Raw genomic sequence first — 72,089 nt, 5'->3', positions numbered from 1 at the left:
ATGCTGCAATGAACATATGGACAGCCTTGGACTTCAGCAGCCTTCCGTCTCACTCAGCCAGAAACTCCACTGGTTTTCACAGCCAAAAATTGTGGTGACTATCTTCCCTTCATTGAATTCATGGGTTTGGGAGCCTGGTGTTGGGCTGGAACCCATTGCTCCTCCAGAGGAACCTCTGCAACTGAGATATCCATGAGTGTGGGACAAGACTGTTCTGCATTCCCCCACCTCCTATCAGCCTCAAAATGCCTTCTTCTGTATGTCCTTAGATTTAGCACTTCTCTTCAGCTAGATTTCAGACAATTTTCAATGATGGTTGTTCTGTAGTTGTAACTCTGACGTGGTCATGAGAGGAGGCAAGCACAGCATTTACATACTCTGTTATCCATTGGAAATTTTGGTGAATGATCCTTTTAATGTATTGTTGAATTTGGTCTGCCAGTATTGTGTTGATAACTTTTATGTATATATTTATCAGAGATATTGGCCTGTAACTTTCTTTTCTCGAGGTGTCTTCATCTGGTTTTTGAATCAAGATAATGCTGGCCACATAAAATGAGTTTGGAAGTAGTCCCTCCTCTTTTATTTTTTTGGAAGAGCTTGAAAAGAATTTGTATTAATTATTCTTTAGATGTTTGGTAGAATACACATGTGAAGCTGCCTGGTTCAGGACTTTTGTTTGTGGGAAAGATTTTGATTATGGATTCAATTTCCTTACTATAGTCTATTCAGATATTGTCTTTATTTATGATTCAGTTGTGGTATTGTGTATGCTTTTAGAATTTACCCATTTCTTCTGGGTTTTTCATTGTGTTGGTGTATAATTATTTTTAGTAGTCTAGTATGATCTTTGTTTTTCTGTGGTAGAAGTTGTAACAACACTTTTCTATTTTTATTTATTTTAGTTCTCTCTTTTTCTCTTGGCTGTCTAGCTAATAGGCTGTCTATTTTGTTTATTTTTCTAAAAACTAGCTTTTAGTTTCATTCATCATGTCTACTTTCTTTTTAGTCTGTGTCATCTTTTCACTGTAATTTCACTTCCTATTTCCTTCTTCTACTAAATTTGGACTTAATTTGTTCTTCTCTTTCTAGCTCCTTAAAGTTATGTTGTTTAATTGAGATCATTTTTTGTTTCCTAACATACGCATTTATCACATTGATCTTCCTTCCTAGAGCTGCTGTTGCTGCATACCCTAAATTTTGTATGTCTTATTTCCATTTCAATTTTTCTTTTCTTTTTCTTTCTTTTTTTTAAATTAAAGTTTATTGTGGTGACAATTGTTAGTAAAGTTACACAGATTTCAGGGGTACGATTCTGTAATACGTCACTTATATATCACATTGTGTGTTCACCACCCAATCAGTTCTCTTTCCATCATCATATATTTGATCCCCTTTAGCCTCATCTACCAATCCCCTCTTCCCTTACCCCCTGGTAACCACTAAACTATTGTCTGTGTCTATGAGTTTTGGTTCCTTCATTTGTTTGTCTTGTTCATTTGTTGTTTTCAGTTTTATATACCATATATCAGTGAAATCATATGGTTCTTGACTTTTTCTGTCTGATTTGTTTCGCTAGCATTATACTCTCAAGATCCATCCATGTTGTTGCAAATGGTACTATTTCATCTTTTCTTATGGCAAAATAGTATTCCATTGTGTATATATACCACATCTTCTTTATCCAATCATCTATGAAAGGACACTCTGGTTGTTTTGATGTCTTGGCTACTGTAAATAAAGCTGCAATGAACATTGGAACACATATCTTTATGGATAAATATTTTCAGATTTTTTTTGGATAAATACCCAGGAGAGAGATTGCTGGGTCACAGGGTAATTCTATTCTTAATTTTTTGAGGAATGTCCACACCGCCTTCCCTTGTGGCTGCACCAATCTGTATTCCCACCAAGTGTATGATTGTTTCTTTTTCTCCACAGCCTCTCCAACCCTTTTTATTATTTGTCTTGTTGATGATAGCCATTCTAACCGGTGTGAGGTGATAGCATATTGTGGTTTTTATTTGCATTTCTCTGATGATTATTGATGTTGAGCACCTTTTTTTTTCTTCCATTGTAGCTACTTCATATCAATTTTTTGCTACAGTGCCAGAAATATAAAGGAAATATAAGAATGTGCCATTCTTGGATAAATTTGATGGGATTAAGTTTTTTTAAAAAATTAAAGTTTATTGTGGTGACAATTGTTAGTAAAGTTACATAGATTTCAGGTGAACAATTCTGTAATACATCATCTATAAATCCCATTGTGTGTTCACCATCCCATCAGTTCTCTTTCCATCACCATATATTTGATCTCCTTTAGCCTCATCTACCAATCCCCTCTTCCCTTACCCTCTGGTAACCACTTAAATGTTGTCTGTGTCTATGAGATTTTGTTTCTTTCTTTGATTGTCTTGTTCAATTGTTGTTTTCAGTTTTATGTACCATATATCAGTGAAATTATATGGTTCTCGACTTTTTCTGTCTGACTTATTTCGCTAACATTGTAATCTCAAGATCCATCCATATTGTCACAAATGATATTGTTTCAACTTTTCTAATGGCAGAATAGTATTCCATTGTGTGTATATACCACAACTTCTTTATCCATTCATCTATCAAAGGACACTTTGTAGTTTCAATGTCTTGGCTACTGTAAATAAAGCTGCAATGAACATTGGAGCACATATGTCTTTATGGATAAATGCTTTCACATTTTTTGGGGAGATACTCAGGAGAGGGATTGCTGGGTCATATGGGAACTCAATTCTTAATTTTTTGAGGAGCATCCACACTGCCTTCAATAGGGGCTGCACCAGTCTGCCTTCCCACCAAAAGTGTATGAGTGTTCCTTTTCCTCCACAGCCTCTCCAACACTTGTTACTATTTGTCTTATTGATGATAGTCATTCTGACTGGGGTGAGGTGATATCTCATTGTGGTTTTTATTTGCATTTTTCTAATGTTTAGTGAGGTTGGACATTTTTCCATATGTCTGTTTGCCATCTGTATGTCCTTTTAAGAAAAATGTCTCCTCATGCACTCTGCCCATTTTTTAATTGGGTTGATTGTTTTTTTGGTGTTGAGTTGAAAGAGTTTTTTTAATAAATTTTGGACATTAACCCCTTATCAGATATATCATTGACAAATATCTTCTCCCGTTCAGTAGAATCCCTTTTTGTTTTATTGATGGCTTCCTATGCTGTGAAAATCTTTTTAGTTTAACATAAACCCATATGTTTGTTTTTTCTCTTACTTTCATTGGCCGAGGGGATATATCAGTAAAAATATTACTAGGGGTAAAGTCTTCAAATTTACTTCCTATATTTTTCCTATAAGAGTTTTATGGTTTGGGGTCTTACATTTAAGTCTTTCATCCATTTTGAATTTATTCTTGTATATGGTGTAAGAAGGTCATCCAGCTTCAGTTTTTTGCATGTGTCTGTCCAGGTTTCCCAGCACCATTTATTGAATAGACTGTCTTTACCCCAATGTAAATTCTTGCTTCCATTGTTGTATATAAAATGACCATATAGGCATGAATTTATTTCTGGGCTCTCTATTCTGTTCCATTGATCTGTGTGTCTGTTTTTATGCCAATACCATGCTGTTTTGATTACTATAGCCTTGTAGTATAATTTGTTGGCAGGTATCATGATACCTCCTACTTTATTCTTATTTCTCAGGATTCCTGTGGCTATCTGGGGACTTTTATGTTCACATAGAAATTTTAGGGTTATATTTTCTATTTCTGTGATAGGCGTCCTTGGTATTTTCATAGGAATTGCTTTGAATCTTTATATTGCCTTAGGAAGTATGGACATTTTAAAAATATTAATTCTTCCTATACACAAGCATGGTATGTGTTTCTATTTATTTACATTTTATTTAATCTCTTTATTCAGTGTCTTATAATTTTCTGAGTACAGGTCTTTTATTTCTTTGGTTAAATTTATTCCTAGGTATTTTATAGTCTTTGAAGCAATTGTTGATGGGACTGTTTTCTAAATTTCTCCTTCTGATAGTTTATTATTGGTATATACAAATGCAACTGATCTCTGAATATTAATTTTCTATCCTGCTACTTTACTAAATTTATTTATCAGTTCTAATAATTTTTTGGTGGCGTCTTTAGGGTTCTCTCTATATAGTTTCACATCATCTGCATAGAATGACAACTTTACTTCCTCATTACCAATTTGGATGCCTTTTATTTCTTTTTCTTGTCTGATTGCTGTGGCTAGAACTTCCAGAACTATGTTGAATAAAAGTGGAGAAAGTGAGCAACCTTGTCTTCTTCCTAATCTTAAGGGGAATGGTTTTAACTTTTCCACATTGAGTATGATGTTTGCTGTGGATTTACCATATATGGTCTTTATTATGTTGAGATATGGTCCCTCTATTCCCACTTCCTTAAGAGTTTTTAGCATACATGGCTGTTGGATTTTGTCAAATGCTTTTTCTGTATCTACTGATATGATCATATGATTTTTATTTTTCATTTTGTTAATTCAGTATATCACATTAATTGGTTTGCGAATGTTGAACCAACCTTGCATACCAGGAATGAATACCACTTAATCATGCTGTATGATCTTTTTAATGTATTTCTGAATTCTGTTTGCTAATATTTTGTTGAGGATTTTTGCATCAATTGTTCATTAGGATGTTGGCCTGGAGTTTTTTTGTTGTTGTTGTTTAGTTTGGTTTTGTTTTTGTAATGTCTTTGTCTGATTTTGGGATCAGAGTGATAGTGGCCTTATAAAAAGTGTCTGGGACAGTTCCCACCCTCTGGATTTTTTTGGAATAATTTGAGGAGAATAGGTGATAATTCTTTTTTGAATACTTTGTAAAATTCCCCTGTAAAGCCATCTGGTCCAGGGCTTTTGTTTTTGGGATCTTGTTGTTTACTCATTCAATTTCCCTGGTAGTAATCAGTCTATTCAGGTTTTCTGTTTCTTCTTGAGTTAGTCTTGGAATATTGTATGCTTCTAGAAAATTGTCCATTTCTTCCAGATTGTCTCATTTGTTGTCATATAGTTTCTCATAATAATTTCTTAAACTTTTTTTGTACTTCTGTGGTGTCTGTTGTCACTTCTCCTCTTTCATTTCTGATTTTATTAATTTGGTCCTCTCTCTCTCTCTCTCTCTCTCTCTCTCTCTCTCTCTCTTTCTCTCTGTCTCTCTCTCTGTTTTTGATGAGTCTGACTAAAGGTTTTTCAATTTTGTTTATCTTCTCAAAAAACCAGCTCTTGGATTCATTGATCTTTTGTATTTTTTGTTTTTATTTTTGGTCTCTAGTTCATTTATTTCCTCTCTGACCTTTATTATCGCCTTCCTTGTACTCGCTTTTGCTTATTTTGCTGTTCTTTTTCCACATCCTTTAAGTGTAAGGATAAACTGTTGATTTGTGACTTTTCTTGTTCATTTGTGATTTATCTTGCTATGAATTTTCCTCTTAGGACTGCTTTCGCTGCATCCCATAGATTTTGGGTCTTTTTTCTTTCATTTTTGTTTGTCTTGAGATATCTTTTGATTTCTTCCTTTATCTCATTGTTGACACATTCATTATTTATTAATATGTTATTGACCCTTCATGTATTTGTGAGTCTTCCAGTTTTTTTCCTGTAGTCAATTTCTAATTTCATAGCACTGTGGTCAGAGAAGACAATTGGTATGATTTCAATTTTCTTAAATTTATTGAGACTTGTTTTGTGGCCTAATACGTAGTGTATCTTGGAAAATGTTCCATGTGTGCTTCAGAAGAATGTGGATTCTGCAGCTTTGGGGTGAAATGCTCTGAAAATACTGATTAAATCCAACTGGTCCAATGTGTCATTCAATGCCGCTGTTTCCATATTTCTTTTTCATCCGAAAGACCTTTCCAGTGTTGTCACTGGTGTGTTGAAGTCCCTTAATGTGATAGTGTTACTGTTGATCTCTGTCTTTATGTCAGTCAGTATCTGTTTTTATATATTTAGTTGCTCGTATGTTGGGTGTACAGATGTTTACTAGGGTTAAGTCCTCTTGTTTGATCAATCCCTTTATTATGATGTAGTGCCCATCTTTGTCTTTCAATATATTATTTATTTTAAAGTCTACTTTGTCAGATATAAGTATTGCTACTTCAGTATTTTTCTCGTTCCCATTTGCATGACATATCATATTCCAACCATTCACTTTCAGCCTCTGTGCATGTGAGGTGTGTCTCTTGTATACAGCATATGCAAGGGTCTTGTTTTCTTACCCACTCAGTCACCCTATGCCTTTTGATTGGAGTATTTAATCCATTACATTTAAAGTGATTATTGTTAGGTACATAGTCATTGCCATTTTGTTATTTGTATTTCTGTTCTTTATTAATTAGATTGTTTTAATCTTTCTTCTGTTTGCAGAAGCCCTTTTAACATTTCCTGCATTGCTGGCTTAGGGGTAATAAATACTTTTAGCTAATTATTTTCTAAGAAGTTCTTTATTTCTCTTCCATTTTTAAATGATAGCCTTGCTGGAAAAAGCAATCTAAGTTGTAGGCCTTTGTTTTTCATCATTTTGAATGTCTCCTGAGACTCCATTCTGGCCTGCAAAATTTCTGTAGTAAAGTTAGCTGATAGTCTTATAGAAGTTCCCTTGTATGTAACCTGCTGTCTTTCTCTTGCTGCTTTTAGGATTCTCTCTTTGTCTTTAACATTTGACATTTTAAGTATACTGTGTCTTGTTATGGACCTGATTGGGTTCATCTTGGCTGGAACTCTCTGCACTTCCTGGGATTGTATGTCGGTTTCCTTCACCAGGTTAGGAAATTTTCGGTCATTAGTACTTCAAATATGTTCTTGATCCCTTGTTCCCTCTCTTCACCTTCTGGTATTCCTATGATGCACATGCTGTTGCACTTGATGTTATGCCAGAGGTCTCTTAAACCATTTTCATTGTTTTTTATTCTTTTTTCTTTTTGTTGTTCTGCTTGGGTGATCTCTGCTAACTTGTCTTCTATATCACTGATTCGATCCTCTGCCTCATTTAACCTGAAAATTCCTTCAAGTGTGTTATTTGTTTCAGTTCTTGTATTCTTTAGCTCTAACTGGTTGTTCTTTATGATTTCTCTACCCTTGTTTATGTCATCACTAAGCTCCTTAAACATTCTTATCATCAGTATTCTGAACTCTGTCTCTGATAGGTTGGTTTCCTCTATTTCATTTGGTTCCAATTTTGGATGTTTCTTCTGATCTTTTATTTAGGTCATGGTTCTTTGTTTCCCCATTCTGGCTGACTCTCTGTGTTTGCTTCGATGTATTAGTTTGATCCCCTATGGTTCTCTGTCTCTGCTGGGTGATCTTATGTAGGATGTGTCCTTTATATTTGACTTGCACCACTTCCCTATTCTCCTGTGCATGTGCTCCAAAGGAGACCCTTGTGTTGTGTGTATTCTCCTGTTAGTTGAGCTTTAATTGCTTTGGGTTTGTCAGTAGATGGGATTGACTCCTAGGATGACTAGTTGTGAGAATTGGCTATGCCCATAGTGGATGAGCTGCTGCATGAGGTTTGACTGCTCAGAATAGGCTTGGCCTCAATGGACTCTTATGCCTGTAAAGAATTCCCCTTAGGTGTGTTACTTGTAGGTCAAACCTGGTAATACTCTGGTTTGGTCTGGAGTTGGCCTCTGAGTGTATTGAATCTTTTGCCTCTTGGGCTGGGCCCTGGTGTAGAGCAATTTCAGAACAAAAAAAAACAAGAAGCACAACAACAATGATAACAAAGAAAAAACCAAATACACTCACATGTAAAAACAACTGATAACCCACACTCAACACAGGCAAAAATATCAAAAATACCAAAAAAAAAAAAATCAATACAGAAAAAAGGAAAAAGGGAATAAAAACAGGACAAGGAAGGGAGTAATTTTTAATATATATATATATTAAAAATACCAGTAATACTAAAAAAACAACAACAACAAAAAAAACCCCAAAAAAGCAGCACTAGTCTTGGCTTAAGACCACCAAGCAATCTCCAGGTTGTTCTCTGCTGTACAAAGAGTCTTCTGCATCTTGTGGAGGCAAGCCAGACACCTGGCGCCCAGAGTGATCCTGGCACTGCAGTTCTAGATAAGTGGGGCTATGGGGTGTGGATGACAGTTTTTACAAAGCCAGTGCAGTTTCTGCTCTCACCTGCACATATGTGCTCTGATTGCACCATAGCCAGCCACTGGGAGGTGGGCTTCTTCCCTGTGCCCAGGTCTCCTGACTCTTAGGGTACTTCTTCCGATGGAGGGGTGTTTAGGGCTTGAGATTTCTGAGCTGTTGAAAGCGCAGAGCTGCCTTTGCCACCTGCTGTTGACCGCTGTGTGTGTTTCTGCAGCTGTAATTGCCCAGAAAAGGTGGGGGCTGGGAAGGGAGGTGTCTTCCGTCTCCCAGCCCAGTAGTGTCACACTCTTCCCAGCCTCTTCCCCAAGTCACAGCTGCAAAGTGGCTTTTTCCAGATCCTGAGCACTATAGCTCCTCTGTAACCTGACACTACTCTTCAGTTCAGGGACCAGCTTGAGACTATGGAAGGGCGGGGGTAAGATTGCTGTGGGAAAGTGGGAGGAGGGGCCCAGGTAGGGCATTTGCCTTTTCTCTTTTGTCCAACTTAGGGTCAAGCTGGAGAACTCTGCTGAGGTTACTGCCTCAAATGCTGGTTATGCTGCTCTCTCAGCGGGAGAGATCAGCTGTGGGAAGCAGGGAAAGAGCCCACCTCCTGGCTTCTGTGATCTCTGTTCTGTTCCTGCAGCCATGGATGTGGCTGCATCTCCACACCACTCCCTTCCCTCTTCCCCTGCTTGCCTGGTTTGCCCACTTTCAAGTAATCCTCGTAAGTCTCGTTGCTGTTCTGTGTGTTGAGCAGACAGTCCTTTCATGGGTTATAGATGCTCAATTTGTGGTAAGTTCTGGAGGAGAACTCAAGAAGATCACCTCGATGTCGCTATTCCTATGACGTCACTCTCCTTCAACACTTGTCTCTTTGTCAATTATTTTTGACAGCTTCAATACAATGTGCATTGAAGAAGGCCTGTTGGCGTTGAGGTAATTAGGTGTTCTATTTGCTTTTTGGATTCGAGGATCCAGTTCTTTCCACATGTTTGTGAAGTTCTTGTCGATTGTTTGAATATATTCTCTGTTCCCTTCTCCGTTTTTTTTTCCTTCTGGTATGCCCATTATTTTTATATTGCTCTTTCTGATGCAGTCAGAAAGTTCTTGTAGAGTTTTTTCATTTCTTTTAACTCTCAAGTCTCTCTCTTCTTCCATCTGTGCCATTTCCAGATTGCTATCTTCAATGTCACTGATTCTTTCCTCCATCTGGTCAGCTCTGTTACCTCAGCTAGCTATTTCATTCTTCATTTCTTTTACTGAGTTCTTAATCAGAAATTCTATTTGGTTCTGGTTTAGAATTTCAATCTTTTTGGTAAAATGTTCATTAGGTTGTTTGATTGTGTTTCTGAGTTCATTGAACTGCCTGTCTGTGTTTTCTTGTATCTCATTGAATTTTTTAGGAACTGCAATCTTGAATTCTCTGTCATTTAAGTCACACAATTCCACGTCTTTAAGTTCATTTTCTGGAGACTTTTCATTTGGTTTCTGAGCTACCTTGTTACCTTGGTTATTCATGGCAATTAGTGAATGATTATTTCTCTTCCTACAGGAGTGGGTCCTGGAACAGGCTGGTAGGAAGATGTCTTTCCTTTGCTTTCCAGTAGGTGTTGGTAGAATGCTTTATTTTCTTTCCAACTTTAATTCTCTCTCACTCTGTAGTGTTTTCTTTTCATTGCACTGTTCCGACTTCTCACACAAAGGGGGATTGCCTGAAAGGTGGGCTTCTCCTCTGTGAGCAGGTTGCCTGAGTCTCAGGGCACTGCCTCCAGTGGGTGACGTGGAATGCTTCTGAATTTCTGAAGCTTTTCCAGCACCAGATTCATGACCTATATTTTTCAGTGGCTCTGTTTACCCCTGAAGGGATCTGCCCAGATTGGTGGGGGTGGGGGCAGGGTGGGTTGTGAGAGGTGGCTGTTGACAATGGTGGCAACCACCAGCACAGCCTATCCTGCACCCAGGGCTCCCTGCCCTTAAGTGGAACTAGTTGGGCTTTGAGTCCTTGGCTGTAGGCTGAAGTTCTCAGAACTGCAAATATTCTGTTCTTTTGATCTGACACTGCCACTGTTCCACTTCTAGCACTCGGAGGGTGGGGGTGGAGCGAGCTCTGGGAGGGTGGGGAGGGGGTGGCTAGGCTCTGTTCCTAAGCCTTCCATACTCTGCTTGGCAGTGGGGGCTTAAACCTCTGTTTTCACCCTTCTTCCCTGAGTCTTTGCTCCGAGGTCTCTGCCATGCGTGTTGGTTTCAGGTGTATTATATGCTGATCCCTCGGGTGGGACTGTGGGCCTTAAGGGGAGTGCTAGTAGTTGGAATTCTTCCTTCTCCCATGGCTGCGGTAGCTCTGTAATGCAGAGTGCTCTGAGGTCCAGTCTGCACCCTGTGCCCAGGTGGCCTGGTCTCTGCATTTCCCCCTTTGCTCCTCCCTTGCTTGCCCAGTTTGCCCACCTTTAGATGATTTCAGTTGCGTGTCTCTTAGTCTTGCCTGTCTGCTGTGCAAGGAGTCCTTTGTGGAATTATAGTTTTTCAATTTGTTGTAAATCTCAGGGGAGATTTCAAGAGGCTCACCCCAAGCAGCAAATTCTATGACGTGATAGTCTTGAGAACCTTTTCATATGACTATTGGCCATCTGTATATCCTCTTTGGAGAAATGTCTATTCGGTCCCTCTGCCCATTTTATAATTGGATTGTTTGTTTTTTTGTTGAGTTGTATGAATTCCTTATTTACATATTTTGGCTATTAGCCCCTTATCGGAGGCACTGTTTGTAAAAATCTTCTCCCATTCAGGTTAATATCTCAAATTTATAAAAATCTCACTCAACTCAACTCCAAAAAAACAAACAACCCAATTAAAAAATGGGCACAGGATATTAAGAGACATTTTTCTAAAAAGGACATACAGATGGCAAACAGACGTGGAAAAATGCCCAACCTCACTAATCATTAGAGAAATGCAAATAAAGACCACAATGAAATACCACCTCACCCCAGTCAAAATGGCTATCATCAATAAATTAATAAACAAGTGCTGGCAAGGATGTGGTGAAAAGGGAACCCTCATGCACTGTTGGTGGGATTGCAGATTGGTGCAGCCACTGTGGAAAACAGTATGGAGGTATCTCAAAAGTCTGAAAATGGAAATACCTTATGATCCAGCAATTTCACTCCTAAGTATCTATCTGGAGAAATCCAAAACTTTAGTTCAAAAAAATTTATGCACCCCTATGTTTATTGCAGCACTATACATAATAGCCAAGACATGGAAACAACTGAAATGCCCATTGGTAGCTGACTGGATTAAGAAATTGAGGTACATTTATACAATGGAGTATTATGCAGCCACAAAGAAGGATGAAATCTTACCACTTGCAACAATATCGATGGACCTAGAGAACATTATGTTAAGTGAAATAAGTCAGACAGAGAAAGACAAATACCATGTGATCACACTTATATGTGGAATCTAAAGAAAAGAATAAATTAATGAACTAATCAGAAACAGTCTCAGAGATATGGAGGCAGAAAAAATGAGGGTTGCTAGATGGGGGTGGGGTGGGGTTAAGGGGTAAGGTGAGGGGATTAGAAAGCACAGTCAGTAACCAGAAGATTGCCACAGGGATATGAAAGTCAATTTGGGGAATGTAATCAATAATGCAAAGATTTTGTAGGGTATCTGATGGACACTTGTCCCATTAGGGAGACCACCTCAGGGATGATGTAGATGCCTGGTCACTGCACTTTACACCTGAAGCTGAAGCTGAACAACAATGAATGTCAACTACAATTATATATATATATATATATATATATATATATATATATATATATATATATATATATATATATATATGTATTACAAGAAGCAGAGTACAGCATTACGAATAGAGACAGTGGAAATGTAATGGCTGTGTGTGATGTCAGAGGGGTATTGGATAGGGGGAGTGGGGTTGTTACTTTGTGAGGGATATAAATGATAAATGTCTAACTATTACATTGTTTTGTGCACCTGAGACTAATAAAAAAATGTTAAAAAAATATTCTCCCATTCAGTTGGTTGCCTCTATTTTATCTTTAGGTCTTTGATCCATTTTGAGTTAATTTTGGCACACCGTGACAGATAGCAGTCTAGTTTCATTCTTTTGCACATGGCTTTCCAATTCTCCCAGCACCATTTATTGAAGAGGCTGTCTTTTCTCCATAGTATGTTTTCGGCTCCTGTGTTGAAGATTATCTGTCCATATTTATGTGGGTTTATTTCTGGGTTTTCAATTCTATTCCATTGGTCTGTGTGTCTGCTTTTCTGCCAATACCATACTGTTTTGATTATTGTTGCCTTGTAGTACAAGCTGAAGTCAGGGAATATGAGACCTTCAGCATTATTCTGTTTTCTTAGGGTTTTTTTTTTGTTTGTTTTTGGGTATTTTGCTATTAGGGGTCTTTTGATTTCTACTTTGACCCTTGATTGTTCAGTAGCATGTTTTATTAGTCTCGTATTTGTGAATTGTCCACTTTTCTTTTTGTAATTGATTTGTATTTCATACCGTTGTGGTTCAAAAAGATGCTTGATATGATTTCAATCTTTTTAAATTCATTAAGGCTTGTTTTGTTTCCTAACATGTAAAGATGTCTTGGATAATGTTCCATGTTTACTTGAGAAGAATGTGTATTCTGTTGCTTTTGGATAGAATGTTCTGTATATGTCTGTTAAGGTCATATGATCTAATGTGTAATTTAATATCAAAGTTTTCTTATTAATTTTCTCCCTGGATGCTCTTTTCATTGGTGAAAATAAGCTATTGAATTTCCCTAGTATTATTTTATTGTTGTCTATTTCTCCCTTTAGGTCTGTTAATATTTGATTTGTGTATTTAGGTGTTCCTATGTTCGGTGCATAAACATTTACAAATGTTATATTCTCTTCTGGATTATAATGGATAATAATACTAATTACTATTATACATTCTCTTCTGGAATAATAAAGGATTATTCCTTTTTCACTATATAGTGACCTTCTTTGTCTTTTATTACAATCTTGTCTTATAGTCTATTTTGTCTGATACAAGTATAGCTACCTCAGCTTTCTTTTGGGTTCAATTTGTATGGAATATATTTTCCTATCACTTGACATTCAGTTCCTGTGTGTTCTAATATATCTGAAGTGAGTCTCTTGACAGTAACATATAGATGGGTCTTGTTCATTTATTCATTTATTCACTCTGTGTCTTTTCATTGTAGAACTAAGTGCATGTATATTTAAAAAAATATTGATAGGTATGTACTCATTGCCACTTTTTAAATTGTGCACCTGAAACATATGTAACTTTGCTAACAATTGTCACCCCATAAACTTTAATTAACTTAAGAAATTGTGGGCTGGCATCTTTGTAATTATTTTGTTCCTTTCTTCTGTTAGTCTCTTCCTCTGTGGTTTGATGCTTTTCAATTGATTCATCACAATATACAAAGACATTATACATGTTTTCTGATGAATTGGGAAATTCTATTATTTTGATATTTGATCAATATTGACAAAGAACAGCAATAGTTTTCAGTAGCCTTTTCAGAGTTAACTGATTTTCAGCCAAAGTGATGAAAACTTTCTCATTAGCGAGTTGTATTAGTATATAGTGGATGAAACCATTTTATTTGGGGCTAGGTAAAAATTGACATTGAAAGATCAGGCAAAATTAAGTTATGATAATAGCAATTAGAATAGTGGTTACCTCTATGGGATACAGATTGAGAGAAGCCATGAAGAAGCATTTTAGTACCTATGGAATGTTCTACATTATTTATCTAAGTAATGGTTTTACATATGAGTGTATTCATATGCAAAAATTCATTGTGCTGTACTCTTAAAATTGAGCACTTTATTATATGTAAGTTATATCTCAATAAAAATTCTTTTTTCTAAAAAAAAGTACATTAAAATTCATATAGTAAGTGAGGTGGGTCCAAGATGGTGAATGCTGAGCTCACCCCCTCCCAAGAAAATATAGAATGTACACCTATATTTAGATCAATTCCTCCTGTGAGACAACTGAGAATCAATTCAACAGCTTCTGCATGATAAACAAGAGAGAAAGATCACATAGGGAATGTTTGGGAACTGCAAGAGCTCTTTGGGAGCAGAAGGAACTCTCCAGGACCAGAAGAACCAGTGAGCACTGTTGCTTATGCTTCCTCTGCAATTGGATAGTGGGCTGGAGCTCTTTCTAGGTTCTCTGGCTGACCTGCAGGGCCACTGTAGTGTGTCCCCAACCACACTTCCTGGTGCTAGATCCAGCAGGAAGAGGAGGGCAGTATAGCAACTGTATAAGGGGACTCTCCATCTGTAGGTTGATCCAGCAGGAATGGCAGGGCACTGTTGCATGCACCCACTGGGCTGTGCATGCATGCAGGGCTCCCCCACCTAGAAAGAGTGCAGAGATAGCAAAATGTTGTGGTAACTGTATGAAAGACTTCTCTGTCCAAAGAAAATGTGGAGATAGTGGAGCACTTCTGTATGCACACATGGAGCAGCCTGCCTGGAGAGAGTATGGAACTAGCAAAACGTGGCAGTACCAGCACACAGGACTGCCCTGTCCAGAGAAAGTGTAGCGATATTGGAGCATTGCTGCATGGCCACGTGGGGCTGCCTTGCCTGGAGAGGGTGCAAAACTAGCAAAGTGCAGCAGTGCACACACATAGGGCTGCCCCATCCAGTGGGGAGCTAGTAGGGTGTTGCAAAGCAGACACTCAGAGCAGCCCCACCCACACACAGCTAAGGCAACAGTTAAAACAACAGGGCAGGATGCATGTACACTAGGAATCCCTGCTTACACCAGGCAGTCCTGCCCAGATCAGAAGGGCAAGGAAGCACACAAGAATACACACAAGTCTGCCCTGCCTTGAACCCACTCTTTCTGACCAGTCAGCACACCACGCACTGCACCCATCCACCACAACTCCAACCGGACAGCTAAAACCATCTAGCACACAGTCTACCTGGAGACCACTTTTTTAAAAATTGAGAGAGATAGCTTTTTTGGTAATTCATAGGAACAAACACAGAAAATAAAACAAAATGGTAAGACAGAAGAATATGCTCCAAATGAATGAACAGTAGAAAAGAAAAGCAGAAGAACTCTAATGAAATGGAGATAAGTAATTTTCCTTATAAAGAATGCAAAGAAATGGTAATAAGGATGCTCAACAAACTTGAGAGTAGAAAAGAGAAACTCAGAGAACACTTCAACAAAGAAATAGAAAATGTATTAAAGAACCAATCAAAAATGAAGAATAGAAGAAATCAACAACAGATTAGTTAATACAGAAGAACTGATTAGCAACCTGGAAGACAGAATAGGGGAAATCAACCTATCAGAACAGCAAAACAAAAAACAAATTCTGAAAAATGAAAATAGTATAAAGGTCCTCAGGATAACATCAAGTGCTCTAACATTGACATTATAGGGAATCAATAAGGAGAAGGGAGAGAGTAAGAGGTAGAAAGTATATTTGAAGAAATAATGGCTGAAAACTTTCCTAATCTAGGGAAGGAAACAGACATCCAGGTCCAGGAAGCACAGAATTCCCAAACAAGGTGAACCCAAAGAGGCCCACACCAAGACATATTGTAATCCAAATGGCAAAAATTAAGGATAAAGAGACAATCTTGAAGGCAGTGAGAAAGATATACTGTGTTTCCCTGAAAGTAAGACCTAGCCAGACAATCAGCTCTAATGCATCTTTTGGAGCAAAAATTAATATAAAACCTGGTCTTATTTTACTATAATATAAGACCAGGTCTTTAATATAATATAATATGATATGATATGATATGATATGATATGATATGATATGATATGATACGATACGATGTGATGTGATGTGATGTGATATAATATAATATAATACCAGGTCTTATATTAATTTTTGCTCCAAAAGGCGCATTAGAGCTGATTGTATGGCTAGGTCTTATTTTTGGGAAACATGGTAACAAGTCACATACAAGGAAAACCACATAAGGCTATCAGATGACTTTTTGGCAGTAACTTTATAGGCCAGAGAGAGTGGCAGGAAATATTTAAACTGCTGAAAAACAAAAAAAGGAAACTACAATCTAGAATATTATACCTGGCATGGTTGTCATTCAGAATTGAAGGAGTGATAAAGAGTTTCCCAGAAAAGGAAAAACTAAAGGAGTTTATCACCACTAAACCAGCTTTACAAAAAAAATGTAATGGGTCTTCTTTATGCAGAAAACAAAAGGCCATATCAGAAAAAAGAAAATATAGGAAAGAAAGTAATCTCACTGGGAAAGGCAAATATATGATAAATACAGTAAATCAATCACTTAAAAAGCTAATTTGAATGTTAAAAGACAAAAGTACCAAAATTAACTAAAACTACAGTAAATAATCAGAGGATGCATAAAACTAAAAAATATCATCAAACATGATGTCACAAACAGAGCATGGAGGGGGGAGTCAAAATTTAGTGCTGTACAATGCATTTGAACTTAAATGCCTATCAGCTTAAAATAAACTGGTATAAATGTAAATGGATATATATGAAATTCATGGTTACCACAAACCAAAATCCAACAAAAGATACACACGCACACACACGCACACACAAAGAGAAAGGAACCCTAAGGGAAAAAAATAAAGAAAACCAGCTTTCAAAAAGAAAAAAGATCAGATGTGCAATAGAAATGGCGGCAGTGAGGTGGGCTTCTTGAGTTCTTCCCTGGAAGTTACCACAAATTGAACATCTATAACTTCATCAAAGGATTCTCTGCTCATCACACAGAACAGCTAAGAAACTTGCACGAGGATTACCTAATGGTTGGCAAACCGGGAGAGCCGGAGAAGAGGGTAGGGAGAAATGTGGTGACTGGCCTGCATCTGCAGCTGCGGAGATGTGGGGACCGAGGATGCAGACCAGAGATTGCAACAGCCAGGCAGTGGGCTCCCTCCTTGCACCCCACTGTCTTGCTGAGAGATCAGCATAGAACAGTGCGGTGTGCAGCGTTCAAGGCAGAAATTTCAGCTGAGAACTATACTGGGATCTATTGGTCAGACAGAAAGCAAACTCCATACCTGTGCCCCTTCCCCCACTCTCCCACAGCAATCGTACCCCCGCCCTTCCAGAGTCTTAAGCTGGTCCTTGAACAGAGGAGCAGAGGAGCTGAACAGAGATTACAGAGGAGCTGTAGCTCTCAAGAACTGGAAAAAGCTGGTTTGCAGCTGTGACCTAGGGAAGAGGCTGGGCAGGGAGATGAAGATACCTGCCTAACCAGCCCCCACCTTTTCTAGGCAGCTGAGACAGACGCAGGAGTCAGCAGCGGGAGGAAGAGGCAGCTCTGGGCTTTCAGCAGCTCAGGAATCTTACTCCCCCTACACCCCTTGTCAGAAGAAGTGCCCTAAGACCCAGGAGACCTGTGCCCAGGGAAGAAGCCCACCTCCTAGTGGCTGGCTGTGGTGCAATCAGAGCTGGAATGTGCAGGTGACAGCAGAAATTGCACTGGTTTGTAAAACTACCAACCATACCCCATAGCTTCACTCATCTAGAATTGCATTGCCAGGGTCACTCTGGGTGCCAGGTGTCCAGCTCTTCCTCCACAAGATGCAGAGCAGTTTTTGTATAGCAGAGGATAACCAGGAGATAGCTTGATTATCTGGGCGTAAGCCAAGACTGGCACTGTGTTTTTTTGTTTTATTTTTTTATTTTTCTATTTTAGTATTATCATTTTTACACACACACACACACACACACACACACACACACACACACACACACACATATATATTTCCCCCTTTCTCTCCCTTTTGTTTTTTCTTTTCCTTGCTCTATTTTTTCTCCTTCTTTCCATTTTTCTGTATTGATTTTTTTGGAGGAGGTGTTGCTTTTTTGTTTTGCTTGTTTTGTTTCGCTTTTTTGTATTTTTGATATTTTTGTGTTGAGTGTTGGTTGTCAGTTGTTTTTATATGGGAGTGTATTTGATTTTTCTTGTTGTTGTTGTGCTTGTTGATTTGTCTTGTTCTGAAATCACCCTGCAGCAGGGCCCAGCCGAATAGGCACAGATTCAACACACCCAAAGGTCAACCCCAGATCAAACCAGAGCATTACAGGGTTTGACCTACAAGTGACACACCCAAAGGGAATTCTGTACAGGCACAAGAGCCCATAGGAGCCAAGCCTCATCTGAGGGGTCAACCCTCACACAACAGCTCATACACTGCTGGCATAACCAATTCTCACAGCTAGTCAGCCTGGGATACAATCCCACCCACTGACAAGCCAAAAGTAATTAAAGCTCAACTTTAACAGGAGAATACACACAACATAAGGGACACCTCTGGAACACATGCACAGGGGAATAGGGAGACTGTGCATTTCAAATATAAAGGACACATACTACATAAATCCACCCTGCAAAGACTGAGAGACTTAGGGGATCTACCTAATACATCAAAGCAAACACAGAGAGACAGTAAGAATGAGGAAACAAAGAAAAATGTCCCAAATAAAAGAACAAAAGAAACCTCCAGAATTGGAACTAAATGAAATAAAGGTAACCAAGCTATCAGAGACAGAATTGAGAACACTGATGATAAGAATGTTTACGGAACTTAGTGACAACATAAAGAAAGATAGGGAAATCATAAAAAACAACCAGTCAGAACTAAAGAATACAATAACTGAAATAAAGAGCACATTCAAAGGAATTATCAGCAGGTTAGATGAAACAGAGGATAAAATCAGTGATTTAGAAGACAAGATAGCAGAGAAAGCACAAGCAGAACAACAAAAAGCAAAATGAATGAAAAACAATAAAAATATTTTAAGAGACCTATGGGTTAACATCAAGTGCAACAACATGCGCATCATAGGAATACAAGAAGGAGAAGAGAGAAAGCAAGGGATTGAGAACATATTTGAAGTAATAATGACTGAAAACTTCCCTAACCTGGTGAAGGAAATTGACATACAAGCCCAGGAAGTGTAAAGAGTTCCAACCACGATGAATCCAAACAGGTTCACACCAAGACACATTATAGTTAAAATGACAAAGGTTAAAGACAAAGAGAGAATCCTAAAAGCAGCAAGAGACAGACAGCAAGTTACTTACAAGGGTAATCCCATAAGACTATCAGCTGACTTTTCTACAGAAATTATGCAGGCCAGAAGGGAATGGCAGGAGGTATTCAAAGTGATGAAAAACAAAGTCCTACAACCTAGATTGCTTTATCCAACAAGGCTATCATTTAAAATTGCAGGAGAGATAAAGAGCTTCCCAGAAAAGAATATGCTAAAGGAAGTCATTACCACCAAGCCAGCAATGCAGAAAATGTTAAAAGTGCTTCTGCAAACAGAAGAAAGATGAAAACAATCTAACTAATGACTACCAGAAATACAAATAACAAAATGGCAATAACTATGTACCTATCAATAATCACTTTAAATGTAAATGGATTAAATACTCCAATCAAGAGTGATAGGGATGCTGAGTGTGTAAGAAAACAAGACCATTGCAATATGCTGTATACACGAGACTCACCTCAGATCAAAAGACACACACACAGGCTGAAAGTGAAGGGATGGAGTAAGATCTTTCATGCAGATAAAAATGAGAAAAATGCTGGAGAAGCAATACTTATATCTGACAAAATAGACTTTAAAATGAAGAATGTTATAAAAGACAAAGATGGGCACTACATAATAATAAAGGGAATGATCCAACAAGAGGACATAACCCTAGTAAACATCTATGCACTCAACATAGGAACATGAAAATATATAAAACAGATATTGACACACATAAAGACAGAGATCAACAGTAACACTATCATAGTAGTGGACTTCAACACACCAGTGACAGCAATGGACTGGTCCTCCAGATGGAAAAGAAATATAGAAACAGTGGCCTTGAATAACACATTGGACCAGTTGAATTTAATCTATCTTTTAGAGCACTTCACCCCAAAACTGCAGAATATACATTCTTCTCAAGTACACAAAATATTTTCTAAGGTAGACCACATGATATGCCACAAAAAAAGTCTCAATAAATTTAAGAAAATTGAAATCATATCAAGCATCTTCTCTGACCACAGTTCTGTGAAATTAGAAATAATTACAAGAAAAAAAGTGGAAGACACACCAATTCATGAATGCTGAATAACATGTTAATAAATAATGAATGGGTCAACAATGAGATCAAGGAAGAAATCAAAAGATACCTTGAGACCAATGAAAATGAAAACACAATGACCCAAAATCTATGGGATACTGTGAAAGCAGTCCTAAGAGGGAAATTCGTAGCAGTGCAGGCCTACCTAAAGAAACAAGAAAAATCTCAAATCAACAGTTTATCCTTATACCTAAGGGAACTGGAAAAAGAACAGCAAAATAATCCTAAAAGGATTACAAAGAAGGAGATAATAATCAGAGCAGAAAAAAATGAAATAGAGACAAAAAAATACAAAAGATCAATGAAACCAAGAGCTGGTTTTTCGAGAAGATAAACAAAATCAAAAAACCTTTAGCCAGATTCATTAAAAAAAAAGAAAGAAAGAAAGAGAGGGGAGCCAAATTAATAAAATCAGAAATGAAAGAGGAGAAGTGACAACAGACATCACAGAAGTACAAAAAAATTTAAGAAAATGCTATGAGCAACTAGACACTAACAAATTAGACAATCTAGAAGTAATGGATAATTTTCTAGAAGCATACACCCTTCCAAGGTTAGCTCAAGAAGAAACAGAAAATCTGAATAGACTGATTACTACCAGTGAAATTGAATCAGTAATCAACAGGCTCCCAACAAACAAAAGCCCTGGATCAGATGGCTTTACAGGTGAATTTTACAAAACGTTCAAAAAAGAATTATCACCTATTCTCCTACAACTTTTTAAAAAATCCAGATGAAGGGAAGGCTCCCAAACACTTTTTAGGAGGCCACTATCACCCTGATCCCGAAATCAGACAAAGACATTACAAAAAAGAAAACTATAGGCCTATACCCCTAATGGACATAGATGCAAAAATCCTCAATAAAATATTAGCAAACAGAATTCAGCAATACATTACAAATGTCATACGCCACGATCAAGTGGGATTCATTTCTGGTATGCAAGGTTGGTTTAACATCCTCAAATAAATTAACATGATACACAACACTAACAAAATAAAAAATAAAAACCTTATGGTCATATCAATAGATGCAGAAACAGCATTTGACAAAATCCAGCAGCCTTTTATGATAAAAACTCTTAAAGTAGGAATAGAGGGACCATATCTCAACATAATAAAGGCCATATATTATATCATACTCAATGTGGAAAAGCTAAAACCATTCCCCTGAAGATCAGGAAGAAGACAGGGTTGCTCACTTTCTCCACTTTTATTCAACATAGTTGGGGAAGTTCGAGCTATAGCAATCAGACAAGAAAAAGAAATAAAAGGCATCCAAATAGGTACGGAGGAAGTAAAATTGTCATTATATGCAGATGACATAATACTGTATGTAGAGAACTCCAAAGAATCCACCAAAAAACTATCAGAACTGATAAATGAATTTAGTAAAGTGTCAGGATAGAAAATTAATATTCAGAAATCAGTTGCATTTTTATACACTAATAATAAACTATCAGAAGAAGAGGTTAAGAAAACAGTCTCATTTACAATTGTTTCAAAAACTAGAAAATAGTTAAGAATAAATTTAACCAAAGAAGTAAAAGACCTGTACTCAGAAAATTATAAGACACTGAAGAGAGAAATTAAAGAAGATGCAAATAATTGGAAACACATACCAAGCTCATGGATGGGAAAAATTAATACAGTTAAAACGTCCATGCTGTCTAAGGCAATATACAGATTCAATGCAATTCCTGTCAAACTACCAAGGACAAGTTTTTCACAGAAATAGAATGTATAATCCTAAAATGTATATGGAACCATAATAGACCCCAAAAAGCCACAGCAATCTTGAGAAATAAGAACAAAGTGAGAGGTATCACGATACCTGACATCAAATGATACTACAAGGCTACAGTAATTAAAACAACATGGCACTGGCATAAAAACAGACACATAGATCAATGGAACAGAATAGAGAGTCCAGAAATAAATCCATGCCTATATGGTCGTTTTATCTACAATAATGGAAGCGGGAATTTACACTGTGGTAAAGATTGTCTATTCAATAAATGGTGCTGGGAAACATCGAGAGACACATGCAAAAAATGAAGCTGGACCACTTCCTTACACCGTATACAAGAATAAATTGAAAATGGATTAAAGACTTAAATATATGATCTGAAACCATAAAACTCCTAGAAGAAAATAAGAAGAAAATTTGCAGACATTACCCTTAGGAATATTTTTACTGATATATCCCCTAGGGCAAGGGATGTAAAAGAAAAAATAAACATATGGGATTACATCAAACTAAAAAGTTTCTTCACAGCAAAGGAAACCATCAATAAAGCAAAAAGGGATCCTACTGAATGGGAGAAGATATTTGTCAATGATATATCTGATAATGGGTTAATATCCAAAAATTAACAAAAAATTCATTCAACTCAATACCAAAAAAAAAAAAAATGGGCAGAGGACATGAAGAGACATTTTTCTAAAGAGGACATACAGATGCCAAATACACATATTGAAAAATGCTCAACCTCACTAATCATTAGAGAAATGCAAACAAAAACCACAGTGAGATACCACCTCACCCCAGTCACAATGGCTATCAATAAATCAACAAACAAGTGCTGCCAAGAACGTGGAGGCAAGGGATCCCTCATGCATTGTTGGTGGGATTGCAAATTGGTGCAGGCACTGTGGAAATCAGTATGGAGGTATCTCAAAACACTGAAAATGGAACCAGCAATTCCACTCTTAGGTATCTATTCAGAAAAATCCAAAACACTAATTTGAAAATATTTATGCACCCCTATGTTTATTGCAGCACTATTCACAATAACTTAGACATGGAAACAACCGAAATGCCCATCAATAGATGACTGCGTTAAGGAACTGTGGTACATTTATGCAATGGACTATTACTCTACTATAAAGAAGAATGAAATATTACCATTTGCAATGACATGGATGGACCTAGAGAACATTATGCTAAGAGAAATAAGTCAGACGGAGAAAGACAAATACCATATGACCTCACTTATATGTGGAATCTGAAGAATAGATTAAATGAACAGGGTAATCAGAAACAGTCTCAGAGATATAGAGAAAAAAACTGAGGGTTGCTAGATGGGAAAGGGGTGGGGATGGGGTAGAGGGTGAGGGGATTAGAAGGCACAATCAGTAACCACAAAATTGTTGCGGGTATAGGAAGGTCAGTTTGGAGAGTATAATAAGTAATGTTGTAAAGATTTTTTAGGGTATCTGATGGACAAGTGTCTTATTGGAGAGACCACTTCAATAGAAGGTGGAGGAGCCTGACTGCTGTGCTGTACACCTGAAGCTGAAGCTGAATAGTGATGGTGTCAACTGTCGTTTAGTGTGTATATGTGTGTATATATGTATGTATGTGTGTGTGTATATATATATATATATATATATATATATATATATATATATATGTCACGGGATGTGGAGTGCAGTGCCAGGAATGGGCTCAGTGGAACTGTGGCGGCTATGTGTGATGTCGGAGGGGTAGTAGATTTGGGGAGAGGGCTGTCACTTTGTGAAGGGGTGTAAATGTCCAACTATTACATTGTTTTGTACACCTGAAACTAATAATAATAATAAAAAGAAAGAGATCAAAATAAGAAAGGAACACAAAAGAACAAAAATAACCAAAAAAATGTAATAAAATGGCAATAAGTACATATCAATAATTACTTTAAATGTAAATGGACTAAATGCTCCAATCAAAAGACATTGGGTGGGGTCCAGTCAATATGATACACTAGGTAAACACTGTGTTTACCTTCTCTTATGACCACATCAAAATTATAATTAAATTACAAAACCACCATTATTGAGAATCACCTAAAATCTTGCTGAACTGAAGTCCTACATCCAAGAACATGCAGAAGAAGCCACCTTGAGACTGATAGGAGGGCCAGGAATGCAGAACAGGCTGGGCCTACATTGTGTGTGACCATTAAAAATCAGGAAGGATATCTGGGCTGTGGAAGCCCCCCCCCCCCAGAAATGCTAGAGGTCCCAGCCCCACCTCAGCCCAGGGTTCCAGTGCCAGGGAGAGAAGTCCCCATAATTTCTCGTTGTGAAAACCAGAGGAGATTGTGACTGAGTGAGATGGAGGGTGCTGGAGTCCCAGGTGCTTCTCTTAAAGGGACTGTGCAAGGACTTACTCTGAGCTAGAGCTTGGGCAGCAGCTAGAAAGTTGGCAGGGATATATGGAAGGGAACTGAGTTATTTGGCTTGGGACAGGGCTTGGAGGGGCAGCTTTCCCCTGGACAGAGGAACTGGTGGAGGCCATTGTTTCTTTGTTGAGCCCTCTCTCCTCCCAGTGTGCAGACAAAGGCAGCTACCATATCTGAGTCTCTGCCATTCGTTTGCCATGCCCTGATGATTTGAGTACCCACCCTGCCCAACTTTTGGACACACTCAAGCCACTTTCAGTGCCTTTTTTGTACAAACTGCCTGCCTTGTCTCATTCTGAAGACTTTCCTAGGGTCTCTCAAAGGTTCGCAGAACCCAGACAAACAGCATCTGGCTTGAGCATGTCCTGTACCTTTGGCTGAGCAGCCCTAAGCTCAACACTAGCAGCAGCCAGCATTAGTTCATGGCTTGGCCTCTCAAGGTACTTCCAAGCACAGCATGGGAAGCAGGCATCTGCAGAGTTCTTTGTGGATCCTGCCAGGTGGCCCCAGGTAAGACACAGGCTGTGGCTGAACTTGACCTACAGCAGATCTCCTCCAAGGTGGTCCTGGGGCTGGTGCCCCCAGTAGCCTGCTTTGAAATGAGCTAGAGCATCACCCATCTGCCTCCAAGAATGACAGACCCAAGGGCGGATTGGGCAGGCTCTAGAGTCCTGCTGATACAGATCCTGCTCTGTAGGATCAGCCCCTGCCCAACAAGTCTTCCATTGTAGTCAAGGCAAGTCCTCACAAACAGTGAGCCTTAGGGTCAATCCCTCCTATTGATGTGAAAATATCAACCAAGTTTCAACTACAAGAGGAAGGCATACACAACCCACACAAGGAACACACCTGGAACACCCAGCTCAGATGAAAAAGAAAACTGCACCACTGAGCCCCGCGGCACACCTACTACATGAGGCCATTCTACTAAGCCTGGAAGACATAGAAGCCCTACCTAATATATAGAAACAAACACAGAGAGATAGCCAAAATGGGGAGAACAAAAAAACATATCCCAAGTAAAAGGACAGATCAAAGCTCCAGAAAAAGAACTAAACAAAATGGAGACAAGCAACCTACCAGACATTGAGTTGTATAACACTGGTTATAAGGATGCTCAATAATCTCAGGGAGAACTGCAACAAAGAGGTTGATACATAAAAATGGAGACAGAAAATATGAAAAAGAACCAGTCAGAAATAAAGAACTCAATAATGGAAATGAAGAATACATTACAAGGAATCAATAGAGGATTAGATGAAGCAGAGGATCAAACTAGCAATGTGGAAGATAAGGTCGCAGAAAACACCTAATCAGAACAGCTAAAAGAAAAAAAGAATAAAAAAATTGAAGAGCGTTTAAGGGTCCTCTGGGTCAACATCAAGTGTACCAATATTTGCATTATAGGGGTACTGGAAGAAGAAGAGAGAGAGCAAGGAATTGAAAACCTATTTGAAGAAATAATGACGGAAAACTTCCCTATCCTGGTGAAAGAAATAGATATATAAGGCCAGGAAGTGCAGAGAGTCCCAAACAAGATGAACTCAAAGAGGCCAATACCAAGACACATAGTAATTAAAATGCCAAAGGTTAAAGACAAGGAGAGAATCTTAAAAGCATCAAGAGAAAAGCAGTTAGTTACCTACAAGGGGGCCCCCATCAGACTGTCAGCTGATATTTCAGCAGAAACTTTGCAGGCCAGAAGGGACTGGCAGGAAATATTCAAAGTGATGCAAAGCAAGGGCCAAGATTACTCTGCCTAGCAAAGCTATCATTTAGAATTGAAGGACAGATAAAGAGCTTCCCAAACAAGAAAAAGCTAAAGGAGTTCATCACCACCAAAGCAGTATTACCAGGAAACTTAGAGGGACTGCTTTAAGACAAAAAAAAAAAAAAAAAAAAAAAAAAAAAAAAGGCAATAACTATCTAACTATCAACAATTACTTTTAATGGAAATGGATTAAATTCTCCAATCAAAATATAGGGAGGCTGAATGAATAAGAAAACAAGACCCTTACATATGCTGCCAATAAGAGATTCACTTCAGATTGAAAGGCGCACACAGAGTGAAAGTAAAGGGATGGAAAAAGATATTTCATGAAAATGGAAACAAACAAACAAAAAGCTGGGGTAGTGATGCTTATATCAGACAAAATAGACTTTAACACAAAGACTATAGCAAGAGACAAAGAAGGACCTAGTAGTCCCATTTTTCTGAACAAACCCAAAATGTTACTTTGAGGGGACATGCTCATCTATATGTTCATTGAAGCATTATTTACATAAGCCAAGATATGAAGGCAAACTGAGTGTCCCTGAATGGATGAATGGATAAAGAAGAGGTGGTACATATATACAATGGAATATTACTCGGTCACAAAAGAGAAGGAAATCTTGCCATCTGTAACAACATGGATGCACCTAGGGGGTACTGTGCTAAGTGTAATAAGTCAGACAGTGAAAGACAAATGTCATATGATTTCAGTTATAAGTGGAATTTAAAGAACAAAATAAACAAACGAAAGAGAAACAAACTCGTAGATACAGAGAACATTTTGATGATTGTCAGATGGGAGGGGGTTTGGGAGTTGGTGAAAAGGGGAAGGGATTAAGAAGTACGAATTGCTTGTTACACAGCAGTCATGGGGATGTAGGGTACAGCACAAGGAATATAGTCAATAATATTGTAATAACTATGTATGGTGTCAGATGGGTACTAGATCTATCAGGGTGATAGATCAGAGGTGGTTTGGGAAAGGGTGAAAAAGTTGAAGGGATTAAGAAATACAAACTGGTAGTTACAAAATAGTCATGAGCATGTAAAGTATAGCATAAGGAATATATTAATAATATTGTAATAACCATGTATGGTGATACAAGGTCTCGGGGAGTCACTAGAGTGGAAAGAGTTGTGGTCACCAGGTTAATGTAGACTCTGGTTTGGTGCCAGTGCTAAGCCTGGAGCTACTCAGCAAAAGTCTCAGAGCACACTGTGACAGGGCACCACCCTCCTGGGGCCCATGGACTCCAATACCTAGTTTTTCAAGATAGAGTGCAATGCGGGAGGGGTTGGCTGCTCTCGAAAAAAGTGCCTCAAGCAGTGAGAAAGTTGGGTGGGGCATGGTCCTTGCGGAGTCAGCAGAGTGGAGCAGCGGAGCTCACCAGGCCAGTCAGAATCAGATTTGGCCTGTGGGGGTGGGCTGAACATAGGAAAGATGGCACCCACCTGCTAGCTGCATGGGAGAAGGACCTCTCACCGGAAAAATGCCAACTGTCCTCCAGTCCTTTCCCTGAAGCCACACACCTCAGTCTGCCTGTGTCTGTCTTTGAGGGCCCCAAGTCACGGTCCCTCCACTGGAGCCTAAAGTGAATGCCTGTGAGTGCATGGGCCATTTAAGAGGACGTCTGGGTTTCCCACAACCTTCTGTCCCACCCAAATGGTCGGAATCCCTACTGTTTTTCACAACCACATGTTGTGGGGGATCCTCTTCTTGGCACCAGTACGCCGGGCTGGCAAGCCTGGTGCATGGGGCTGGGGTCCCTTGCTCCTTCAGGGAGAACCTCCGAGGCTGAGATATCCCTCATAATTCTCAACTGCAACAGGGAAATTTGGGGTCTGTTCTATGTCTCCGTCCCTCCTACCAGTCTTGATGTGGCTTTTTATATTTTTAATTGTAGGACTTCTGTTCAGCTAGTCTTCACATGGTTCTCCAGGTTCTATAATTTAGTTGTAATTTTAATGTGTTCATGGAACGACGATTGTACAGTGTTTATCTACTCTGCCATCTTGGATCTTGCAAAATAACTTTTTGATGCATGTGACATAGTGGGGGTACTTGTAGTTGGGCAATATTTATAAGATAAATATACCTTTGCCCAGGAGGAGGCTCTTATATAGCAGGTATTACCACAATGAGCTCCAAGAAAAGACAAGTCAGAAGCTAGGAAATTGGGAGCTCAGGCAAGGTTACTGTAAGGAGGTTCAGTCTTGGACCTTTATGGCAGCTTTCTCTGATACTGTATGAAACAGAACAGAATTGGAAGTCCTGGGAATAGGTTAGTGTGGAAGTTGTAAACTATGGGATCTGAGATTGGGAATTTGTTAACCTCTGTTTATGCTTTTTGAATACAATGCATGTATTTCCCAATTGTTCTCCTTTAACACATCAAATAAAAGCTGAGTTTTCCAAAAGACTTTACTGAGTTTTAAAGAGTCAGAGCATACAAAGGACATAGAGCACTTCTGGGGGCCAGGGCGATTGTTGTAGTGATAATTCAAACAAAAGATGCTTAAAGGAATGGTAAATTCAGGGTGTTTGCTTTAAGCCACTTGGTTAGCTACTCACCGCTGTTTGGAAATTATCCTACTTTGTTTAAACCTTGGAAGTTTTAGATTTGGTTTTATTGAATGAGGCATCTTCCCTCCTTTGGGCATTCTAGACTTGACCCCACCCATTCTGGGAGTCTGTTTCTCTTCCTATTACTGTCCTACCATAGTTTTCTGTTTACCAAACCAGAAGGTAGAGACTTGACTCCCTAGTGTTCTCATGGGCAAACTATTTGTCTCCTTTGCTAACCATGAAAAGTTTCCAAGGCAGAGATCAAAGGATTTGCTTTTATGTTATACATCCACCCCCATCCACTCCCACTTCAATATTATATGTTGAGCACATAGAAAAGTTTTCAGTTAATGCTGACTTAACTTATGACAACTACTGTGGATCACAAGTACCCACTGATGAAATACCCACCCTGCCCCAACCAGATCCACTCATATAAGAAGAGCTTGGAAGTGCTTTAAATATTTTTATTTAGTGTGTATGAATACATATATATTGTAATCTACTCCCACTTCCTATACTCCCACCCACTATATTATCCCCTACCCTATGGCCCCTCCCATCCCCAACCCAGAATCAAATATTACATGAGGGTACAGAGGAATAGGGACATTAGTAGAGCATATTTAATGTAACAATAACAAGAAAATAAGTAGTGCAGGTATCCTTGCTGGGAACCCAAAATGATATCCATTCTCCTGTTGTAACAGGGTAAGATTTCCCTCATTCCCGTTTGTCGGGATATTCCATTGTAACTTGTTAGTATCTCTGAAGGGAGCTTTATTTCCTGTGCCATTTAAACACTGCTGCTGCAGCTTGCATACAGAGAATGTGCAAACTCACAGTTTTCTTCCTTGGGAGTCTTCAGTCCCACACAGCCCACACCACCACTTGGTTCACACCATGTAACTAGTGTGGGATCGAGCATGTACAAACACCTAGGATATTTCCATCATTCCACTGAGCTTGTGAACAAGGACAAATTAGTGGAAAAGGTTGAAAAGCTGAAAGTCATTAAGGTATGATCAAGTTCAGTTTAATCTCATGGAGGGCCAAGAGGCACTGCTCAGGCACATGTTGGAATAGAAAATAAACTTCACTACCTACCTTATAAAGTCTAAGGGATCATTTATTTTCTTTCTTTATGGGTTATTTTTATTTTATTTGCATTAAAATTTTATTTTATTGAGTGATTTTTTTTTATACTAAACTTTCACATTTGAGTTCCAAGTTACAGGTACAAAGGCTTTGACAAAATAGTCTCTTGTCTAAAGCAATAAAAAGGGTATTCAGTTTCCCAACTCTTAATGAAGGCTTTCTATCACCTTGAATCAGTGTTTTGAGTGGGAAACCCTCTAGAGCTGTTCTTGTGGGCCAGCTAGATCTGTATTTCTCTCCTGAATGTCTTCTAAGATAATTCTATAAAAATAATCAAACCAAGGCAACTTTATTTCTAGTAAGCTGTAATCACACACACACACACACACACACACACACACACACACAGAGCGAGATTCACTCCTGATGAAATAGCTAGTAAACTCTGTAAATTGTAAATTTTGCTACTATATTTCAACTAGTCTGGTTAACATAAATCTATTTACATAAATCTAAATGTGGGCACTTCCTTTAGAATCTGCATTTGTTATGTTAAGAAACTTACTTCAAGCTAAAATCTATGCTTTTTCCTTCGTACCCACCTTGGGCATCCAGATAAGGCTATTTCTACTTCAGCATCAAGCTTTCCCTAGGATACAAAAAGGCTCTTTTCTGAGCTGCAGAGCAACAATAGTTGACCCAATGCTTTGCTGTTTTCAGATCATGTCCCCATTCACCTGCATATTTACAAATGAAATTGGCAGGCTTAACCAGATCCCCTGATAGTCTTTAGTTTTTCAATGTCGGGGGAAACATTGACAAGAAACACATTGAAAAACACCAAAAGGTCTTACTTTGAGAATCACAAAGTCATCATCACATATAGGATAGTTCTATTATTATTACAAGAGAAGGGAGCTTGAACTAGACACAGAAAACTCTGAACAAGAGTTATCAGAATAAACAACTTCATCCCCACTCTCAAACTGTCCAAACTGGGTCCATCTCCTTTCCTTTCTTACTTGGCTCCGAGGACAATAGTGTCCATCAATGAGGCTTTGCCTCATAGTTTAGAGATGTTGACAGCCTTCAGCAATGGCAAAATAGCAAGCAGATGGTCCACATTTGTAATTATGGTTCCAGGTAGTCACTTGCTGATATTAAGGCATGTACCTTTTCTGGAGCAAAGCTACCCATTAAACTAGGTCACGGAGAAGCAAACACCCAAGCTTAAAAAAATTCCTCAAAATGTAGGGAAAGGAATTTTAGCCTTCTGTTCTCCTTCTTACATTATTTGTGCTAACAAGGGACCAAGCCCACAGGTCTCAATGTCTTTATGAATTCCTAGGTATAATATAAAATTACGATTTTATATGTAATTTTAAAATAAAATGGCATTTATTTTAAAATGCCCGTTTCTGGCATGAATCAACAAGATTCTTTTATGTCAAGAGTTTCTTGAAGCTGTGTGTGTATCATTCTGTGTTTGTGTATATGTTTAGGTTCTTCTGTGTGTATGTAATTATCTGTGCATAAATTGTTTATGCTCATGTGCATTCAAGTTGCTACTCCTTTGAAGGTTTGTTTTTTGAGATTAAGCGTATTTTCTTTACAATAATAAATATTCAATTGGTATTGTTACACACATTTTCTGGTAAGACACTGGCCATGTTACAATGCCAGAAATGTGAGTGGTATACATATTTTAATAAATTATGGTTAGCATCTGCAACAATGTACAAAATATTTGAAAATAGATGACTACAAAATAGTCATCTAATCACCCAGAGAAATGATGAATGTTTTGAAAAGATCACAGTTTATTCATTCAAACAGATAATTGACTGAAAGAATGACTAAAAATAAAATTTAGATTTGAAATATGCATTATGAAAAGACCTGGTTATATTTGTTTTAAAACACAGTAAATCTGTGTGTGCATGTTTCTGTATGTGTGTGCATGTGTGTGTTTGTATATGTGAGCGTGTTTATGTGTGTTCACACATGTGTGAATGTGTGTAGGTGTGTGTGTGTGTTTGTATATTTGTGTGAATATGTATGCATGTGGGTGTGTGTGCGAGAGAGACACAGAGACACAGAGAGAGAGAGAGAGAGAGAGAGCATACAAAGATACCTTAACTACAGGAGGGGAGGGAATTCTCAATGAAAGAGGGTTTCAGCTCAGAACACCTAGAAGTGAATCTACATTACACATGTACAAGTGACTGACATATAAGATTGATTACCAGCATCCCAGATATATGTGTCAGGGGATAAATACCCCTAATCCAACCTGTCCGGATGAGGTGTGACATTGGGCCAGCTATACATAGATTTTACTCTCATCAAATCATTTTTTTAAATGTCCTGGGTTGGACCAAGATACAGTTTCCTGACATTGGACAAAGGCTGGTATATTCATTTGCATGTGTGAAAGGGGAAAATTTAGCAACTTCTCCTATCTACCACTTTTGTAACTCTCTTTGTTAAATATACATTTCAAAAATGGTGTCCTTCTGACAAAAAGGTTACTGGTAACACACTATCAGTATGTAACACACTTTAAACTATTTCTCCAAAAGTGAAAATGAATTTTGCAGGGCTATTCAAAGAACAGTTTTGTTAGGTCTTCCAGATGGCTGATAACCCATGTTCAGAAAAAGGCTGGCCAGGGTGAGTGGTGTAGTCTGTGTAAACAGACACACATGGGGTTTTGAAACCGCGTGCCTGTAGTTCTTTAGCACCACACTCAAACTCACAGAGCTAAATGGCTGCACATGGGTTAGAGCCTAAGACCTAGAACTCATTAGCACCATGTTCCAACCAAATTAGTGCCCTTAGCCAGAAAATACTTACAATGATAGCACCCTCAGACTTAGTTGGGTGCTGAGTTCCAAATAGTTGCTGCTAAAAAAAAAAATCTAAGCAATACCCACAAAAAATTCAAACTACCAAGAGGTCCAATTCTTCAACATCTTGTACATCACCAAAGCTGATGGGTAGACAAAGGTCTGTGAGTACGAAGTGGAGGCAGCAGCAAACATTGAAGCTAGATCATCTGTCAAGCATGCAACATTCCAGTTCTCCAGCCCTACTGGGGGGATGCGGTCTGATTCTTTGGAGGATAAAGGTAGGAGTAGGGAGGGGGTTTTCTTGGGAATGAGAGAACATTAGGTGAACATACTATAGCATAATAGTCATTTAAATTACAATGATAGCCCTTTTATCTGAATTTCTTTTAAGTCTAAGCAGGTAAAAGAGCATATCAGAGCAAGATGTAATTCTTCCAAGAAATACTGGGTACCTAAGGGCAATTCCATTCCGCCCTCTGCTTATGGGGAGGCAGAGTCCTAGACAGTCTGACTGTCCTGGGATATATCCATCTGCCAAAAGGAGAATGAGAAGGACAGCTGTCTGTCAGTTAGTTAGAAAAAGGAGGAGGATTTACATAAAGAGGGAGAAAAAGATATCAGCAGAGCTCACCACTCACAAAGACTACAATCTCAAAAACAGCTGAAGCTGAAAGGTGATGATAGGTGGTTGTGCAATTTACAATGGTGGCACCAGTAGATGTTGTCATCTACTTAGTCCAGGACTTCTCTAAATATTTAGTCTTATATTTGTATGAATATAGTTTATGTTTTATTTTTGGTGGTGAGTGTAGGAAGGGAGAGGAGAAAAAGGGTTCATTATGAAAGTGAAAATAGAAAGAAACAGAGTTCAAACTATAGCTCTTACCCCTCAAATTCTTCTTGATCTAAAAAAGGGATGCAATACTATAGCAAACATGGAAAATTTCCATAGATATCTGGACTTCAAAAAAATCCAATTTTTGCTGTCACCAAGTGGGATGAGACAAGCCAGAAGTTAAACTCCAATTAATCTGCTTCATGACCCTGGCTTGTCCTTTTCCTGAGGAAACTCAAGAATGCAAAGGACTTTGAATACATCCTTGTTGAAAAGAGAATGATTAAGATAGGTGAAGAAAGAGAAGATCATTGAGGAGAAATACATAGAAGCAAAAGCACACATACACTCTAACAATATTATGGTAACCTGTTCTCAAAACTGCTTAAAGCCAATGGGGTGTGGGAGACACTATGAAGTTCACAGCAAATGCAGCAACAAAAGTATGAAGCCAGTTAGCTGGACCTGGGACTTCCTGGATAACTTCTCCAGGGTTATCCTGTGGTGATAAAAGTCTGTTGTTGTTGTCGTTGTTGTTGTTTTGAAGTTATGTTGCTTCTTTGGGGGTATCACTATGGGAAAGGGAGAGGGAGGGGGAAATGAGCAATAGCTAAAATGTTATAGAATAGAAAGAATTAAAAAAAAAAAAGCATGAGTGGCTAGATAAGAAACATTCCTGAACTGGGTACAAATCCTCCAAAGTAAACTGGGTCATGATCTTGAGGGTCACTGCATGGTACTCACTTCCCAACAGACACAGGGGTATGGTCTAAGTCTGGACAATTTCCTCCATAATCCTGGGGTGAGCCATCCTATGCCCTGGGAGGGCATAATGGGCAGTCACCTTTTGATAGTTAGAATTGTATAAGAAAGAGAAATATAGAAGAGAAAAATGTAATAGTGGCCAGCACTCAGTCTGATCATCACACATTCCACACAGAGGCCTATGGAACAGTGCAGAGACTGCAAAGTTTAAATCCAGAGGCAGCAGATCAGGAACTTCCAAGATCCCCAGGCTTCCACTAAAGGTGTGAGAAGTCTGAATTTTGAGGAGAAGAGAGGAATATGGGAGGGAATTGACGAACAATAGCTAAAATACAATGGGAAAGCAGTAGTTTACACTATACATCAGAGTTCAAAGAAGTAAAGGATGAACAGATAGATAATGGAGGAGGAATGAAGAAAGAAGGAAGAAATAGAGACAGAGTGGTGCTAAAGAAGGAAGAGACTCGGGAGGAATAAGGAAGCTGGAAAAGGAAGAGGAGGGGCAATGAGTGGAGCAAGGAGAGTTGAAGAGGAGAAAAGGGAAGAGAATTGCGGTAAGGTGAAAGGAGTGAAGGGGAGGGAAGAAAAGGAAGATAAGCAGAAGTAGGGAGGAGGGGAAAGGAAAGAGGGAGGGGGAAAAGGAGACATGCAAAGAGGATGAGAGGTAGGGAGGAATTTGTAGGAGGAGGAAGAGGAAGAGAATGGTAGCACAGAGAAAGCAGAGGAGGAGAAGGTGTAGAAGGAGAGAGAGGGGAGGAGCGGGAAAGGAGGGGGGCAAAGAGGCGAAGAAAAGGGGTAAGGAGAGGGTGTGAGGAAGGGGAGGAAGATGAGGAGGAAGAGAAAAAATCCCACCCTCATCTTGGCATCATCTTGACACACACAAGCTATACCCTTCAATGTGCCTTAATAATATTGTCTCCACATGAAAGGCAGTGGCAGGAGAAGGATGAGGTCATTCCTCCTCCTCATCTCTCCTGCTGAGTTGAAATTCTCATAGACTAGAGAACTGGAAACAATTAAACCAACAATGAATACATTACACTTTCTCTTTTTTTTTTCCAGAAAAAGAAAGGTGAAACTAGACAGTACAAATTTACATAAGACAAGGTATGACGTTAAATGTAGGGTCAAGAAACAGGGAGAATTTTTGGATTTTGCAGTGTTAACTTGGGCACTTGAATTGTCACCACATTTAAAGGGAAGCTGTCATCAAAGTATTGTATTTGCAATCAGGAGAAATATCCCAGGTGACGTGGGGTGAGCCATTTAACTGCCTTGTCTTTTCCTGTAAGATTGCTCATTCTCATTCTGCCATAAGGAGATAAGATACGACTACTTGCATTTATAGGGAGCTCTAAGTTTCCAGAGAACCAGATTAAATTTCAGGAACTATACATTTCTTTTCTGGCATTTTCCTGGGAATGTTTTAGACATGATATGGACAATGACCTCTTGTCCATCTAAATAAAATACAAATAAGAATCTCTGGTGGCTCTTGCAGCTGCTGAGACAATGAGTATGATGTCAGAAGACAAGTGTCATGGCCAGGTGGACACACAAAGAATGGAGAGGGAATGGTCTCCAGAATCAGAAATTAGACCCCAAGCCAGAGTGCAACTTTCCTTTGAGTGATGTAGAAACATCTCTGATAAGCCTGGAGATCTAATATCTTCAGTTTACTCACTGTTGGGAGAAGGAAAAAAAATAGGAATAGGGAACAGGAGAAAAGACAGACAGAAGGAAATGAAAGAGAAAGTGAGACACATATGGTGGCTCATATAGCCCCCATCCTTCAAGTTCCAACCCCTCCCTCCACTTCCCCCACCATGAAAAATGAATGAAACCTAATTATTTTGGTCCCACTCTATATCAGAGATTTTGAGGATGGATACTCTATCGCGGTCTGGGCAGCTTAAACTCTAGGCACTGGTGGGTAGAGAAAGGAGGTTTCCACCTCTGGGGATGGAGGGGAACTGGGTAGCTCATCAAAATCTTTGAATCTTGGGAATTTGGGCACTCCAGGGTTGGGATCCACCCAAGCAGGGCGGTGAGTGGGTGAGACAGAGCTCAGCTGGCGGTGCTCCCTTCTCAGGCGGCTGATTCCATCTAGCAGGATCTTCTGGATTTCCATGATGACTTTCTGAACTTCAATCTGGAAGCTATCACTGAGCCAGCAATAGATGTAAGGGTTGTAGCATGAGCTGCTAATTGCTAGCCAGTGGAGGAAGAAATAGAGACCGTTGTGGCTTGAGATGGATTCACTGGATAGCAGCACCAGGTAGAGGTTGAGGGGAAGCCAGCAGATAGTATAGACAAGCACCACTGTCATCAGCATCTTCAGGGTTTGCTTCTTCTTCCCACGTTGACAGATGTAGGTGTGAATGTTGATGTCATCAACAGCATTATGGATCCACAGCTTCTTGGCAACATGACCGTAGACAACCATCAGCACCATCAATGGCAAGATGAAGAAGAGCAAAAAGGTGCTCAGGTCAAGGTATTTCCATGTGGATTTTGAAGTATATGAGAAACTGGGGACACAGACAGTTTCATCAGTTCTGTTTCTAGGTTAGAAGGGAGACAGAAAAGAGAAACATCAACTTAATTTTTCTTTTCCCTAAGACTCATACCCAGGTGTCATGTAGCAGTTAGGCCTTAAGGAAGAGACGTATTTACCATTTGTGCCTGTGTTAGGCCTGAAGACTAGAGTTATAAAGCAGGGAGCTTTAGGGCTCACCTATTCCAGACCTTTGATGTGACATATAGAGAAAAAATGGGCTTCAAACAGAAAGTAGTATGCCTGACAACCCACTGCCATGAGAGTTCTTGGGTACTCTTAATAAGTTTCAGTTTAGAGAAGTTTATTTTTGTACCCATGTTTTCAAATGTGCTATTCCAGCCCCTATCCCATTCCTATTATTCCATGAGGCTTCCAAGGTCATGGGTTGCTGGAATCCAAACACTGGCCATCCTGTGTTCCTCTTACCCAATCTCCACTTGGTAAAGCTTTTGGTAAATGGCATGTGGTAGAGCAGCACAGGTGCTCACAATCCAGATGAGAATGATGCAAACATTGCCTTGCATTGGAGTAATTCGGGACTTCAGGGGATACAGCATCACCTGGAAGAAAAGGACCCCAGCCCAATTCAATAATTCAAATTAGGGTTACTTATTAGTCATTCATTGATTGACATTATTTTGCAAAGATGTAAAGACTTGGTAGGTGGGTGAGTAATGTGCTTTGGGTACTAGTTCAGTTGACAGATGAGTGGCATTTTGTTTTAGGAAAGAGCAAAGTTGGTTAGTGTAAAGAGAAATATTTCAATGGGAAGATAGGAATCCAAGTGGATTGATTTCAAAGTTTCTGTCTTCAAATAGGGAGTTCAGTGGAAAAAGAGGATGGATGTCCAAAAGTGTGACTTATTTTTTCTTTATCATATATGGATGGATAAGCACTCCACATCCTTCCATCTTTTCTCCCACTTGGTTCCCGTCATGCCCTTTTCCCTTCTCCTTCCTCCCTCCATCTTCTTCCATCTTGATCCCTCCATGGTCACTATTCTCTCCCTCCCTCCCTTCTCCTTCTTTCCCTTCCCCCATCTCATCTCCCATCTTCCTCCATCTCTTATTACTTAGATTTCTCCAAGGCCCGTTCCATCTGGTTCCAGCCACAACCCCTTCAATCTCCATCTATATCCCTCCCACCTCACTTGCTTTCTGGCTCCCTCCCAACTGATTAACAATGTAATAATCCCTCCCAGCTTCTCACCCTCTGCCCCTCACCTCCCTCCATTTAAGTCACTTCCATCCCTCCTCCTAACTCCTTCTTCCTCAAGTCTCTCCATGCCTTCCCACTTCATTTGCTCAGCTGTCACTCACAAACTTCAAGCCCACCTCCCAGACTCAACCCACCATGAACCCTGAAGCCACACCTTCCTCTGACTCATCTTTCCCTCTTTATTCCCTTAGCTGATCCTGCAACGCAGCTAATAAAAAATGTTTTACAAAGGAGAAGGAAGACACTTTTTTATCATTTGCTTATTGACACATCTCTGTTTCCATAGCACCATATCAAAGATGATAGTATTTTTATTACATAAGATTTGATATGGTGAAGGTCTGTATTTCACCATTTTGCAATTAGGCATACATGTTCACATAGATTGTCTCAAGGAACTCAAAGAATATCTTAGATTGTGTTCTTGGCTGCTTCCATCCATCTAGAAGAGGAACCTACCCCTTTGCAAGACCTGAAGAGCCCTGGGAAACACATACCCGATGTAGGTCCAGAGATATAGCAGCCATGGTCATCACAGTTACATAGGCACAAGAGTACTGAGCAAAATGACTGAGGTGGCATGTCATCTTCCCAAACACCAAGGAATTACACAGATAGCGCACCTGTGGAAGAAAGGGCATGGTGAGGCACAAGGACTCAGCCCTGGGTTTTCCCCTTACAAGCTCAAAAACACAAATAGAAGCCTTGCTTCACCAAACTGCTAACATTATTGTCTAAAGAAGCCAAGAAACATTTTCACACTGCAGTTGTCATGCCCTTCCTATCATTTCCCACACAAACAGCCCAGCTTGAAGACACAGACCCCAAATCACAAAAATGTTAGCCACTTTCCATTCTAAACATTGTATTTAAAAGATGGGGGAACTGAGGCTAGGTCTTTGTGACAAAGCTCACATGTCAGTCTAAAGCTCACATGTCAGTCTAAAGCTCACCTGCAACAGGTCCCTGCTGCTTCCCTGGGCAACCTAAGTATCTTAGCTTCTGCCAAGGCAGGAGATGAATTCAGCAACACAAACACAATCATGCCGGTACCCCCACCCCCAAGTTCCAAAACCGTTTACACCATCTTTCAGCCATTCCTGTCTCTACGCACTTCTCAAATCAACCCAACCCGCTTCACCGCTCCTTCCCACCACCAGCTCTCTCTGTTGCAAGTGCACAGTTGTGTTACTGATCTCATGGCCTGAGCCCCGAGTCCCCCTCCTCAGCACCCAGCTTACCATGGTGAAGGGAGAGCTGAGAAAAGCCAGCATCATGTTGGTCACGGAGATGTTGACGACAAAGAGGCCGGTGGCAGTGTGCACCCTCTTGTACTTCATAATCACATGGTTTAAGACCCAATTGCCTAGTATGGCAGCAAATACCACTATGGTGTACCCTATTACTAGCCAGAACTGTATCTGCTCATCCTGGGACACTACCTCCGAAGCCATGGGATCTGACGTGTCAGCCAGGTTGCCCATGTTCGAGATATGCTCAGGCAGCTTATGGATAATGGAGAGCACGCTATCGCGGCCTGAGCTACCAACCGCAGACGCGGCATTAGAAATAGCCTGCAGTACCTGGGAGGCGGTGGAGGTGATCAGGTCATCAAACCCGCTCGGCACGCTCAGAGCTTCAGGGGTTAGCTCGTCCCCATAGCCCATGGTGTTGGGGTTCGGGAAAGCCCCTTGGGGCGATTCTGTTGTCACAGCGTCCAGCTTGACGCCTGTGGAGAACCTCAAGGTCCCTAAGCTACTGGGCCAGGAAGCGCCAGGGGAAGAGAGAGGGAGGGGTGGAGGTCTCCACTGAGCCCTAGGCGAGCGCTGCTCAGCGTCCTGCAGCTGTGAGCAGAGAATGCACTCTCTCAGGTGTGGGGGCGGGGGTGGGTAGGAGGGTAGCGCGGGGGGGGGGGGGGGGTGGGGCAGGAAGGAAAGCAAAAAGACGGGACCGCTGGACCCGCTCGGAGTGGGCAAGTGCGAGGAGCTGAGCAAGGCGGTCGAGCACCGGGCTGGTGAATGCGGCTGGCTCCAAAAGCTCCGCAGCTTGTGGTGCGCAGGCAATGCCGGTTCTGAATTCAGGACAGCAGCCACAAGCGCCCCCCACCCCCCAGCACCGCTCCTCCTTCGCGCAGTCTGGGGTCGTTCCGACTAAATTTCTGTCGCCTTCAATCAGTCAGTGAATCCGTCTGTCTAAGGCCTGCAGGCGCTGCGCTCTGAGCCAGTGAGGGCAGCGCCTTCTGCAGCTACCCTTTATAGAAAGTCTAGGGGCCCGCGAGAGAGCCAATGGGGAGCCGCAGCTGAACCCCCGCCCTGTCCATCCGGGCTGGGGAGCCAAAGGGGTTGGCAAAGTCTTCTCCGCTCCAGTCTCAGGCCCCCTCCTTTCGTAGCTCTTCCTTGGCTCCCCCGCCTCCCTTTTGCTGCAGCTGGAAGCCCAGACTTACGGGATCTTCTCTTGGCAACCCCCATGAGCCGCCTTCTTCACCTCCCTTTTGCCTTGCTCTCCTTTTTTCTTCTGCACCAGTGCCCAAAATACCAGCTAAGAGCTGTGGCGCAGGGAACTCAGAGGGGCGACTACAAGTGGCGACCGGGCAAACAGACCCATGATCTGACTGAAAAGCTGGATGTCTCATTCCGTACCAGCGACCTGGGTGGCCGTCGAAGGAGAGTGGTCGCCAGGAAGGGGCAGCACAAATTTTGGGGTTGTGAAAGGAGACTAAGGCAGGGGTCAGTCAGAGGATCGGGAAGGACACTGTAGAGTCTCTGAGAGCCCAAGTGAGGGTTGCCTGGAAAGGGGTGAACCCAGCCAGCATAATGCTGATGCTTTGCTTTCTCCAACGCGCAGCCACCGGCTTCAAAACCTCATGCAATGAACCTTGGGTTCTGCGTCCAGCCTCCTCGGAAGATACTATAGTTTCTTCCAACACCCAGGAAGTACCACTTTGGGAACTGAATGTAGCAGGTTAGTAGGGAGGCTGAGTACCAGTGCCTAAGGAGGGTTTAGGATTTGGGAAGCTTTTGTAAGTTGATTCTCCCAGAGTCTGATGCTGCAGGAAGAGGGAAATGGAGTTCAATTTTTGGAGTTGCAGTGGAAGAGAGGCGGGGGATGGTGGTTCCCAGACTGCCTTTTGTTTTGGGAGTTTTAAATTGCCTCCTGGAGAAGGGATCTGGAGACAATTGAATCACCACTAGAGCAACTGAGCTGCCTCCCTCCAGGTGCTTGCCGGGGGAACAAAACAGTGCCCTGAGCCTTTCAGAGTTCAAGAGTATTTTTTTCTTATCATCTCCCACCCCTCCCCCCCCATTAATTTACTGGTAGAGAAATGGAGGCTTGGGAGGGAAAAAGCTTAAGGAAGGTCACACAAATAATTAGTTGATGCACCAGGACTAGAAATGAGAAGGGTGGAGGCTGGCAGTCCAGGATGTTGTTTCCAGCAGCAAGCTGTCACTGAGAAATCCTGGTGTTTGTTTCAACCACGGTGTCATTACTTCCTATCCACCCCCTATCGCCAAGGGGCTGTGGAGAGAGCCAGCAGAGGAGTCAGTAGGTGAACCACCCAATGTCAATAACTACTTGTTAAGGCGTAAACAGACATTTGTTATCACTATCATCATTATTATCAAATCATCCAGGCATCAAAGATCAGCAAGCAGCCACAAAAGAGGCAAGTTAACTTCTGCCACACACGTATGTGTGTGTGCACATGCGCCTTGGCCACATTTTGCTGCTTATGGGTTAAAGAATGGTTAAAGAAGAGATTGGAAGGTCTTGCAACCTTTCTGGAGTATCTTGGCCTGTGGGGAGATGGTTGCTGACAGGTTAACACCAAATGGCTAATCAGAAAGTCTAACTAAAGCTAGGTTTTTTGAATGGGAGTTAAACTTTCAGTATATAGACCTAGGCTTAGAAAAATTATATGGTTAGCCAGGCAACTTCTTTAAAAATAAAGAAACAAAAAGACCAAAAGAAAAATAGGAAAGAAACAGGAAAGCTGTGTCTTATTTGGGTGGCCCACAGAACAGAGACACACAAATAAACACATTGAAAGGAGGTAATAAATGTTGACTCTACCACATAGGTCCACCCTAGAGCTGGGAATCATTGATCTCTAGTTTTATCCCACTGCAGCAGTTTCTAAAGGAAAATCACCAAGAAACATTACCTGAGCATTCAGGAAGCACTTTCTCTGTACCTGGCCCTGAGCTGGTTACCAATGGCCCCAAAGGGCTCCAGATTTGGTGGGGTAATGAAGGGCATATGGCTATGTAGTCGAATATAACACTTCTAAAATCTAACTGGAGAAGTACAGAGGTTCTGTGGCAGGGGTCAGTGTGGGGGGATTAAATAGGCAGAGGCAGAAGCCAAGTGCTGAGATCTTGGCCTTCACCAGCCTCTTAACTATGGTCCTCACCTTCTTTGGCTTATCTGAGCCAGAGTTCCTGCATCTATCAAAAAGGGGTTGGTAATACCTAGCTCCCAAAGAAGTGAAGGTTCCATGCAATGGCATTGCTAGATTGGATTCAACAAAGAGAAAAGTGATGCAGATTATATTGTGCATCTTCAAACTTCTGACCCCATTGCTGTGTCTCTCTCTGCATATCAGGCCCTGATACACATGTGAACTTCTTGACTCACAGGTTCTCAAAGCCCATGAACTACCCGAAAGCTTGCATGGCATCCTTAGTTAATTGTGAGACAAAGGGAAGTGTTAGGGCAGTGAGCCTATCCATGCACCCAGTCCATCAGTGGGAGAGGAGGGCTGCCTGGCTGTCTTTGGGCCAGGCACTGTGGGGGATTGGAAGAAGATACAAGTAACTCAGCACAGTCTCTCTTCTTGAGCAGCTTACAATTGCTCAAAAGAGAAGAATCCATATCCAGGAAATAGTTAATTCTAAGCCAGAGCAAAATATGGAGATAGTCAATGTTAGGAGAGCAAGTGTAAGTGTGGGGTAGGGATTGAGGAGGCTTTTCAGAATAGTTAGCAATTAAGCTGAGGTTGAACTACCAGATGGATAGAAATGAGCAAAGAGACATTAGAGAGCGTGGTGAAACTTGAGCCTCCAGAAAGCAGGAACAAAGCCACAAAGAAGACAAATGCTCCTGGCTTATTCCCGGGGGCGGGGGGGACAAGAGGTTTTGAGAGGAAAGTTTAGTAGTTGCAGTTCCTATGCATCTATCTCGCATTTCAGAAAATCATTTTCTAAGTATTTTTGGTGGAAATGAAGTGGCTGAGAGTTGAGGAAACTAGCTTTGCTGTGACCAGTAGGAGAAGGCAGGCTCCCAGGCATAGCAACAGCCAGAACAGGCATATTAGTTCATGTGATCTTATTAAGTTATATATCCACCTAACTCCTGGCTTTGCTCAGACAGAAAAACAAACAAACAAAAAAACCAAAAAACCTCCTAGTTCTTACAACTCTGCTCCTCTGGAGGTATTTAGTCTTAGCCACTGTAAATCATTCATTTTCTACAGCTACATCTCATATTGAGTTCCCTCTTTCCTCTAAGATCACTACTATTTCCCTTCTCTATCTTCTAAGTTATAAAAATACAAAAACATGTATCCAACCACACAGAAACCAAATACACATAAGGCATACAGTACCTATGTCTTTCACCAGACTGCCAGTAACAACTCCAATCTTGGTTTCCTGACTCTCAGTACAGTCCTCAGTTTTCCCCAGTAGATTCCTGAATGCCCAATTCTTGCTCAAATCCTGACAAAGATACAAAAATGTGACACCTGCTCCAGTCATCCTCAACATTCAGTGGGGCTTGAGTGAAGTTTTCATTCCAAATCTAGGATCCAGGGAGCCAGGAAGGACTACAGCGGTCCTCCTTTGTCCCAAAATCTACTTATCTTTACTCAGACATGACATCCTGTGACACAAGGGCACACCCTGGTGCAAATATAATCTCTAATACTCACTTTGCCCCTTACCATGTTTTTCCTGTCTTAGTATAACCTTGATTTCAACTCTTTGTCTTCTATTGGCTACCCTGTTATTGCCTCAATCCCCATTCAGGCCTGGTGCCTCCTTGGAGCCCTTATCTAATGTCTGAGTTCCTGTCACCTATAGATAGGCTTGCTTGTGATGATCAGCCTCTACTTACTTCCACCAAGAATTCCTAATAGCGGATTGCCCATCAGATTGGCCCCTCTGGTGCAGAGAGATTGTGATGGACTCATGACCAATAAAGCATCCATACCCTTTGGGTACTGTGCCAGGCTCACCAGGCTGTGATACCACAGCTAGCAACTTCTACTGGGGTTAGTACTCTCAGCTGCTTGACCCACACCCATGCAAGGATCCCAAGCCAGATACTAATTTCATCCCCATATTCCATCTCCCCTGCTATAGCCACAAACGATCCATGATATTTCACATCTAATTTTACAGATTTCAAAGTTCAAAGGCTGTCTTTGCAACACAGTTCCCTAATTAAAAACAGTAGCTAAATATGCTCCTCTCCAGGGGTTCACAGATGACTATGCCAAATTGTAGTCAATGTTGCTATGGTCACAGGCAGCTCTAGAAGGTTACCTCTGCTGGGGTCCATAAACTAATGTACCAGGACTGACTGGGAAACCTCTTTAGACAGGAACCCCCAGCTCCACAGGAGGAACAGCAGCCCCACTACAAGGAAGAAGCAAACAGTAGAAGGAAAAACCTATGGTGACATCTTTTCAAATGAAGACAAATATTACCCTGTTGTTGCCAACTGTTTGGGGTTGAGGGTAGCAGGACCCAGTAAGACAACCAAAGTTGAATTCCTGAACTGAACAGTTCCTTGACTTTCGATTATGCTATCTCCTGACTCAGTAAAGGTGTTCTAGTTTCAAAAGGTTTCCCAGACTCCTCCAGAGAGAGGAGTTGGCAAAAGGTTTCCCAGCCTCCTCCAGGGAGAGGAGTTGGCATACCAACGCTGCCTGTTCTACTGCAAACTCAAGATGGTTTGGCTCTTCACTGAGCCAAAACTTGCTTTCCAGTGACTTCCTGCCTGCGGCCTTACTTCAGCTCTCCAGGGCCACCCACAGTCAGTATAATCATACTTCCTTATGCCAACTTTTCAGATATTATTGAAGACACTGTTTATGTTTCCCCGATTCTCTTTTTGTTGAGATTGTAAAGTATATGGAACCTTGTAACTTAGAGGGAAAAAGTAAAAATAAAAAAGCAGTCTCTGAGAACTGCGAGAAGAAACAGTAATGTAGGTAGAAAGAAAGGCAAGCAGCACCATGGTGCTTGTTTAGAAAAATGTCTTTCAGAAGCCTCCTGAGCTGCCTTATCCTCAGGGCATATTTCAATAAAATGAAGGCAGTAAAAAAGACAGGAGGGAGATGAGGAAAGAGAGCTGAGATAAGAGTAAGGGTGATGTGGTGACAGGGAAGCTGTCTTTTGCCTCCTCACTCATAAATAGCTCCAGCTATAAATACAAAGATAGAGAAGGCTGGGGAGAGGCCACTGCTCATTTCTTTTGGTCCAGAGCACTAAGGGTCCCAAACTGCGTATTTTCATACCTGGGATTTGGAGCAGTGACTTTTTTTTTTAAAAGAAGCAACAATTAGGTTTATTTGCATGTGCCAGGAATTCATCTCACGTGCATTGCTATAAAAACCATGCTATCTCTTTAGTGTGGAATTCTTCAGAAGCACTGGTTAAGTCAGCTTTGGAAACTGCATGCGTTGAACAGATGGATGCCACAAGTGGCAAAATTCTAGAAAGCATCAAGATCTGCTCTTGCGCTCTTCACTAGTTTCCAACCTTTGATTTCCAGGTTTTGATTCTTTCAAACCCATTTTTTGCATTTCTGAAATCAAGAAGGGCCAGAGAAATCTTCTTCATTGGTGTTCATCACAAATGGACCATGTTAGACAACTAGTTCTCTTAATGGCTCCCCAGTAATCAGGACAAAATGGCTTCTCTCAGGGTCTTTGTTCTCCACCTGGACGCTGTCACCTTCCCCCAGCACTGCTGTGTGATGAGGTTCTACTTTTTGTTGTGCATCATCAGGCCCAATATACACATTTCCAGATATGGTATAAATGAAGCTTGTCCACCTTTTAGGAACAGTCTGGGAATGCTTTGCTCTTTGGTCCAAATTTGAAATCTAAATATAAGGTTGGTGTGCCAGTGTAAATCTTAGACTTTATACCCAGGGCTTCTCCAGAAATGACAGCAAATGTCACACCATCCTTATTGGGTTTAGGGATGTCTTCACTTTTCAGTTCCTGGTACCAAGGCTCCACCATCTTCTCTGAACTCCTCAAATTAATACATAGTTGCAGGCTATGGGTTGGCTCCTCTGAGCACAGCTTCTCAGCGTGCAGAATGCCCCTGCCCACGGTCATCCACTGCAGGTCTCCTGGGTTCAACTGACCAAAGGGTCCACAGAAGTCTTCATGGGCCATGCTGCCCCCTCCCAGGAGGTAAGATACTGTTTCAAACCCTTGATGTGGGTGATCAGGAAATCTGCCGGGTCTACCACCTTTAAATTCATCGAACAGTAAAAATGGATCCAGGTTTTTTTTTTATATATATTTTTTTAATTTATTGCGGTGACAATTGTTAGTAAAATTACATAGATTTCAGGTGTACAATTCTGTATTACATCATCTATAAATCCCATTGTATGTTCACCACCTGCAGTCAGTTCTCCTTCCATCACCATATATTTGATCCCCCTTACCATTATCTCCGACCCCTCACCCTCTGGTCACCCTCTGGTAACCACTAAACTATTGTTTGTGTGTATGAGTTCTTGTTTCTCATTTGTTTGTCTTGTTCTTTTGTTGTTTTTGGTTTATATACCTCATACCAGTGAAATCATATGGTTCTCTGCTTTTTCTTTCTGATTTATTTCGCTTAGCATTATACTCTCAAGATCCATCCATGTGGTCAAAAATGTTCCTGTATAATCTTTTCTTACCGCCAAATAATATTCCATTGTGTATATATTACCACAACTTCTTTATCCATTCATCTATCGAAAGACATTTTGGTTGTTTCCATGTCTTGGCCACTGTAAACAAAGCTGCAATGAATATTGGAGCACACGTTTCTTTATGTGTAGATATTTTCAGATTCTCTGCGTAGATACCCAGGAGAGGGATTGCTGGGTCATATGTAATTCTATTCATAATTTTTTGAGGAACCTCCACACTGCCTTCCATAACGGCTGCACCAGTCTGCATTCCCACCAACAGTGGATGAGGGTTCCTTTTTCTCCAAAGCCTCTCCAACACTTGTTACTATTTGTCTTGTTGATGATAGCCATTCTGACTGGGGTGAGGTGATATCTCCTTGTGGTTTTTATTTGCATTTCTCTGATGATTAGTGATGTTGAGCATATTTTCATATGTCTATTTGCCATTTGTAAGTCCTCTTTGGAGAAATGTCTCTTCAGGTCCTCTACCCATTTTTCAATTGGGTTGTTTGTTTTTTTGGTGTTGAGTTTCATGAGTTCCTTGTATATTTTGGATATTAGCCCCTTATCAGAGGCACTGTTTGCAAAAATCTTCTCCCATTCAGTTGGTTGCCTCTTTATTTTGTCGATGGTTTCTTTTGCTGTGTAGAAGCTTTTAAGTTTCATATAGTCCCATTAGTTTATTTTAGCTTTTACTTCCCTTGCCTTTGGAGTCAAATTCATAAAATGCTCTTTGAACCCAAGGTCCATAAGTTTGTTACCTATGTTTTCTTCTATGTGGTTTATTGTTTCAGGTCTTATGCTTAAGTCTTTGATCCATTTTGAATTACTTGTGGTACATGGTGACAGATAGCAGTCCAGTTTCATTCTTTTCCACGTGGCTTTCCAATTCTCCCAGCACCATTTATTGAAGAGGCTGTCTTTCCTCCATTGTATGTTTTTCGCTTCTTTGTCAAAAATTATCTGTCCATATTTATGTGGTTTTATTTCTGGGTTCTCAATTCTATTCCATTGGTCTATGTGTCTGTTTTTCTGCCAATACCATGCTGTTTTGATTATTGTAGTCCTGTAGTACAAGCTGAAGTCAGGGAGTGTGATACCTCCAGTATTGTACTTTTTTCTTAACATTGCTTTGGCTATTCGGGGTCTTTTGTGGTTCCAAACAAATCTGATGATTTTTTGTTCTATTTCTTTAAAAACGCCATTGGGATTTTGATGGGGATTGCATTAAATCTGTATATTGCTTTGGGTAATATGGCCATTTTAACTAAGTTGATTCTTCCAATCTATGAGCATGGAATGTCTTTCCATTTCTTTGTGTCTTCTTCAATTTCTTTCAAAAATATCTTATAGTTTTCAGCATATAGGTCCTTCACATCCTTGGTTAAGTTTATTCCTAGATATTTTATTATTTTTGCTAAAATTGCAAAAGGAATTGTTTTTTGTATTTCTTTTTCTGAGATTTCATTGTTAGTATATAGGAATGCAGTGGACTTTTGTACGTTGATGTTGTAGCTGGCAAATTTACTGTCTTAGTTTATTGTTTCTAATAGCTTTTTGGTGGAGTCTTTAGGGTTTTCTATATATAGCATCATGTCATCTGCAAAGAGTGATAATTTAACTTCTTCATTCCCAATGTGGATGCCTTTTATTTCTTTCTCTTGCCTGATTGCTCTGGCAAAGACTTCCAACACTATGTTGAAAAGCAGAGGTGATAGGCGACAGCACTGTCGTGTTCCTGAACGTAGAGCAAAGGGCTTCAGATTTTCACCATTAATTATGAGATTAGCAGAGGGCTTGTCATATATGGTCTTTATTATGCTAAGGTATTTTTCTTCTATACCTATTTTACTAAGTGCTTTAATCATAAATGGATGTTGTATCTTGTAAAATGCTTTTTCTGCATCAATTGATATAATCATATGATTTTTGTCCTTTATTTTGTTTATGTGATGTATCATATTGATGGATTTGCGGATGTTGAACGATCCTTGTGCTCCGGGGATGAACCCCACTTGGTCGTGATGAATGATCTTTTTAATGCATTGTTGTATTCGATTTGCTAGAATTTTGTTTAGGATTTTTGCATCTGTATTCATCAGAGATATTGGTCTGTAGTTTTCGTTTTTTGTGTTGTCCTTACCAGGTTTTGGTATCAGGGTAATGTTGGCCTCATAAAATGAGTTAGGGAATATGGTCCCTTCTTCCATTGTTTGGAAAAGTTTGAGCAGGATTGGTATTAGATCCTCTTTGAAGGTTTGGTAGAATTCACTAGTGAAGCCATCTGGTACTGGACTTTTGCTTTTGGGAAGGTTTGGATGACTGATTCAATTTCGTTACTTGTGATTGGTCTGTTTAGGTTTTCTAGTTCTTCATGGTTCAGCCTTGGAAGGCTATATGTTTCTAAGAAATTGTCCATTTCTTCTAGGTTATTGACTTTGATGGCATATAGTCCTTCTTAGTATTCTTGGATGATCCTTTGTATTTCTGTGGCATCCGTGATATCTTCCCCTTTTTCATTTCTGATTTTGTTAATTAGTGTCTTCTCTCTTTTTATCTTAGTGAGTCTAGCCAAGGGTTTGTCAATTTTGTTAATCTTTTCAAAGAACCAGCTCTTTGTCACATTAATTTTTTCTATTGTCTTTTTGTTCTCTATTTCATTTAGTTCTGCTCTGATTTTTGTTATTTCCTTTCTTCTGCTGACCTTGGGTTTCACTTGTTCTTCTTTTACTAGTTCTTTAAGGTGTAACATGAGGTTATTTATGTGGGATTTTTCTTGTTTCTTGAGATAGGCCTGTAATGATATAAATTTCCCTCTTAAAGCTGCTTTCGCTGCATCCAAAAAATTTTGGTAGGATGTATTTTCATTGTCATTTGTTTCTATATATCTATTGATCTCTCCTCTAATTTCTTCTTTGACCCAGTCGTTCTTTAAAAGTATGTTGTTTAACCTCCATGTAGTTGTGTTTTTCCTGCTTTCTTTTTGCCGTTGATATCCAATTTCAAAGACTTGTGATCAGAGAATATGGTTGGTATGATTTCAATCTTCTTAAATTTGCTGAGGCTGATTTTATGTCCCAATATATGGTCTATCCTTGAGAATGTTCCATGTACACTAGAGAAGAATGTATAGTCTGACGTTTTAGGATGAAGTGCTCTATATGTGTCAATTATGTCCATTTCATCTAATGTGTCATTTAGGGCTGTTATTTCATTATTTATTTTCTGTTTGGATGATCTATCCATAGCTGTCAATGACGGATTTATGTACCTTAGTATAATTGTGTTTTGGTCAATTTCTCCCTTTAGTTCTGTTAGAAGTTGCTTGGTATATTTGTGTGCTCCCTGACTGGGGGGATAAATATTGATGACTGTTATGTCTTCTTGTTGTATAGTCCCCTTTTCCATTATGAAATGTCCATCTTTGTCTCTTGTTATTTTTTTCACCCTGAAGTCTGTTTCATCTGATATCATTATGGCTACACCTGATTTCCTCTGGGTACCATTTGCTTGGAGTGTCAATTTCCACCCTTTCTCTTTGAGTCTATGCTTGTCCTTGTAGCTGAGATGTGTCTCTTGGAGACAGCATATGGTTGTGTTTAGTTTTTTGATCCAATCTGCTACTCTGTGCCTGTTTTTGGTGATTTCAGTCCATTTACATTTAAGGTGATGATTGATATGTGAGGATTTCCTGTCATTCTGTCTTTAGTTTTCTGGTAAGGCTGTGTCTCCATTGTTTCTTTGCCTTTTTGTTGTTGTCTATTAGTTCTGTATGGTGGTATTCTATGATGTTTCCCTCTGTTTCTTCTTTTATTACAGTATGTATTTCAGTTCTGGATTTTTCTTGAGTGGTTACTCTTAACTTTAAGTAAAAGAAAGTTTGATATTTAGAGTATTCCATTTTCTTTAGCACACTTACTTTTTCCATTCCCATATTCTGGTTCAGGCCTTTACTCTCCCCCTTTTTATGTTTTGGTTGCCACAAATTGCCCCTGTTGATGGTGGTCGAATAGCCTCCTTTAGTATTTCTTATAGTGTAGGTCGTGTATTAGAAAATTCTGTCACCTTCTGTATGTCGGGAAAGGTCTTTATTCCTCCTTCATATCTAAAGGATATCTTTGCTGGATACATTATTCTTGGGTCATAATTTCTCTCTTTCAATAGTTTGAATATTTGGTTCCACTCCCTCGTGGCTTGTAGAGTTTCTGCTGAAAAATCTGATGATAAATTAATGGGCATCCTTTGTAGGTTACCGTCTTCTTTTCCCTGGCTGCCTTGAGGATTCTTTCTTTGTCGTTGATTTTATTTATTTATTTATTTATTTATTTATTTATTTATTTATTTAATTGTATTTTTTAAAAATTACTATTATTTTTTTAATTTATTGGGGTGACAATTGTTAGTAAAATTACATAGATTTCAGGTGTACAATTCTGTATCACATCATCTATAAATTACATTGTGTGTTCACCACCCAGAGTCAGTTCTCCTTCCATCACCATATATTTGATCCCCCTTACGCTCATCTCCCACCCCCCAACCCCCGTACACTCTGGTAACCACTAAATTACGTTCCCCAGATTAATTTTCAAAACCCCGTGGCCATCTTGTGGTTACTGATTGTTTTCAATCCCCTCACCTTCCCCCTTACCCCCACACCCCCACCCATCTAGCAACCCTCATTTTTTCCTCTTTGTCTCCAAAACTGTTTCTGATTAGTTCATTCACTTATTCTTTTCTTTAGATTCTGCATATATGTGAGATCATATGGTACTTATCTTTCTCTGTCTGACTTATTTCACTTAACATAATGTTCTCTAGGTCCATCCATGTTGTTGCAAATGGTAAGATTTCTTTCTTCTTTATGGCTGCGTAGTACTCCATTGTATAAATGTACCACCTTTTCTTAATCCAGTCATCTGCTGATGGGCATTTCGGTTGTTTCCATGTCTTAGCTATTGTGTATAGTGCTGCAATAAACATAGGACTGCATAAAGATTTTGAATTGGAGTTTTGGATTTCTCTGGATAGATACCTAGGAGTGGAATTACTGGATCATAGGGTAGTTCCATTTTCAGATTTTTGAGATACCTACTTACTGTTTTGCATAGTGGCTGCACCAATTTGCAATCCCACCAAGAGTGCACAAGCGTTCCCTTTTCTCCACATCCGTGCCAGCACTTGTTGTTTGTTGATTTATTGATGATAGCCATTTTGACTGGGGTGAGGTAGTATCTCATTGTGGTTTTTATTTGCATTTCTCTGATGGTTAGTGAGGTTGAGCATTTCTTCATATGTCTGTTTGCCATCTGTATGTCCTTTTCAGAAAAATGTCTCTTCAAGTCTTCTGCCCATTTTTTAATTGGATCGTTTGTTTTTTTGGAGTTGGGTTGAGTAAGTTTTCCATAGATTTGTGATATTAATCCCTTATCAGATATATCATTGGCAAATATCTTTTCCCATTCAGTAGGATCCCTTCTTGTTTTATTGATGGTTTCCTTTGCTGTGAAAAAACTTTTTAGTTTGATATAATCCCACATGTTTATTTTTTCTCTTAGTTCCCTCACGCGAGGGTGTATATCAGTAAAAATCTTACTCCGGGTAATGTCTGAGAAGTTTCTTCCTATATTTTCTTCTAGGTATTTTATGGTTTCAGACCTTACATTTAAGTCTTTAAGCCATTTTGAATTTATTTTTGTATATGGTGTAAGGAGGTGGTCCAACTTCATTTTTTTGCATGTGTCTGTCCAGGTTTCCCAGCACCATTTATTGAATAGACTGTCATTACTCCATCGTACATTCTTGCTTCCATTGTCGTAGATTAAATGGCCATATAGGCGTGGATTTATTTCTGGACTCTCTATTCTGTTCCATTGATTTATGTATCTGTTTTTATGCCAGTACCATGCTGTTTTGATTACTGTAGCCTTGTAGTATAATTTGAAGTCAGGTATTGTTATACCTCCCACTTTGTTCTTATTTCTCAAGATTGCCTTTGCTATTCGGGGTCTTTTATGGTCCCATATAAATTTTAGGATTATATGTTCTATTTCTGTGAAAAACGACGTTGGCAGTTTGATAGGAATTGCATTGAATATGTATATTGCCTTAGGCAGTATGGACATTTTAACTATATTAATTCTTCCTATCCATGAACATGATATGTGTTTCCATCTATTTATATCTTCCTTCATTCCTTTCTTCAGTGTCTTATAATTTTCTGAGTATAGATCTTTTTCTTCTTTGGTTAAATTTATTCCCAGGTATTTTATAGTCCTTGGAGCGATGGTAAATGGGATTGTTTTTTTAATTTCTCCTTCTGATGTTTTATTATTGGTATATACAAATGCAACTGATTTCTGAATATTAATTTTGTATCCTGCCACTTTACTAAATTCATCTATCAGCTCTAATAGCTTCTTGTTGGAGTCTTTAGGGTTCTCTATATATAGTATCATATCATCTGCATACAATGATAACTTTACTTCCTCCTTACCAATCTGGATGCCTTTTATTTCTTTTTCTTGTCTGATTGCTATGGCAAGAACTTCCAGAACTATGTTGAATAGAAGCGGAGATAGTGGGCATCCTTGCCTTGTTCCTGATCTTAGGGGGAATGGTTTTAGCTTTTCCCCATTGAGTATGATGTTAGCTGTGGGTTTGTCATATATGGCCTTTATTATGTTGAGATAAGATCCCTCTATTCCCACTTTCTTAAGGGGTTTTATCATAAATGGCTGTTGGATTTTATCAAATGCTTTTTCTGCATCTATTTATATGATCATGTGATTTTTATTTTTCATTTTGTTAATGTGGTGTATCACATTAATAGATTTGCGGATGTTGAACCACCCCTGCATACCAGGGATGAATCCCACTTGATCGTGGTGAATGATCTTTTTAATGTATTGCTGAATTCTGTTTGCTAATATTTTGTTGAGGATTTTTGCATCTATGTTCATTAAAGATATCGGCCTGTAGTTTTCTTTTTTTGTGGGGTCTTTGTCTGATTTTGGGATCAGGGTGATAGTGGCTTCATAAAAAGTGTTTGGGAGTCTTCCCTCCTTCTGGATTTTTTGGAAGAGCTTGAGGAGAATTGGTGATAATTCTTTTTTGAACGCTTTGTATAATTCACCTGTAAAGCCATCTGGTCCAGGGCTTCTGTTTGTTGGGAGACTGTTGATTACTGATTCAATTTCCGTGGTGGTAATCAGTCTATTCAGGTTTTCTGTTTCTTCTTGAGTTAGCCTTGGAAGGTTGTACGCCTCTAGAAAATTGTCCATTCCTTCCAAATTGTCAAATTTGTTGGCATATAGTTGCTCATAGTAACTTCTTAAAACTCTTTGTATTTCTGCAGTGTCCGTTGTCACTTCTCCTCTTTCATTTCTGATTTTAGTAATTTGGGTCCTCTCTCTCTTTTTTTTAATGAGTCTGGCTAAAGGTTTGTCGATTTTGTTTATCTTCTCTGAGAACCAACTCTTGGATTCATTGATCTTTTGTATTGTTTTTCTGGTTTCTATTTGATTTATTTCTGCTCTGATCTTTATTATCTCCTTCCTTGTGTTCCCTTTGGGCTTATTTTGCTGTTCTTTTTCCAGATCCCTTAAATGTGAAGATAAACTGTTGATTAGTGATGTTTCTTGTTTCTTTAGGTAGGCCTGCAAAGCTATGAATTTCCCTCTTAGGACTGCTTTCGCGGCAGCCCATAGATTTTGGGTCGTCGTGTTTTCATTTTCGTTTATCTCGAGATATCGTTTGATTTCTTCCTTGATCTCTTGCTTGACCCATTCATTATTTAGTAATAAGTTATTCAGCCTCCATGAATTGGTGTGTCTTCCAGTTTTTTTCCTGTAGTTCATTTCTAATTTCATAGCATTGTGATCAGAGAAGACAATTGGTATGATTTCAATTTTCTTAAATTTATCAAGACTTGTTTTGTGGCCTAACATATGGTCTATCTTGGAAAATGTTTCATGTGTGCTTGAGAAAAACGTGTATTTTGCAGCATTGGGGTGAAATGTTCTAAAAATATCGATTAAATCCAAGTGGTCCAATGTATCATTTAAGGCTGTTGTTTCCATATTGATTTTCTGTCTGGAAGACCTGTCCCTTGTGGTCAGAGGTGTGTTGAAGTCCCCGACTATAATAGTGTTACTGTTGATCTCTGCCTTTATGTCAGTCAGTACCTGTTTTATATATTTAGGTGCTCCTTTGTTGGGTGCATATATGTTTACTAGGGTTATGTCCTCTTGTCGGATCGATCCCTTTATTATTATATAGTGCCCATCTTTATCTTTTAGTATGTTCTTCATTTTAAAGTCTATTTTGTCAGAAATAAGTATTGCAACTCCAGCTTTTTTCTCGATTCCATTTGCATGAAATATCTTACTCCAACCCTTCACTTTCAGGCTGTGTATGTCTTTTGTTCTGAGGTGAGTCTCTTGTATACAGCATATACAAGGGTCTTGCTTTCTTATCCACTCAGCCACCCTATGTCTCTTGATTGGAGCATTTAATCCATTTACATTTAAAGTGATTATTGATAGGTACATAGATATTGCCATTTTTAAATTTGTAGTTAGGTTGTTTTGATCATTCTTCTATTTACAGAAGTCCTTTTAGTATTTCTTGCAATGCTGGCTTGGTGGTGACAAATTCCTATAGCTTATTTTATTCTGGAAAGCTCTTTATCTCTCCATCAACTTTAAATGATAGCCTTGCTGGATAAAGCAATCTAGGTTGTAGGCCTTTGTTTTCCATCACTTTGAGTATCTCCTGCCACTCCCTCCTGGCCTTCAATGTTTCTGTAGAAAAATCATTTGATAGTCTTATGGGAGTTCCCTTGTATGTAACCCTCCGTCTTTCTCTTGCTGCTTTTAGGATTCTCTCTTTGTCTTTAAGCTTTGCCATTTTAACTATAATGTGTCTTGGTGTGGACCTGTTTGGGTTAATCCTGGTTGGAACTCTCTGCACTTCCTGGACTTGTATGTTGGTTTCCTTCATCAGGTTGGGGAAGTTTTCAGACATTATTACTTCAAATATGTTCTCAATCCCTTGCTTGCTCTCTTCACCTTCTGGTATTCCTATGATGCGCATGTTGTTGCGCTTGATGTTATCCCAGAGGTCTCTTAGGCCATCCTCATTGTTTTTTATTCTTTTTTCTTTCTGTTGTTCCGTTTGGGTGATCTCTGCTACCTTGTCTTCTAAGTCGCTGATTCGATCCTCTGCTTCATCTAGCCTGCTGGTAATTCCTTCAAGTGAGTTCTTAATTTCGGTAATTGTGTTCTTTAGTTCCAACTGGTTTTTCGTTATGATTTCTACATCCTTCTTTATGTTTTCTCTAAGCTCGTTTGTTATGATTTCTACATCCTTCTTTATGTCTTCTCTAAGCTCCTTAAACATTCTTATCACCAGTGTTCTGAACTCTGTCTCTGAGAGGTTGGTTACGTCTGCTTCATTTGGTTCCAGTTGTGGAGGCTTCTTCTGTTCTTTTATTTGGGACGTGTATCTTTGTTTCCCCATTCTGGCTGACTGTGTTTATTTTGATATATTAGGTAGATCCCCTAGAGTTCTTAGTTCTTGCTAGGTTATCTTATGTAGTATGTGTCCTTTATATTTGACTCGCACCACGTAGTCCTCCTCTGCGTGTGCTCCAAATGTGAGTCTTGTGTTGTGTACACTGTCCCATTCAAGAAGATCTTTAATTGCTTCCCGCTAGTGAGCAGGTGGGGTCAACTCCTGGGCTGACCCGCCGTGAGACTTGGCTCTGCCCCCCGCAGGGCACTCTGCTGCGTGAGGGTTGACCACCCCTATGTGATTTGGCCTCTATGGGCTCCAGAGCCTGCAGAGAACCCCCTCTAGGTGTGTGACCTGCAGGTCAAACCCGGCTGCACTTCGATTTGGTCTGGAGTTGGCCCCCGGATATGCCGAGTCCCGTGCCACCCAAGCTGGGCTCCGGCAGGGAAGTCCCAGAACAAGGTAAATCACCAAGCACAGCAGCAACGACAACAGCAAAGAAAAAAAAAAAAACAGCCGATAACCCCCGCTCGACACAGGCAAAGATATCAAAGATACAAGACAAAGCAAAACAAAACTAAGCAAAGCAAAACAAAGCAAAACAAAAAGCAGCGACCGTCTCGGCCTGAGCCCACCAAGCAATGACCAGGTTGTCCTCTGCTGTACCAAAGAGCCCCCTGCTTATTGCGCAGGCAGAGCCGGTCACCTGGTGCTGAGAGAGACTTTGGGACTGCAGACTTAAAAGCGTGGGCCTGAAGGGTCTGGATGATAGTCTCCACAAAGTCAGTGCAGCTTCTGCCCTTGTCCGCACGTATGCACACCGAGAGTAGCACCACCAGCCCTTTGTCCAGAGCTCCAGAGTCCTAGGGCACTCCTTCAGTGTGTGTGTATGGGTGCTGGCGGGAGATTTCTGATCTGCTGACCGTGCCTCACAAGCTGGGCCCCGGCAGGGCAGTTTCAGAACAAAGCAAATCACCAAGCACAACAGCAACAACAACAACAAAGAAAAATATCAAATACGTTCACATGCAAAACCACCTGATAACCCCCACTCGACAGAGGCAAAGATATCAAAGATATAAAGACAAAGCAAAACAAGACAAAACAAAGCAATACAAAAAGCAGCGACAGTCTCGGCCTAAGCCCACCAAGCAATGTCCAGGTTGTTCTCTGCTGTACCAAGGAGCCCCCTGCTTATTGCGCAGGCAGAGCCGGTCACCTGGTGCCCAGAGAGACTTTGGGACTGCAGACTTAAATGCGTGGGCCTGAGGGGTCTGGATGATAGTTTTTACAATGTCAGTGCAGTTTCTGCCCTTGCCTGCACAAATGCACACTGAGAGTGGCACCACCAGATACGTGACCAAAACTCTTGAGTCTTAAGGCACCTCTTCAGTGTGTGTGTGTGAGTGCGGGCGGGAGATTTCTGATCTGCTGAAAGCCCAGAGCTGCGCCTGCCTCACTGCTGATCTCCGGGTGTGTCTCGGCAGCTGCCCCCACCCCACCCTAGGCAAGCCAGGAAGGGTGGGGGCTGGGGATGGAGGGGTCTTCACTCTCCCAGCCCAGCTGTGCGTCGCCCTCTTCCCGCAGGCCAGAAAAGGTGGTAGCTGGGGGTGGAGGCGTCTCTTCTCTCCTAGCGCAGCCAAAATCACGCACACTACCCAGTCTGCCTGGGTCAGGGCTGCCCGTCAGGCTTCCCACAGCCTGAGCCTTAGATATCACTCCTCGGTTCAGGGGCCGGTTTAAGTCTCTGGAAGGGCGGACTAAGATTGGAAGAGCGGGGCGGGGGAGGGGCCCAGGTATGGAGGCTATGTTGTTTGTCTGCGCTGGGGTCTTCCCAGTGGGAGAAATCAGCCGTGGGACGCAGGGGAAGAGGCCGCCTTCCGGTCTCTGCGCTCTTCGCTCCGCCTCGGGCTCCCGTGCGTGCCTGGCACAGCGGGGCTCCACCGCGGTTTCCAGCCCCAGTCTCTGGAAGGGCGGGGTAGGATTGGAAGAGCAGGGCGGGGGGGGGGGCCCAGGTACGGAGACTGCGCCCCCCGTGTGCCGCGGGCGCGCCGCCTTCCCGGCGGGAGAAATCAGCCGTGGGACGCAGGGAAAGAGCCCACCTCCTGGTCCCCGCGCTCTCCACTCCGTCCTGGGATCCCGTGCGTGCCCGGCACAGCGGTTTTCGGTTTTCGCCCCCGCCAGCTGAGGCTCCGCTGGGGGCTGGGCTCTCCCGCCGCTGCCGGCCGGGCGCTCCCACGCCGCTCCTCTTTTTCCTCTCCTTGCTCGCCCAATTAGCGTACCTTCAAGTATTTCTTAGCTTCAAGTAATCCACGAATCTCCCCACTATTCTGTGTGGTGAGCGAAAATTTCTTTGATGGGTTATAGGTCCCGTTTGCAACAAGATCCGGAGGAGAACTCAGAAAGTGCGCCCTGCTGCCGCCATTCCTATGACGTCACCCTCCTTGAATTCATTTTTGTATATGGTGTAAGGAGGTGGTCCAGCTTCATTTTTTTGCATGTGTCTGTCCAGGTTTCCCAGCACCATTTGTTGAATAGACTGTCTTTACTCCATCGTACATTCTTGCTTCCATTGTCGTAGATTAAATGGCCATATAGGCGTGGATTTATTTCTGGACTCTCTATTCTGTTCCATTGATCTATGTGTCTGTTTTTATGCCAGTACCATGCTGTTTGGATTACTGTAGCCTTGTAGTATAATTTGAAGTCAGGTATTGTTATACCTCCCACTTTGTTCTTATTTCTCAAGATTCCTGAGGCTTGTTGAGGATTTTTGCATCTATGTTCATTAGCGATATCGGCCTGTAGTTTTCTTTCTTTGTGGTGTCTTTGTCTCATTTTGGGATCAAGGTGATTAGCGGCTTCGTAAAAAGTGTTTGGGAGTCTTCCCTCCTTTTGGATTTTTTGGAAGAGCCTGAAGAGAATAGGTAATAATTCTTTTTTGAACATTTTGTAAAATTTACCTGTAAAGCCATCTGGTCCAGGGCTTTTGTTTGTTGGGAGATTGTTGATTACTGATTCAATTTCCCTGGTGGTAATCAGTATATTCAGGTTTTCTGTTTCTTCTTGAATTAGCCTTGGAAGGTTGTACTCCTCTAGAAAATTGTCCATTTCTTCCAGATTGTTAAATTTGTTGGCATATCGTTGCTCATAGTAATTTCTTAAAATTTTTTGTATTTCTGTGGTGTCTGTTGTCACTTCGCCGCTTTCATTTCTGATTTTATTAATTTGAGTCCTCTCTTTTTTTTTAATGAGTCTGGCTAAAGGTTTGTCAATTTTGTTTATCTTCTCTAAGAACCAACTCTTGGATTCATTGATCTTTTGTATTGTTTTTCTGATTTCTATTTCATTTATTTCTGCTCTGATCTTTATTATCTCCTTCTTTGTGCTCCTTTATTTTGCTGTTCTTTTTCCAGATCCCTTAAGTGTGAAGATAAACTGCTGATTATTGATGTTTCTTCTTTCTTTAGGTAGGCCTGCAATGCTATGAATTTCCCCTTAGGACTGCTTTCACGGCATCCCATAGATTTTGGGTCGTCTTGTTTTCATTTTCGTTTGTCTCGAGATGTCTTTTGATTTCTTCCTTGATCTCCTGCTTGACCCATTCATTATTTAGTAACATGTTATTCAGCCTCCATGAATTGGTGTGTCTTCCGTTTTTTTTCCTGTAGTTCATTTCTAATTTCATAGCACTGGGGTCAGAGAAGACAATTGGTATGATTTCAATTTTCTTAAATTTATCAAGACTTGTTTTGTGGCCTAACATGTGGTCTATCTTGGAGAATGTTCCATGTGCGCTTGACAAGAACGTGTATTTTGCAGCATTGGGGTGAAATGTTCTGAAAATATCGATTAGATCCAAGTGGTCCAATGTATCATTTAAGGCTGTTGTTTCCATATTGATTTTCTGCCTGGAAGACCTGTCCCTTTTTGACAGAGGTGTGTTGAAGTCCCCTACTGTGATAGTGTTACTGTTGATCTCTGTCTTTATGTCATTCAATATCTGTTTTATATATTTAGATGCTCCTATGTTGGATGCATAGATGTTTACTAGGTTTATGTCCTCCTGTTGGATTGATCCCTTTATTGTTATATAGTGCCCATCTTTGTCTTTTAATATGTTGTTCATTTTAAAGTCTATTTTGTCAGATATAAGTATTGCAACTCCATCTTTTTTCTCATTTCTATTTGCATGAAACATCTTACTCCAACCCTTCACTTTCAGCCTGTGTGTGTCTTTTGATCTGAGATGAGTCTCTTGTATACAGCATATACAAGGGTCTTGCTTTCTTATCCAGTCAGCCACCCTATGTCTCTTGATTGGAGCATTTAATCCATGTACATTTAAAGTGATTATTGATAGGTACATAGTTATTGCCATTTTTAAATTTGTAGTTAGATAGTTTTCATCTTTCTTTTAATTACAGAAGTCCTTTTAGTATTTCTTGCAATGCTGGCTTGGTGGTAATAAATTCCTTTAGCTTATTGTTTTCTGGAAAGCTCTTTATCTCTCCATCAACTTTAAATGATAGCCTTGCTGGATAAAGCAATCTAGGTTGTAGGCCTTTGTTTTCCATCACTTTGAGTATCTCCTGCCATTCCCTCCTGGCCTTCAATGTTTCTATAGAAAAGTCATTTGATAGTCTTATGGGGGTTCCCTGGTATGTAATCTTCTGTCTTTCTCTTGCTGCTTTTAGGATTCTCTCTTTGTCTTTTATCGTTGCCATTTTAACTATAATGTGTCTTGGTGTGGACCTTTTTGGATTTATCCTGGTTGGAACTCTCTGCACTTCCTGCTCTTGTATGTTGGTTTCCTTCATCAGGTTAGGGAAGTTTTCGTACATTATTACTTCAAATATGTTCTCAATCCCTTGCTTCCTCTCTTCACCTTCTGGTATTCCTATGATGCGCATGTTGTTGCGCTTGATGTTATTCCAGAGGTCTCTTAAGCCATCCTCATTGTTTTTTATTCTTTTTTCTTTCTGTTGTTCGGTTTGGGTGATCTCTGCTAACTGGTCTTCTAAGTCCCTGATTGGATCCTCTGCTTCATCTAACCTGCTGTTAATTCCTTCAAGTGAGTTCTTTACTTCAGTAATTGTGTTCTTTAGTTCTAACTGGCTGTTCGTTATGATTTCTACATCCCTCTCTATGTCGTCTCTAAGTTCCTTAAACATTTTTATCATCAGTGTTCTGAAATCTGTCTCTGATAAGTTGGTTACCTCTGTTTCATTTGGTTCCACTTCTGGAGGTTTCTTCTGTTCTTTTATTTGGGACGTGTTTCTTTGTTTCCCCATTCTGCCTGACTCTCTGTGTTTGCTTCGATGTATTAGGTAGATCCCCTAGAGTCCTTAGTTCTTGCTGGGTTATCTTCTGTGGTATGTGTCCTTTATATTTGACTTGAACTTCCTCGTTCTTCTCCTCTGCGTGTGCTCTAAAGGTGACTCTTGTGTTGTGTATATTGTCCTGTTAAAGAAGATCTTTAATTGCTTTTTGCTTGTGAGTAGGTGGGGTTAACTCCTATGCTGACTAGTTGTGAGACTTGGCTCTGCCCACCGCAGGGTGTTCTGCTGCGTGAGGGTTGACCGCTTAAATGTGGTTTGGCCTCTATGGGCTCTTGTGCCTGTAGAGAATTCCCTCTGGGAGTGTGACTTGTAGGTCACACCGGTAGTACTCTGGTTTGGTCTGGAGTTGGCCTGTGAATATGTTGAATCTTGTGCCTCTTAAGGTGGGCCCTGGTAGGGCAATTTCAGAACAAAGCAAATCACCAAGTACAACAACAACGACCTTAACAAAGAAAAAATCAAATACCTTCACATGTGAAACCAACCGACAACCCCCACTCAACACAGGCAAAGATATCAAAGATATAAAGACAAAACAAAACAAAAAGCAGCACCAGTCTTGCCTTAAGCCCAGTAAGTAATCTCCAGCTTGTCCTCTGCTGTACCCAAGAGTCCCCTGCGTATTGTGCATGCAGAGCCAGTCACCTGGTTCCCAGAGTGAAGTTGGGACTGCAGATTTAGATGCGTGGGGCTGAGGGGTCTGGATGGTAGTTTTTACAAAGTCAGTGCAGTTTCTGCCCTTGCCTGCACATATTGCACACTGTGAGTAGCATCACCAGCCCTGTGTCCAGTTCTCCTGAGTCTTAGGGCACTTCTTCCATGTATGTGTGTGTGTGTGTGTGTGTGTGTGTGTGTGTATGTGTGTGTGGCGGGCGGGAGATTTCTGAGCTGCTGAAAGCTGGGAGCTGTGTCTGCTGCTTACTGCTGATCCCTGGGAGTGCCTCCACAGTTGTATTTGCCCTGCCCTAGGCAGGCCAGAAAGGGTGGGGGCTGGGGATGGAGGGGTCTTCTCTCTCCCAGCCCAGCCATCTCACACTCTTCTCGCAGGCCAGGAAAGGTGGTGGCTGGGAGTAGAGGAGTCTCTTCTCTCCTAGCCCAGCAAAAATCACACTCTTCCCAGCCTCTTCCCTGGGTCAGAGCGGCCGGCCAGTCTTCCTAGGGCCTGAGCACTATGGCTCCTCTGTAATCTGACACTACTCCTCAGTTCAGGGGCCAGTTTAAGTCTCTGGAAGGGCAGGGGTAGGATTGGAAGAGCGGGGAGGAGAGGCCCTGGTATGGAGTTTGCGTCCTTTTTCCGGCCTAGGGTCCAACTGGAGGTCCCAGCTGAGTTTATTGCCTCAAATGCTGGATATGCTGCCCCCTCAGCGGGAGAGATCAGCTGTGGGACGCAGGGAAAGAGCCCACCTCCTTGCTTCTGTGCTCTCTGTTTCGTCCTGGGATTCTCTGCATCTCGACAGCTGCGGATGCCGGCCATGTTTCCACCACCGCGGTAGATGCGGGCAGCTTCTTCACAACCGAAGGTGCGGACCACATCCCCGCAGCAGCAGGTGTGGGCAATGTCTCCCCGCATCTCCCCTCTGCTCCCTTCCCTCTTCCCCTGCTCGCCCAATTTGCCCGCCTGCCAGTAATCCTTTTACGAGTCACTTAGCTGTTCTGCGTGATGAGCCCAGAGTCCTTTGATGGGTTATATGTCCCGTTTGTGATAAGATCTGGAGGAGAACTCAAAAAGTGTGCCCTGCTGCCACCATTCCCATGACGTCTAACCTATTTTTTTAGATTCAGTACTTCAACGTTTGATAACAGCTTCCTTCCCAGGTATATAAAGTTATCCCCATTTTACTGACTAGACAACTGAGACTTGAAAATATGAAAGTGACATGCTTTTGTTCACACAGTCAGGATTTACCAAAATACTGAATTGTTTTGTTTTGTTTTGCTTTGCTTTCTTTTCCCATATTCTTTTTCACTATAGACTGCTACATGCCTCTACTGAACTGGTTATAGTGTTGCAGAATGTTTTCCCCCTAAGCCTGACCAACTAACAGGGAGATTGGGCTGGAAGCAAGGCATAAAGCGCAGCCATACATTTCTGCATTGTCTGAGTCGGCCTTTTGTGTATGCTGGGGTGCCCAAACCCTGTTGGTCTCAGTGGTTCTTAAAACTACAGGTAAGACACTGGCCACCAGGACCGGTGAGGGAAATTGGCTGAACAATATGTAGTTATAGATTCAGACAGCATCCAGTGATGCTGTCTGAAGAAGGCAGTGTGCTTGGCAGGGAGCCTGTCTCATCAAAAGCATATCATTTCAAATAACTTTAAAGACATAATTCATATTCTTCGCACAAGAGATCACCAAACAGCCATCTGCCCATCATCTTCCCTTAGCTGATGAATGAAGATTTAAACAAGTTATTTTTTTGTGTGTTTCTGCATTTTGGAAAGGCAATGTTTACCAAACTTATATTGGGAACACCTTCCCTGTCTCACACTGCTAATCTTCTCTTTGTTTAATGAAAAAAACATTAGTCTTTGCTGTCAGAAAACCAAGGATTTTGGTTCTCTCTCTGCTCCTTGCTCCCTATATAAGCTCAGACAAGTCACTGAGCATCTCTGAATCTTTTTCTTCAGCAATAAGATAGGCATAATAATCCCTGTCTGGCTTTGCTCAAAGGATGAATGTGAGGCTCATATACATTTATATGTAGGGAAACAATATTTGATAATAAGGCACTGTTATCATTGTGCATTCACATCATTGGTTAGCATCTGTCTAATGCTTGCACCCTCTCAGCTTCATGACAATTGACACCAAAGAAATACAAATGATTATTAGAAAATACTATGAACAATTACATGCCAACATATTGGACAATCTGGAAGAAATGTATAAATTCCTAGGAACATACGATTATTCAAGACTGAATCAGGAAGAAGCAGAAAATATGAACAGACTGATTACTACAAATAAAATAAAATCAGTAATCAAAAAACTCCCAACAAACAAAAGTCTTGGGCTGGATGGCATCACAGGTGAATTTTATTAAACATTCAAAGAAGAATTAACACCTATCCTTCTCAAACTATTCCAAAAAATTCAAGAGATGGTAGGCTCCCAAGCTCATTTTACAAGGCTACCAAAGGAGAGAGAGAGAGAGAGAGAGAGAGAGAGAGAGAGAGAGAGAGAGAGAGAGAATTATAGATCAATATTCCTGATGAACACAGATGCAAAAATGTTCAACAAAATAGTAGCAAGCTGAATTCAGCAATACATTAAAAACACCATACACTATAATCAAGTGAGATTTATTCCTGGGATACAAAGTTGGTTCAATATCCAAAAATCAATTGACATGATATACCACATAAATAAAATAAAAATCATATGTTCATATCAATAGATGCAGAAAAAAATGTTTGACAAAATCTAGTATCCATTTATGATAACAATGAAAATAGACAGAATATATCTCAACGTCATAAAGACACGTGCGATAAACCCACAGCTAACATCACATTCAGACGGGAAAAACTAAAAGTGTTTTCTTAAAATTAGGAACAAGACAAGGATGTGCACTTTGATCACCTTTTTTCTACATAGTATTGGAAGCTCTAGTCACAGCAATTAGAAAAGAAATAAAAGGCATCAAAAAATGGAAAGGAAAAAGTAAAACCATCGTTATTTGCAGATGACATGATATTATATATAGAGAACCCAAAAGAGCCCATCAAAAAACTAGTAGAACTGATAAATGAAATCAGTATTGTAGCAGGACACAAAATTAATATTTAGAAATCGATTGCATATTTATAAACCAATAACGAACAATCAGAAAGATAAATTTTAAAAAAAGCCTGTTTATCATTGCATCAAAAACATAAAATACCTAGAAATAAATTTAACCAAGGAGGTAAAAGACCTGTACTCAGAAAATTATAAGATATTGAAGAAATAATTTAAACAGGATACAAATAAATTGAAGCATATACTGCGCTCTTGGATAGGAAGAATTAACATCATTAAAATGTCCATATTACTCAAAGCAATCTATAAATTCAATGCTATCCCAATCAAAATACCAATGGCATTTTTCACAGAACTAGAACAAATAATCCTAATATTTATATGGAACCACAAAAGACTCTGAATAGCCCCAGCAATCTTGAAAAGAACAAAGTTGGAGGTATTACGCTACTTGATATCAAATTACACTACAAGGTTATAGTAATCAAAATAGCATGGTACTGGCATAAAAACATAAATATAGATCAATGGAACAGAATAGAGAGCCGAGAAATAAACTCATGCCTATATGGTCATTTAATCTATGATAAAGAACACAATAATATACAATAGGGCAAAGATAGTATCCTCAATAACAAATAAAAATCATATGATTATATCAATAGATGCAGAAAAAGCATTTGACAAAATACAACATCCATTTGCAATTAAAACACTTAAAAAAATGAGTATAGAAGGAAAGTACCTCAACAAAATAATGCCATATATAACAAACCCTCAGCTAATATCATACTACATGGTGAAAAACTGAAAGCTTTTCTTCTAAAATCACGGAAAGGACAGGGATTCACCATTGTCACCAGTGTTATTCAACATAATACTGGAAGTCCTAGCCAGAGCAAGCAGAAAAGAGAACGAAATAAAAGTCATCCAAATTGGGAATGAAGGAGTTCAATTTTTTTTTGACAAAATCTAGTATCCATTTATGATAACAATGAAAATAGACAGAATATATCTCAACATCATAAACACACGTGCGATAAACCCACAGCTAACATGATTGCTGATGACATGATTCTTTATATAGAAAACCCAAAGGACTCCACCATAATGCTATTAGAAATAACAAACAAATACATTAAAGTTGCAGGATACAAAATAAGTGTACAGAAATCCATTGCATTCTTGCACACTAACAATTCAATTTCAGAAAAAAAAAACAGAAAATTGTTCGCAATTGCAAAAAATGAGAAAATTGCAACAAATGAGAAAATTTTTTGCAATTGCAACAAAAAGAATAAAATACCTAGGAATATACTTAAGACAAGATGTGAAAGAACTATATACTGAAAACTATAAGATGTTATTAAAAGAAATTGAAGACGACACAAAGAAATTGAAAGATATTCTCTGTTCATGGATTGCAAGAATCAACATAGTTAAAATGGCCACATTACCCAAAGAAATATACAGATTTAATGTGATTCCCATCAAAATCCCAATGGCATTTTTTAAAGAAATAGAACAAAAAATCATCAGATTTCTTTGGAACCACAAAAGACCCTGAATAGCCAAAGCAATCTTAAGAAAAAAGTACAATGCTGAAGGTATCACACTCTCTGACCTTTGCTTGTACTACAGGGCAACAATAATCAAAACAGCATGGTATTGGCAGAAAAACAGACACGTAGGCCAATGGAATAGAATTGAGAACTCAGAAATAAAACCACATAAATATGGACAGATAATTTTTGACAAAGAAGCAAAAAACATTCAATGGAGAAAAGACAGCCTCTTCAATAAATGGTGCTGGCAGAATTGGAAAGCCACGTGCAAAAGAATGAAACTGTACTTCTATCTGTCACCATGTACCAAAATTAATTCCAAATGGATCAAAGACTTAAGCATAAGACCTGAAACAATAAACCACATAGAAGAAAACATAGGTACTAAACTTATGGACCTTGGGTTCAAAGAGCATTTTATGAATTTGACTCCAAAGGCAAGGGAAGTAAAAGCTAAAATAAATGAATGGGACTATATGAAACTTAAAAGCTGCTGCACAGTAAAAGAAACCATCGACAAAATAAAGAGGCAACCAACTGAATGGGAGATGTTTGCAAACAGTGCCTCCGATAAGGGGCTAATATCCAAAATATACAAGGAACTCATGCAACTCAACTACAAAAAAACAAACAACCCAATTGAAAAATGGGCAGAGGACCTGAAGAGACATTTCTCCAAAGAGGACAGACAAATGGCAAATAGACATATGAAAAAATGCTCAACATCACTAATCATCAGAGAAATGCAAATAAAAACCACAATGAAATATCACCTCACCCCAGTTAGAATGGCTATCAACATCAAGCCAAATAGTAACAAGTGTTGGAGAGGCTGTGGAGAAAATGGAACCCTCATACACTGTTGGTGGGAATGCAGACTGGTGCAGCTGTTATGGAAGGCAGTGTCGTGTTTCCTCAAAAAATTACAAACAGAATTACCGTATGACCCAGCAATCCCTCTCCTGGGTATCTACCCAAAAAATAGGAAAACTTTTTTCTATAAAGACACGTGTGCTCCAATGTTCATTGCAGCTTTATTTACGGTGGCCAAGACATGGAAACAGCCAAAATGTCCTTCGATAGAAGAATGGATAAAGAAGTTGTGGTATATATACACAATTCAGCGGTAAGAAAAGATGAAATAGGACCATTTGTGACAACATGGATGGATCTTGAGATTATAATACTAAGCGAAATAAGTCAGACAGAAAAAGCAGAGAACCATATGATTTCACTGATATGTGGTATATAAACCAAAAACAACAAAAGAACAAGACAAACAAATGAGAAACAAAAACGCATAAACACAGACAATAGTTTAGTGGTTACTAGAGGTTAAGGGGTTGGGAGGTGGGAATTGAGGGTAAGGGGAATCAAATATATGGTGATGGAAGGAGAACTGACTCTGGGTGGTGAACACACAATGGGATTTATAGCTGATGTAATACAGAATTGTACACCTGAAATCTATGTAATTTCACTAACAATTGTCACCCCAATAAATTAAAAAAAATGGTTCTTATATAGGATTGTTGAAATGCACTGTTTTCTTATTGATTTTCTTGATGTTGAAAGTGAGTTTTGGCATCCCTATTTTATTTTTTTCAGTTATCCTAATATTGACTTTGTATATTTAGGTGCTCCAACATTTGGTGCATATATTTTTATAATTGTTATGTCCTTTTTATTAATTGTACCATTTGTCATTATGTAATGACCTTGTTTGTCTGTTGTGACAGTTTTTGGCTTAAAGTTTATTTTATCTGATCTAAGTATAGCCACCTTTATTTTCTTTTGGCTATCATTTGCATTGAATATATTTTTCCATCTCTTTATTCAATCTTTTTAAAAATTTGTGAAGACATGTTTTGTGGCATAACATATGGTCTATCCTGGAGAACGTCTTATGTGCATTTGAGAAGAATGTGTATTTTGCTGTTGGGTAGAGTGTTTTGTATAGGTATTTTAGTTCTAATGAGTTTATAGTCTTGTTCAAGTCTTGTATTTCTTTATTGAATATCTGTCTGTTTTTTCTAGCTTATATTGAAATTGGTAGTAGAGTCTCCCTTTATTATTGTAGAACAATTTTTTTCCTTTGATTATGTGATTTTTTTTCTTCATATAATTTGGAGTTTTTTTTTTTAGGCATGTATATGCTTATATTTTCAACAAAATGTAAAGTCCCTGTTTGTTTCTAGTAACTTTTTTGATTTAAACTCTATTTTTTTCTGGTAAAATAGCCACATCAGTTCTCTTTTGGTCATTATTTGCATGAAATATCTTATTCTTCTTCTCTTCTCTTTTCTTTCTTTCTTTCTTTCTTTCTTTCTTTCTTTCTTTCTTTCTTTCTTTCTTTCTTTCTTTCTTCCTTCCTTCCTTCCTTCCTTCCTTCCTTCCTTCCTTCCTTCCTTCCTTCCTTCCTTCCTTCCTTCCTTCCTTCCTTCCTTCCTTCCTTCCTTCTTTCTTTCTTTCTTTCTTTCTTTCTTTCTTTCTTTCTTTTTTAATTTTCAAAGTGTTTATGTCCTTAGGTCTAAAGTGAGCATCTTGTATACAGCATATAGATGTATGCTGCTTTTTGTTTCAAATCTGCCAGTCTCTGTGTTTTAATTAGGAGAGTTTAATCCATTTACATTTAATTAGATTACTGAATAAGAATGATTTAATTCTGCCATTTACCTATTTGTTTTCAGTGTTTCTTACATGGCTTTTTCCCCCCTTAATTTCTCCATTACTGCCTTTTTTTGTATTTAGTTGATTCTTTTGGTAGTATACTAATTTGACTACTGTTTTCTTTCCTTTTCTGTGTATCTTTTTTTTTTTTCTTAGTGGCTACCTTGAGGATCACAATTAATATGTAAAATTTATAACACTAGTTTTATCAATATTAACTTACTTTCAAAATTATGCACTCTTCTATACGTCTCCATTCTTTAACCTTTGTATTGATATTGTCAAAGATTATGTCTATATATATCACATTAATATAGATTTATAATTATTGTTTTATACACTTAACTTTTAAATTATATAGGAAAATGAGAGATGTTAAAAAGTACACCAAAATCAATAAACATACCCATCACCTCTAAAATTTCTCTCTTATCCTTTTTTAAAAATCGCAGTAAGTATGCTTAACATAAGGTATACCCTTGTAACAATTTCTTAAGGGCACAATACAGTTTTCTCAACTATAGGCACAATGTTGTAGAGCAGATCTCTGGAACTTACCTTACATAGCTGAAACTTTATTCTCATTGAACGATAACTTCTCATTTCCCTTTCCCTGAGCCCCTAAAAACAGCCATTCTACTTTCTGCTTGTATGAGTTTTACTATTTTGCATACCTCAGATAAGTGGAATCAAACTATATTTGTCCTTCTGTGATAGGCTTATTTCACTTAGCATAATGTCCTCTAGTTATATTCATGTTGTTACATGTGGCAGAATTTCTTTCCTTTTTAATGTTAAATGAAATATAATGGTTTTCTGGGTGTATATAAATGTTAATACTCATCAAATTATATATTTAAACGTGTTCAGTTTCTTGCATATCATTTATACCTCAATAAAGTTGTTAAATAAATAATGATAAAACAACAAAAATAAAATACACCTAATGTATAAATATCCTGGCCTTTATATCTACCTACGATGTTACTTTTACTAATGTTCTTTAATTTTTCTTATGTCTTTGAGTTGCTGTTTAGAGCCCTTGAATTTCAGCCTAAAAATCTCTCTTTAGCATTTCTTGGAGGGCAGTTTCACTGATGATGAAGTCTCTCAGCTTTAGTTTATCTGGAAATGCCTTAACTTCATCCTTATTTTTGAGTGATAGCTTTACAATATATAGAATTATTGATTGGAAGGTTTTTCTTTTCAGGACTTGAAATATTACTCTGCTGGCTTTTTGCCTCATGGTTTCTAATGAGAAATTATCTGTTAATCTTATTGAAGATCCCTTATACCTGATGAATCACTTCTGTCTTGCTACTTCCAATTTTTTTTTTTTGTCACTGAGTTTCAAAATGTTACTATAATGTAAAGTTTTTACTATAATGTATCTCAGCATTAATCTCTAAGTTTATCATGCTTGGCATATATATATGCCTTTCATCAGATTTGGGATATTTTTCATCATTATTTGTTCAAATATTCCTTCTTCCACTTCAAATATTCTTTTCCTCTCTTGGGATTCCTAAAGTGTGATTGTTGGGGCATTTGATGGTGTCCCACAGGTATCTCAGGCTCTGTTAATATTCTTCATTCTTTTTGTTGTTGTTGTTATTCTGCTCCTCAGGCTAGGAAATGTCTTCTATTCATAGTCATTAATCATTTTTTTCTGCCTGCTCAAATTTGATGTTGAATCCTTCTAGTGAGTTTTCTTTTTAAACTATTATACTTTTTAGCTCTCCAGAATTTCTCTTTGAGTTTGTTTTATAGTTTTTGTCTATTTATACTCTCTTTTTTTGTTCAGACATTGTTGTCCTGATTTCCTGTCGTTTTTTGCCCATGGTTTCCTTTAGTTCATTGAAAATATTAAATGCAGTTGACTTAACATCTTTGGGTAATAATTCCAATGTTGGGGCTTTCTCAGAGATGGTTTCTGTCAAATTTTCTATTTCCTGTGAAGAATGGGACATACTTTCCTGTCTTCATGTGTTCAGGTTTTTTGTCGAAACTGGACACATTGGAGCTGATGGTCCTGCTAGGTCTTACTTTTGGGAAAACATGGTAGCTGTTACAATACCATTAACTATCTTCCTTATGCTATACTCCTCTCCAATAATAAACTTGGTTAACTGCTTGTCCAGTTGGTACAAATTCATAATGAATAATCCCTCTGATATCAAAAAATGT

The 72,089-nt window shown here is 39.6% G+C and overlaps 1 protein-coding gene and 1 pseudogene across 1 annotated transcript; both read right to left on the bottom strand.

Annotated features, from left to right (window-relative positions):
* Window positions 1–36,269: 36,269 nt before the first annotated feature.
* LOC117027300 (probable G-protein coupled receptor 83) lies at window positions 36,270–39,888 on the bottom strand. Its single transcript, XM_033114899.1, has 4 exons — window positions 39,380–39,888; window positions 38,636–38,761; window positions 37,347–37,480; window positions 36,270–36,924 (listed from the first exon to the last, which is right to left on the bottom strand). The coding sequence occupies exons 1-4, from the start codon at window positions 39,803–39,805 to the stop codon at window positions 36,273–36,275; spliced, it is 1,338 nt and encodes a 445-aa protein (XP_032970790.1). The 5' UTR covers window positions 39,806–39,888; the 3' UTR covers window positions 36,270–36,272.
* A 6,004-nt stretch (window positions 39,889–45,892) lies between these two features.
* Window positions 45,893–63,494, bottom strand: LOC117015228 (pirin-like; annotated as a pseudogene).
* Window positions 63,495–72,089: the final 8,595 nt, after the last annotated feature.

The sequence above is a fragment of the Rhinolophus ferrumequinum genome, chromosome X, assembly GCF_004115265.2.
Source record: "Rhinolophus ferrumequinum isolate MPI-CBG mRhiFer1 chromosome X, mRhiFer1_v1.p, whole genome shotgun sequence".
NCBI classification, from domain to species: Eukaryota; Metazoa; Chordata; class Mammalia; order Chiroptera; family Rhinolophidae; genus Rhinolophus; species Rhinolophus ferrumequinum.
This window is presented reverse-complemented; position numbering and strand designations above follow the sequence as displayed.

What these genes read in the sequence shown, in the direction of transcription:
- LOC117027300 (XM_033114899.1), bottom strand. Translation starts at nt 39,805, where the DNA reads ATGGGCTATGGGGACGAGCTAACCCCTGAAGCTCTGAGCGTGCCGAGC. An exon ending in TCAGCTCTCCCTTCACCATG is followed by an intron (nt 38,762 to 39,379) that starts GTAAGCTGGGTG and finishes TTTCTTCCACAG; the next exon opens with GTGCGCTATCTGTGTAATTC. An exon ending in CTTTACCAAGTGGAGATTGG is followed by an intron (nt 36,925 to 37,346) that starts GTAAGAGGAACA and finishes CTTCTAACCTAG; the next exon opens with AAACAGAACTGATGAAACTG.